The 70,403-nt window shown below is 50.1% G+C and overlaps 2 protein-coding genes across 3 annotated transcripts; both read right to left on the bottom strand.

Moving 5' to 3' along the window:
* Nucleotides 1-15,548: 15,548 nt before the first annotated feature.
* Nucleotides 15,549-46,690, bottom strand: TGFBI (transforming growth factor beta induced). 2 transcript variants are annotated; one of them, XM_007114263.4, is made up of 17 exons: nt 46,499-46,690; nt 41,730-41,828; nt 32,699-32,763; nt 31,302-31,462; nt 30,826-30,990; nt 30,429-30,575; nt 28,332-28,473; nt 25,559-25,771; nt 24,579-24,716; nt 23,864-24,009; nt 22,882-23,018; nt 21,906-22,036; nt 19,370-19,494; nt 17,972-18,074; nt 17,307-17,386; nt 16,686-16,710; nt 15,549-16,211 (listed from the first exon to the last, which is right to left on the bottom strand). In XM_007114263.4, the coding sequence occupies exons 1-17, from the start codon at nt 46,630-46,632 to the stop codon at nt 16,171-16,173; spliced, it is 2,052 nt and encodes a 683-aa protein (XP_007114325.1). In that variant the 5' UTR covers nt 46,633-46,690; the 3' UTR covers nt 15,549-16,170. The 2 variants fall into 2 exon arrangements, with proteins under 2 accessions (XP_007114325.1, XP_007114326.1); XM_007114264.4 differs by lacking the exon at nt 30,826-30,990.
* LOC129392347 (uncharacterized) lies at nt 42,767-46,314 on the bottom strand. Its single transcript, XM_055086779.1, has 2 exons — nt 45,870-46,314; nt 42,767-43,834 (listed from the first exon to the last, which is right to left on the bottom strand). Exons 1-2 carry the CDS (start codon nt 46,299-46,301, stop codon nt 43,577-43,579), a joined length of 690 nt encoding a protein of 229 aa, XP_054942754.1. The 5' UTR covers nt 46,302-46,314; the 3' UTR covers nt 42,767-43,576.
* Nucleotides 46,691-70,403: the final 23,713 nt, after the last annotated feature.

Raw genomic sequence — 70,403 nt, 5'->3', positions numbered from 1 at the left:
TGCCCAGGTCTAAGGCACACCACCTCCAAGAAGTCTTCTGGAATCCTGACTAACCATCATCTGGAACCTTTGCCCACTTTGAATCTCACCCCCCTCCCACTGTCCTCTGTGAATCATGCAGGTAAAGACACTCTGAGGAATGTTCAAATTCTCCTTGCTACCGCCTCCTCCCCAGCAGCATTGAGACACGCACAAGGCTTTCATCTGAAAGCCCAACAGTAAAACAAAGCTCTCCTCACTCCTGAAGGCCCTCACCACCCTTGCTTCCTCTCTCCTTTCACAGCCCAACTTCCAGAAAGAACTTAACACCCTCACTCTGTCCGCATAGCCTATTCACCTCTCAATAAACATGACTCTCTCATCCTTGTCACTCCTGCCAAGGTCACCAACGAACTCCTTGTTGCCAGTCACTTGGGAGCCCTTCTCTGCTTGACTCTTCAGGGCCCTTGGCGCTGGTAGCTACCTCTCCATCTTGATTCCTCTTCTGTTGATTTCTCTAACAGCCTGGTCTTCCTCCTGCCTCTCTGGCTTTTGCTTCTTCCACAGACTCCTACATACTGGTGCTCCCCTGAGATCTAGTCTCTCTTCTCAGACTGATCACCTAGTTCCAGATGACTTACCCCATCCCAATCAGGAGTTATACATTTGCTCAGGTTGTACACTGCTCAGCTCCAGAGAGCGCCATTCACATTGTGGTTATTCTGAAAGGCAATGCCCAGATTTGAAGTATGCACAAGGCCATGTGGCTTCCCTGCTTGTCCACAGTCCAAACATACCACTTGACATCCTACAGAACAATGGTCTATTACATCTCTTGGCTGTGAGGCTTTTGAAAGCTGAATTCACCTCTTAATCATGTCTGAGGGGCCTGGCACAGTAGATGATTTTGAGGGTGTGTCCACCACCCAATCCCAGCCAGTGTAGATCTCTCCTCTGACAAGGGCCACCATGCCATAAGTGTGGGGCTGTATTTCCTTTAGACAATGTGTCCTTTTGGACTAGAGGAAAAGATTGTTTGCTAACCCTCTTCTCACCAGACACTCCCATTCTTTGAGCTGATAACAGCTGTGAATCCTACTCTACCCCTCTGAGCATCAGTTTGCCCATCCAGAAAATATGGTCTACCTTGTAGTCTAAGGCAAGGATTATTGAGGCAAAGGTGTCAAAACCACCCCTGCCTTTTGGCCCCTTCACTCTACCACACAGCACCCAGGATGATGATAGCTCTGGCTAAAACCTACCCCAGGAAAATTGTTTCTTATTGATCATAAAGGGCATCTAAAAGAGAAACGGAGCCAAAACCCTGGGACGTGTGTTCTGCCTTAGCCCCTGTTAGCTCTCAATGTCAATTCTATTCCTGCTTGTTAGTATTATTTAGTTATTCATTCATCCATTCATTCAACAAATGTTGAGTGCTTGCTACTGCCAGGTGCTGTTGGCAGGCGTTGGGAGACGGGATCACATGTTAGACAGATATGGTCCCTGTCCTCATGACACTGCACTCTGCCACACTTAGAAATGTCTGGGTTTATTTAGGCGTGAACTTGCTAGTACAGGAAAAACACAGGCTGATTAGACAAAGAGTAAGGGGTGGGGAACGGGGATGTGGAGAGTAGAGAGATGGCTCTTTAGACAGCGTGTATACAGAAGTGCCCTCTGAAGAGGTGGCATATGAGCTGAGTATTAGAGACGAGCTTGTAGGGTGGGGAGATCTCTGAGAAAGAATGAAGGAGTTAGAAAGGGCATGCTTGAGGAACTCGAGGAGGCAATGTGGTTTTGCAACAAAACAAGGGAAGAGGAGAGTGGCACGAGGTACTATGAGACAGGCACGAAGGCACCAGAGCAGCCAGCAACATGAAGTCTGGGCGGGATTCTAAGAATGAGAGGAGGTCTATCAGGGTTCTGAGCGGGAATGAGTACCATCTGCTTTAGGGTTTACAAAGATGGGGGATTTCTTACTGTCCAGGGACATTTGCCCACCAGGGGGAGCGCCTGGAACGCAGCCGCTGAGTCCTCCCCTTTCTGCTGGCCAGTTCTCATTCCTCAACCTGGCTCAAGGCACCACAGCCAGGGCTGGCTCAGATTAGGGGCTGGGAATGGATAGAAGTGAACGTTGGCAATTGCTTTGGTAAATGCTTACCGAGCCTACCGCGTGCCTGGCCTGAATGAAGCACATTATTCCAGTCTATCTTCCCAGGCCTCCATCCAGTATATACTATTAGTAGGCCATTTTTGGATGGCAACATGGCAATTACAATTTTAAATGTGTATGTTAGCCCAGCAATTCCACTTCTGGAAATTTATCCTCAAGAAGTATTTTTCTCTGTTCGTGAAGAGGCTTGGGCAAACATGTTCACTGGAACAGTATTTGTAAACTGGTGAAGAAAACAGAAACAACTTCAATGTCCAGTCCTACAAGGAGAATGGCAAAATAAATCATAGTTCATGTACTCTTGGAGAACTATTATAAATAATGACAGATCTCCAGATGCTGTTGTGGGAACATCTCCTAGACACACAGTCAAGTTTCCCACAAAGCTGGTGCAGTACAGTCCTATCATATAAAGCAAAACAGAGCCATAACCCAAACAAAGCTATGTGTTTTTATTTACTACTATATGTAAATTTACAGAAAGAGGACTAGAAGGAGGCACAACAAACTTTTTAAAAATAGCTGTCACCTCTGGGCAGGGGTTTGGATTGGTAGCCGGGAATATGTCAAGTATGGCTTTTATTGCCTGTAATGATTTTAATTTTTCATGTGGTTTTTGTTTCATACAGCATGAATATAAAAAACAGTGCAGGGACTTCCCTGGTGGCACAGTGGTTAAGAACCCGCCTGCCGATGCAGGGGACACGGGTTCGAGCCCTGGTCTGGGAAGATCCCACATGCCACGGAGCAGCTAAGCCCGTGTGCCACAACTACTGAGCCTGTGTGCCACAACTACTGAAGCCCACATGCCTAGACCCCATGCTCTGCCACAAGAGAAGCCACTGCAATGAGAAGCCCGCACACCACAACAAAGACCCAATGCAGCCAAAAATAAATAAATTTTTAAAAAAACTAAAACAAAAGCAAAAAAAACAACAAAACAGTGCAAAGTGTGAGTCTGAAGTCACATAGTTAGGAAGTAGGGCGAGCTGGGGTTCAACTCAGATTGGTGGCAACACAGTTTCTTACATAATCGGTTTCTACTGTCCTCACTCACTCATTCACTCACCACATGTTTACTGAGTGTCTACTGTGGACCTGGCACTCTGCTAGGTACAGGGAAACAGTAAAGAGCAAAATGATAGATCTGTCTAATGGAGCTTACTATTTATTTGAAATATTTTAAAAGACAGATTCTACAGATAACTCTTCCCCTTTCCTGAGAGTCCAAACTTTGGTTCTGTTCCTGAATAAGTCTGTCACTTTTTGTAATTTCTAATGTTTCAGTTATTTAACTCTGAGTCTCAGTTTATTCACGTGCAAAATGCGCCATCATTAACAACCTCACCGAGTTTTTCTGGCCATTAAATGAGGAAAATGCTTAAGCCAGAGCTTGGTACCTGGTGTGTGCTCAATAAACTGAGACATTGTTATCCTTGAGGTCTCAGCCCCTGTGTTAGCAATTTATGGTAAGGTCTCCATCTGGCTTCCTAATCCTCCAAAAGAAAAGAAGTTGGAGACAAAGGGGTGGGGTGTGGGAAAGGAGGAACAAGTCATGCTACTTTATCCTAGACACGGATTTTCTCCTGAGCTACGGGTCTTTAAACTCTTGGGCCTGTGGTCCCCATCTCGGCTTTCTCCTGGACTTCGAAACCCTGATTAATTCACTCACCTTCCATGCAAAAAGCACTTGCTGACCACAAATTCTGTGTCCCCAGGGCCCAGCTCAAGGCCTGACACGGAGCTAAAACAACCTGGCCTCAGCCCTTGGCAAGCTCAGAGACTGCTCATGGGTTATTTTATGGAAGGCCTTCAGCTCCCCCCATCTGCTCAGGGACACCCTGAGGGGCTTCTAGGAGGAAAGAACTTCTCGGCAGCCTGCCCCCTCCGTCCTCCCGCCACGGATTCCCGGCCCTTTGCGTGGTGCCAATAGCAGGGCGGGCGTGGGGGGCTGAGAGGCCTCCCGACGCCTGGGACAAGTTCTCAGGCACGGAGCTGGGGGCAGGGAAGGACAGGGTGACGCAAACCACTCGGGGGCATGGCGCAGATGCAGCCCGGCCCCTCCTCGTCACTCCTTAAGCCTTTAGAGGTTAGGGTCACTACTAGCTATCCAGGTCGGCTTTAGCTGAAGCGGTTACTCCGTTCCATCGGACTTTCTGATTCCTATATTGGGGTTTGAGACCCGTGGGTGCTTTCTCACCCTTTTGTCTACTGAATTAAAATACTGAATTAAAAATCCTTTGATGGCTGGATGGAGTGCATGGAACGGGTCACTCTTGGGTTCCGAGTCAGTCTGGTCCTAGATGACTGACTGACCAACATCTACTGCAAGGTCGGATAGGTGCCGGCAAAAAAAAAAAGCACGCGGCTAGAGATTTACAGTCAAGGTCAGAGCCCCCGGACCTTGAGGCCGTGGTGTGGATTATGGATATCCTACATATACAAGTACAAACAGAACGCCTCTGCAACTTTAATACAATCACTGCCATTTATTTTATCCTTACCGACTTTTTTTCTGTGTGTGCTGCTGTCAGTGGACCACATAGTGAGACCTCCTGTTCCTTACACCTCAGCTGGCCCACCCTTGCAACTAACGCGGTTGTACTCCCATGGAACGATGCCCGTGGAACGATCGGCTGTGCATCTCCCTCCCAATTAAAAGATCTCTGCCCTTATCTCTCCTCCACCTGGTTTCCATCATGATCTCCAGACTTGGTTTAATGTGGGGTTAAGCCGCACTCAGGTAGGACCTTCGACCTTCGTGGTATCTGCCCCATCTGGCACTTTGTAGGCCAGATTGAGCGCACAAACGCGCACAAGTATTTTTGAGATGAAATGCCTGGAAGTGGAGTTGCTTTCTTCAGGGCTTTAGATACGTCCTACCTTCCGGAAAGGCCGGTTGGTATGAGGAGGGGCCTTGGTTCTTGGGGAAGGAAATCCCAGCGACCCCGGGGAGGAGGAGACGGCGCGCTGGGGGAAGGGGGCCAGGGGCACGGAGAGGGTCTCCTGGAGGCACTCTCAGGCTACATTTCCGACTCTCCTCTCGGCTCTGAAGGATGGGGACCGCGCACCAGCCGATCTTGCCTTCCACCTGCCTTGGCGCGCCTTGGATCACGCCACCATGTACCCCGCTTTCAAGTCTTCGCAGGGGCCGCTGCCCCCACCTCCTCGCCTCACACTGCTCAGCCCGCAGGCTCGGTTCAGGCCTGGGGCTCCGAGCATCTCCCTTCAGCCTGTGGGCGACCCAGGCAGAGAGAATCCCTGGAACCGCGCGCCCTCGGGCGACGGGTGACCAAGCCTCGTGTGGTCCCCTGATGCGCCTCAAGCTGGCGGGTACAAAGAAAGCCGAGGCTCGTGCACCCCTTCTTCTCCCCACCCAATCGGCAGCAGGATCCTGAAAGAGGACCGGGAGCAGCGGACAGCCTGAAAGCAAACAGCCCTAATGTGGGGGAAAATAGTCCTGGCGCAGAAAGAGGAGTTTCCCTCCCTCCTCCCATTCACCCACCCACCAACCACAGGACCTTGAACCTTGCAAGGGAGAGAAACTGAGTGAGAGGGGAACTGTTGCGGTAGGTCCAGCTTGGAAGCTGAGCTATTAGCAGTGACGGGGGAGGGATTAAACTGGACCTTATTCAATCCTTATTTTCTAATTTTACCTGAAGAACACAAATTACTTAACTAAAACAAAACAAACCAGCAAACCCTTACTGCTATGCGTCAGAGGACTCACCCCCAACAGTCATCACAAGAGGATCTTGTTAAAACTTCACATTCCTGGGCTGCACCTCAGACAGCTGAATCAGGATCATTCAGTGGTGCTCTGGAATCTGCATTTTTAAAGAACTCTAGGAGAATTATTTCATACCTCCTCCCCAACTGATGGCCCTGACTTATATTTCATAAAATAAGTTCACGGACACCCAGGAGAATTTCCCTGCTTTCCTGCCACCAGAGCCATGTCTCCCTGTTTCCTAGCATAGTTCTTGGCATGCAACAGGCATCCAATATATATCTATTGAAAGAATGAATGTTCAGAGGGATAATCCCTCCCCCTCCTCTCAGGGAGGTGTTAACTTTCCCTATTTCCCCAGGCCAGGGAAATCCCTTTGCTTTCCAGAAGTGGATGTTTAGGCTCCAAAAAACTGATGCATTAAATTGAGAAAACAAACAAACTCTGTATTGCCTCTCCCTGGCAGGTGTTGGTGAACCACTACATAGACATCTTGAGAGAGGGCTGAGCCAGATCTCATTAAAATCATAAAGTCGATGGCTTTCCTTTAAGAATGTTGTTTTTTGCATATTTTCATGATGATACCAACACGGCTGGAAACTGAGGGATTCATGCTGGGTTCCAGATGAGGCTGGCAGGACCTTAGGATTCTTCCTGCTCATCCTGACCTGACCCCTGGGGAAAAAAAGCTTTGCCTTTGGAGCCCAAAGCAGAGAAGGCTGAGAGAACCAGACACCACTTCTCTGCCGGCCCTGAGCTGCTGTCCCAGCAGATGTGGCCATTTCTCTAACAGTGGTTCTCAAACTCTGCCCTGCATCAAAATCACCTGGGAGGCTTGTTCAAATTGCTGGTTCCATCTCCTGAGTTTCTAATCCAATAGGTCTGAGGTGGGGCCCCCCAGATTTTCATTTCTGACCAGTTCACAGGTGTTGCTGCTGTGACTACACTTCCCAGGACTACGATTTCAGAAACTTTCGTCTATGGCAGTTCTTCCAAATCTGATGGGACATTTGCCACTCAAAGTGTAACCCCGGTCAAGTAGCATTAGTGTCACCTGGAAACTTATTTGAAATGCAGAATCTGAGCTTCCATCTTAGAACAATTAAATCAGAGTCTTCATTTTAACAAGTCCGAGAAGAACTGACCTGGGGTGTGTGTTAAAGATGCTAATTCCTGGTCTTTTCCAGGACCAGCTGAAACAGAATCTCACAGGGTAGGGCGTGGAAATCTGCATCTGTAACAAAGTCCCTAGGGGGTTCTTAGGCAGGGCAGTGGTAGAGAACCATTGCTCTGCACATTAAAATCACCAGGGGAGGTCTTGAAACTACTGAGGCCCCGATTCCCTTAAAACCAACTAAAATAAGAATCTCTGACAATGAGGTCTAGCCTTTGGGATTTTAAAAAGTCCCTCAGGATTCTAACAGGCAGCAGGATTGAGAACCACTGGTCTTGGGTCCCTGCTGGATGTATGGGTTCCCCTTGGCTACCCAAAGTAGTGGTTAGAAGAGCTTTGAGTCAGAGTTGGGTCGGAATCCAAGAGAATACGTCCTAGCATTCAAATTATTATGGCTGGCCTGGCGGGGGGAGCAGGTTGCAGGAGCTCCAGGGCCCTTTGTGATCCAATTTCCCTCTTACCAGCCGGCTCTGCAGCCACCCTTGGCTGCTAGAGGATAGAAACTTGCAGACTGTTAAGAGTGTTAAAATGCAAAGGTGGGCACTTGTTCCGAGAAGCCCCCGTGAACACGCACAGGCCCAGCTGATGGGCCTGTCATCATTTGACAGTCAAGTGTAGTTCCACTGTGTGTGTGGGCCCTTGGGGTGACAGGTAGCCCACCAGGGGGGATGCCCTAGAACATGTGAGGAGGGAGTGTGGCCAACCCAAGGTAGTTCTATACCCCCAGCTCTCAGCAGGTCTCTTGTGGGTCTGGGACAGTTTTAGAGGCAGGGGATCACCCCACTTCCAGAGGAAGGGCCGTGACCTGCCCGGTGGGGCTTCGCAGAGCCTGCTCCTGAAGCCCAGCCCGAGACCCGCATCTTGGTCCAGGACACAGGCTTTTCACGGAGCGAGGGCAATTCAGAGGCCCCCGCAGGTGCTGAGTAAAGAAAATGAAACTAAACTCAGGCTTATCACCAAACATGCTTTTTCTAATGTTGACAGTTAGAAAGTTGATCAAAGGGTTTTTCTTTTTAATCGTTCACCCGTTTATTTTATTTTTTATTTTATTTTTTTTTGTGGTACGCGGGCCTCTCACTGCTGTGGCCTCTCCCGCTGCGGAGCACAGGCTCCGGACGCGCAGGCTCAGCGGCCATGGCTCACGGGCCCAGCCGCTCCGCGGCACGTGGGACCCTCCCGGCCCGGGGCACGAACCCGCACTCCCTGCATCGGCAGGCGGACTCTCAACCACTGCGCCACCAGGGAAGCCCAATCGTTCACCCGTTTAAATGCCTATGTTAGTTTCCATTGCCCTGTAACAAGTTACTGCAAACGTAATGGCTTAAAACAACACCAACTATTTCGCGGTTCTATGAGAATTCCGGGTGGACGTGCCTGGATTCTCTGCTCAGGGCCCCAAGGGCTGAAATGACAGTGTCAGTGGGCTCTTACCTGGAGGCTCTGGAGAAGAAGTGGGTTCTATGCTCATTTAGGGGGTGGCTGCTCAAGGTCTGAGGGCCCCCATTTCCCTGCTGGCTGTCAGTGGCGCTGCTCCCTGCTCCTAGGAGCCGCCTGTGTGCCTTCTCACTTGGTCCCCTCCATCCTCAAAGCAGTAACTCCGCAAGGAGTAGTCCTCACACTGCAAACCTCAGACTGCCTCTTCTACCACCAGCTGGAGAAAGTCTGCTTTTAAATAAGGGGCATGTGATTACATTGGATCCACCTGGATAATCTCCCTTCGGCCATCAAGGGAGTGAGGAGGTCACGTAGGCTGTCTTATAATTTGGCCTGCCACAATGTCTGTTTTATCTTGAAACTTACTAGTAATTTATTTGGGCACAATAAAGGAGGATTACAATATGTGATGTATGCTCACATTTTCCTCAAAGACAAAACCTGGAAGAATCTGTGCCAATAACTTGACAAAGACCATCACTGGTTATTAGAGTTATAAGTCATCTTTACTTTTTCTTTCTGCTTCTCTATATTTTCTGAACCTTTTGCAAGGAGAAAGTGTTAATTTTACAAAAGGGAAAAAGTTATCTTCAAAAGCAAAGAAATCTGACTCTATTAGATGTTAAAAGATACTAAATTAACACAAATTTAAGTGGTGTGATACAGGTACAAGCACAGATATGTGGATGAAAGAAACAGAAAAATGTGGTCGAGACATAAGCCGATACCAATAATCAAGTGTATCTCCAAGAAGGCAAAACAAAATGTTGGGGAAGGAAGGAACTGTTGGCTTCCTGGGGATGAGATAAAAATCTGGAGGTGAAATTCCCATCTTAGAGTAAATCAAATTCAAATTGGATTGAAAAGTTAACACGAAAATGATAGACACATTAGGAAATAAAACTAAATGTACAACTAAGATCTAAAGCTAAACATAAGGTTAGAAAGATGAAAAAGGGCTTTTGTTTTTAATCATCCACTGGTGTAAATTCCATAATCTCCAAAAATGGTTGATAAATACTTTCAAAGATCTATTTTCTGTAGGGGGTATTCCTCCTAGTTGAATGTCTCAAGTATGTAAACTATAAACCACAAATAAAGGTGTTTCCACATTACTCAGGTACCCAGGGGTTCCCACCAGTGTGGATTCTCCCATGTTGCAAACTGTTTACGTTCTGAGTAAAGGTCTTCCCACACTCCTGACACCCGCAGGGTTTCTCACCAGTGTGCGTTTGCAGGTTTGCCCAGGTGGGCTGCTCTGTGAATGCTCTCTGAAGGCCTTTCCACATCACACTGGGTTACGACTTCTCTCCTCTCTTGCTGTCAAGCTGTCACTGTCCCACTGAGGCACAGCCACGATGCCCTGTTGTAGGCTCATAAACGGGTTGTGCTTTGATGGCCTACTCATTCTATATCTATTGACGACCTACTGTGTATCTAAGCTAGATGCTTTGGGGCAGAAGACTTGCTTGCAGCACCAAGAAGCGTGCAGTGCTGTGGAATTCAGGCCCGTATGAAAGTGTTTAGAATAGGACTCAAGGGGGAGTGGTCATCAAAACTGTGTTGTAGGTCCCTGTGCATTCCTCTGAGGAAAGGGTCCCCAGTTTTTGTCAGGAGTCCCTGCTTTATGGAAGATTAGGAATCCCTGGTCTAGGCTGGAAGTTACTAGGATCTGAATGAAGGTGTTTCTTCTCCGAGTTGGGCTGGGATGGGAAGCTGCATCTTGGCACTTCAGAGACTGTTCTTCCTTCGTTCTCAGGCATGTTTGGAGGAGCTGCCCCTGCATGACTGAAGAACTGAGGTCACAGGGTGCTTACACATTGGCCCTGTGTTCACTCCCCTCCCCCACCACGGTGGGACTGAACTTCTCCTCCACTAGGGTACTTCCCTCATCCTCACGTCTGGGAGCCCGACTGAGAGCTGTCATCAGGGAAAGGGCACTGTGTGCAGATGGCTTCCTTGAACTTGAATTATGTATGAGCTGTTGCCAAGAAGCCACAGGGACTCACTGGCTCCCCTGACAGTGGAGAGAGTAGTTTTCCATCTGTTCATTCAAAAACTCATTTCCACCCAAATAAGGATATTTAAAGGATATTTAGTTCTCCTCTCTCTCTCTCTCTGCTGCTCCCAAATCTCAAACCTTCTTCCTTGTAACAGAACTGGAGGAAGATGATCCTGGAAAGGGGGAGTAACTCTCTAAGCATGAAACTTCCTCCCCAAAGTTGTTAGAAGGTCAGGTCACCTGCTTGAGATGAAGTTACTGGTTCTGTGGTGTGATTTTTTTTTTTTTTTTTTTTGGCTGCACCGTGCGGCGTGGGATCTCAGTTCCGTGACTAGGGATCGAACCCGTGCCCCCTGCATTGGGAGCGGGGAATCTCCTGCGGTGTGATTAAGTAGCCATATGTCTGTTCCCTGGACCCAGATGTTCTCCCTGACCTGGGGCCTGGTGACCCATGGGTGTGCTCTCTCAAGGAGTCTTCTTAGCCAAAGTGGACTGAAGCTGCCTCGGGGACAGGGATGCCCACAAGGTCACCGTCTGCTTTTCTAGAAGAGACCTGAGGAGGGTGCTGGATGCAGGATTCCTCCAACCTACATCCATGAGAGCCCCCCAGAAGGACACCCCCACTGTCTAGGAAGCCTCCTCTTCCTTTTCAGAGAGCAACAGGGGCCTGAGCCCGCCATGTTGAATGAAGGGACCATTTGTGCTCTGGAAACCAGGCTCTGGGGTGACACCGTTTGAATACTTACTGTGTGCCAGGCCCTGTGCTAGGCGCTGGGACCTGGGGGTGGGACAGAGTCCCTCCCTCACAGCAGATCACTCGCTAGCAGGGGAAGCTGAAAAGGAAGTTAGGGAATTACTCCAAATAAGTTATTAGGGCTGTGATAATGGATTCACAGGGAATGGAGGGAGGGGTTTCTGATCCAGGCATAAAGGATGAGGTTGAACAAATAGATTTTCCAGTTTTTCACTTACCTACAGGCTTATCAGCCCTTGAAAATAGCATTCATTCAAGCACTCAAACCAGAAAATGCATCCTTCTCACCCCTCTCTCCCTCTCACCCCGGATTCAAGTCGTCTTGCCGAGGTTACTGATGACATTCATGTGGCCACATCCAACGGGCACACTAGTGATTTAACATGGTTGATGCTCCCTCCTTCTTGAAAGGCTCTCCTCTGGTGACTTCCAGGCCTCCTCACATACCTTCTCAATCCCTTTTGCTGCTTTCTCTCCCTCCGCCAAACCTCTAAATGCTGGAGCAGCCCCCGGCTCTGTCCGAGGCACTGTCCTGTCTCTGCATTCTCTCGCTAGGTGATCTCACCCATTCAGTGTTTTTGAATAGCACCTACAGTATTTGATGACACCCAAACACCCCATCTCAGGCCTGACCTCTTCCCTGAGCTCTAAAGGCCTTCCTGACATCCCGCTTGGATGTTTAACGACTTCTCCAATGTAAAATATCCAAAGCAGAATCCTTACTTTTCTTCTACTGGCAGCTTCTCCCCCATTCATTTCTGGGTATATACCCAAAAGAATTGAAAGCAGGACTCAGATATTTGTACACCCACATTCATAGCAGCATTATTCACAATAGCCAGAAGGTAGAAGCAATCCAACTGTCCACTGATGAATGAATGAAAAAACAAAATGTTGTATATATACAATGGAATATTATTCAGCCTTAAAAATGAAGGAAACTCTGACACATGCTACTATGAGGATTAAGCTTGAAGACATTAAGCTAAGTGAAATAAGCTGGTCACAAAAGGAAAAATGCTGTACGATTCTATTTATATGAAGTACCTAGGGTAGTCAAATTCATAAAGACAAAAAGTCGAACAGTGGTTACCAGGGGCTGGGGGAAAGGGAGAATGAGGAATTCGTGTCAATGGATATAGTTTCAGTTTTGAAAGATGAGAAGAATCCTGGAGATGGGTTGCACAACAGTGTGAATGTATTTAATGCCATTGGACTGTCCACTTAAAGATGGTTAAAATGGTAAACTCCATGCTATGTATATTTTACCACAATAAAAAAAATCTGATCATGGCACAGCTCTCCCAGCTAAAGCCCACTGTGGCTCCTGTGAGAAAGATAGTGTCTAAAATCCTTAGCACAGCCCACAAGGCCAGGCATCGTCTGATCCCAGATATCTATCTCAGCAGAAGAATTTTCTTTCCTCTCCCCACTCTGGCCGCACAAACCTCTCCAGCACGTGCCTTGGAGACTTTATGCACTTCATGTTCTTTCAGCCCAAATTCTCTTCCCCAGCCCCTCACTTTTCAGGTCTCAGTGTCAACTCTACCACCCCTGTCACACAAGGAGCTCTGTGATGGCAGGGACCATGCAGCTGCCTGGGGTACAGATGGTTCTGTGGAACCCGCCCCCAGCAGGCCAGAGCTGGAAGTTTCCTGTGGGGCAACCAGACCTCAGCTGCTGTCTTCCTCCCCACCCAGAGTCCTCCCCCAACCCACGAGTAGGTGTGGAGTGCAAGGTGTCTGTGCCTGAGGCTCCGTCTTGGGCCATCGGAGGTGTGTGTGTGTGGCGTGTGTGTGTGTGTGTGTGTGTGTGTGTGTAGGGGGTTGGTGTGTGTGTGTGTGTGTGTGTAGGGGGTTGGTGTGTGTGTGTGTGTAGGGGGCTGGTGTGTGTGTGTGTGTGTGTGTGTGTGTGTGTGTGTGTGTGTGTGTGTGTGTGTGTGTGTGTGTAGGGGGTTTTCCCAGACTCCCACGGCCCCTCCGCTTATTCTCTGAACTGGTTCAATCTGGGATTTGAACAAAGGATCCCGTGGAGCGGGTGTGTTCCTTTCCTCGCCAGGCAGGGACGGCCAGGGAGGTGGCCCCATCTGACTTTTCAGGACAGGGCACCGCGCCCAACCCTCATTCCGTGGCCTTCTTTCCTGGCTTTAGAAAGATTTCTGAGCACAATATTCCGGGCAGCTCCTCTCAGAACATGACATTGAACTGTGGTTTAAAGCACAGAGTTATTTTCCTCTGCATGAGACATCCCTCTCCTCTGCCTTCTTTGCTGACATCCATGTGTCTGGGGTGTCCGTGGCTGGTGCTGACCCCACTCCTGGCTCCCCAGCAGCACGTAAACAAGCTACGGTCTAGGCCGCGCAAGCAGAGTTCAGGCCTGCCGGGGCTTCTCAGGAGGCCACCCTGGCACCCATGTCCTGCTGGCCTGGGTCTGCCGGGGCTCCTCCTCAATGGACATTGGGGCAGGTGGGACACAAGGGATGGTTAAGAGTGTAGGGTTTGTGTGCCAGCCTCTTCCTATTCTGTGACCTGGCAAACTACCTTACCTCTTTAACCTTCCACTTTGACAGCAGTAAAATAGAGATTCTACGAGTACTTACCCATTTCACAGGAGGACTGATGTTAGAAATAGAAAAGATAATGCATTTAGGAGCATAGCCCAACGCAGTGGCCCTGGCGCCATCACTGAGCTGGCCTCTGTGTGGGAAACGCACGCCCCAGCCTGGAAGGCCCTGGGGCCCCAGTGCTGAGGGTCTTTGTGGTCCTCTCTAGCCCAGAGGCCTGGGAGCCCAAGAGTGACAGCAGGGAGCGAAGGGAACCAAGCAGAGCCCCTTTCCCTTCTCCTTCGCCTTCCTTTATCTGGCTGACGCTCAGCAGGCAGTGCTCAGAGAGGCCTGGGCAACCTCCTGGCTTGGGCTGGTCTCTGGCCTTCTGATGCAACATAGGGCAGCACACACCTCCCTCCAGCGATCACCCCTCCCTGGAAACATCCAGTGGCCAACCCCTTGGCCCTGGGCGTTCATCCTCAGATGGCAGCACCTAATGCTTAGCCTGAGTCTCCAGGAAAAACAGAGGTGGGGATGTTCAGGACCCCAAAAGGGAACTCAATCCTTTTTGGCTGGGAGGGGGAGGCAGGGCCATGACTGTGCAAGGTTCTCAGTCACAAGGAGGACTCTCCAGCTCAAAGAATGGATGGAGACCCCCGTATTGGGAAGGCTGGGGTAGGGACAGGGCTGGGGTCACAGGGACAGATGGAGGTGCTTTGGCGTTTTTAAGGAAATGTGTGGTGATTTTTGTTTTCAATGAAAGGATCTTTAGAAGCTATACTCATCACCTGCTTGGGTTCTGACGGCACCCTGTAGAGTCCAGGCGTGTGCAATTTTGGGTGCTCAAAGAGCAGCACCTCCAGCAGGAACAGGGCATCACAGGCAGCCCGAGCCTGTATGAGCCCCTGGGGGCGGGTGAGCCCGACAGAGTGGTGGGAAAGTGGCGGGAGCGTTCAGAAGGCTAAACCTCACCTCTAGGGACGTCTCCCGAGCCCCCCACAGCCTGACCTCCACCCCTCCAGGTCAGCTCCCTCAACTCCTCTTACCTCCTCCCACGTCCAGGAGCTCCCGGGTGGCCCTTCCTCCGGCCCCCACTTGCTCAGATTCCTTCCTGCCTGTCACAGAACCACAGTGCTGTCCTTCAGAGTCCATGTGGCCAGGCAGGCAGCACTGCCATTAGCTGACGAATGAGTCTCTTCCCCATGAGAACAGGGCCATGTCTGCTCCCCAAGGCCTAACACTCACATCTGAGGAATGGATGGATGAACGATTGTATCGGATGCCGTGTTAACGGCTGTCTTTCCCCAGACCGGAAGCCACACCAGGGAGGGGCTGTCTGCTGCGCCACAGCTCCATCCCCGGCAGCACCATCTTTGGGTAGTTGGTCCCCTAAGTGAAATGAGTTCTCAGTCAGCCTTGGCAGTGATGTGAGGGAAGGCGGGGCGTCCCAGTCTCCAGGAAAGTGGGCTGCTTGTGGGAAGGACACTAAAAAAAGGCCCTCAGCTGCGCAGATCCTGAGCAGCTCCAGACAGTGCGATAAGAGCAAGGATACTTAGTGCTGTGCCAAGTGCTTTACAAGAATCATGTCCCTTCATCCTCGCGATGGACCTATGAAGCTGATGCTATGGTCATCCCTACAGACCAACCCTCAGGGCTTCTCGCCTAGCTGCTCCTGGTGGAATTTCCGTGGAAGGCACATCACAGCCCCAAGAAAGAGAGACCCAACCCTGTAAAATACCCAAGCCAGCACACAGTTTCCATCCACAGCGGCACACGTTTCTTTGGTTTTATTATTACAGACACACCATGTCTCTACCACAACCGGGGAATCCTGAGCTCTGCGTGCTCTACCTACTCTCTCTTTTCTACCTGGACAGGTCACACAGAAGGGTCCAAGCCACATGCAGGTGCAAGAAATGTTTGACAGAGCAGTTCAACTCATAGCGTATAAGGATGCCATTTCAATTTCTCCAACTGTGAAAGAGCTTTACAAAAACAGTGCCACGACACCCCCATGATGCTGGATTGCTTGATTCATGTTTTGTGAGCTTCAGAAACTTTGGCTCCCTTTTCCAGAGTAAGTAGCATAGGCAGGATGTTCCACATTTGGGACAGGCCCTTCCTGGAAGTGAATGTCAGGCAGTGACATCCAGGTCTCTACATGCAATGGACTAACAGTCACGTTTAGGGGGAAAAAATTAAAAGTCTCTCTCTCTCCCTCCCACCACCCTCCCAAGGCTCAGATTTCATTACGGTGTACATTACGGCCCAGGTACATTGAAGTGTGATATTTGGTTTCAAAAACATTCAGTCTCTTTGGCAAACTGAGAGAAATTGGTGGGGAGCTGCTGAAATGCATTCCTCTTGCAGTCCTTCGCACTAATGCTTCATCCTCTCTAATAATCGCTGATAGACAGGGGCTGAAAGAGAGATATGTGAAAGGTGAAAAAGGTACAGGCTTCCCACGTCTGTCTAGGATACTGTCAGAGTCACGAGCACGAGGGCCAAGCAGCCTGCTTCTGCCGTCCTCTCCTGCACAGAGCAGATGCTTTTTGGTTTGTGAAACTTCGTATCTTACTCAGTGATGTTCTGAACTGGGATTTTCTATGTCTACCAGCTTGGGACCACGACCTCATCATGGGCTCCTGCCAAGCCCCTGTGCAATATTCCCAGACTCTCAAACCTAAAAACTCATATCAACCCTAAAAAGGTTGGCACTCTTACTATCTCCATCTTAGGGAGAAGGAAACTAGGTGTTCTGTGTCTGACCCCAAAGGCCATGTTTTATTGCACCATGATGTTCTTAGCTATAGAGGGCAGATGGCAGGTTTGGGCCTGCTTGAGGGTAAGACCCAAACAAGTCTACAAGGACTTCAAACCCAGACCAGACTTACCTAGTTTCACAGAGCTCTGGGTAGCCTGAAAGAAAACACAAGGTGTCAAGTTTTCTAGTGGATGTAACACCTACACCTGCTCATGGCAGTGGCTTTGCCCATTGCCATCCTTACTCAGAAAGAAAATGGTTGGGCTGAGGCAAGGAAGGGAGGTTCCCCACACACAGAGGGCCCTGGATCCAGCACCCACACCTCTGCCCAGCAGGGCCCCAGCACTGGCCGTGGCGGGCTGCGTCACTGAAAACAGAAGAGTGACTCGGAGCCCAGGCTCAGGGCAGGCCAGTCCGCTGTAAGGAAAATTCAAGATGGAGTGCCCTTCTCGGTCAGCTGGATTCCAGAGCTGTGTCCGTTCTCACCAGGTACAGCTTCCCCATGCACTGAGGCTCAGAGGCCTTGCTTGGAAGGCCTCGGCTGTCGCCCACAAAGGAAGCCGGGGCTGCCTGGGTTCTTTTCTCCAAACTCCACACAGGCCAGGGCTAAGGATGCCCCCATGGGAGTGGAGAGAAATTACGGGAGAGCCCTGGGAGGACAGCCAAGGAAGACAGGAGAGTCCCCTCCATGAGCCCAAGCACAGGACCCAAGGCTGTTCAGGGCAGGGGCCAGTGTAGGCAGGCGTCTTACCCTGGAGAACGCGGACGCCTGTTTGAAGATTTCAAGCGCAGAGTCTGCGAGTTCGTCCCCCCGTTCCTGAGGCCTGTTGGCTGCAGATAAAAGGAAAGCCAGCTTCAATGAGAGAGAAATGATTAGCATGTCATTCATAACCACCAGGACTGAGGGGGCACTGTTGGGTTTTCTGGCTCACATTCTCAGATAAAGTTTTCCTTTATAACTTTCCATAACTCGTGGTGGAATTTGGCCCGTGGGGAGAGAGCTCAAAGAAAGGTGAATGCACAGGTTGAGGAGAGAGGCTAGGCTCCAGTGCAGCTTTGCTGGAGGTAAAGAGAGCTCACCCAGGGGGGCGATGCTGCAGGAGGGGTGCTTTGACCCATGTTCACAGTGTTCACATGTAACAAACAGCTGGGCTCTGTTCGAACAGGGCTAGGACAGCCAGGCAATTCAGCAAAGAGAAATCTGTCCTTGAGTTGCTGGGTGTAGTGCATTTGAGCCAAGAGTTCCTAAGTTACTTTTCAACCAGACCCAGCAATGCCATCCACAGATGCTCAGTCCACACATCCCACATCATTCTCATCTTTGCTTACAGCAGGGTTTCTATCGAGCGCCAACGGCTGTGTGTCGAGAAGGGCCAGCAGCAGGATGAGCGGGGACGTGGTTCTTTAGGGCCTTACCCGGAGGCTGCAGGACACTGGAGATGGCGTGGACCACGCCGTTGGTGGCCATGATGTCAACTTCAGTAACAGGTTCCTTATTGACATTCACCACGTTGTTTTTCTGGGAGAAAAAGAGACAACAATTGTTGAACAGCAAGCCCGTTTACCTTATCCATTCTTAAACCTAGCAAATGTTTACTGAGCACTTCTGGATGCCAGGTCCTGTGCTAAGTGCTGGGGATGCTCTGGTGACTGGAACAGACCCTGTCAGCTACAGACCTTCGGTCTGGTAGACTCAATTTAATCCTTGTGTGGACCCAGCATGTTGCAATTTACAAAGTGCTCTTTTGTGGGATTCCCTGATCCTCACAGCAGTGCAGTGCTGAGGAGGTCGATATTATGGCCTCCTTTAAGCTGAGCAGGTGGGACAGCTGGGAACAGAAGCCAGGCGTCCAGCTCTGGGTGAAGGGCTCTTTCCGCTTCTCCTCCATGCCTGGCTTCAGAGTTTCTCACAGGGTAAATCTGTCTCAGGCTTTCCTGAACGACCCAAGGGGGAAGGGGGAACTGGAGCCTGAGACCGACAGGACCCTGACACCCCAGACTAGGAGCTGGGAGATTCTCAGGTGACCTGCAGAAGTCAAAGAAGCCATGCCATCCCTGCGTGCCTTCCTGTGCTCCCGGGAGAAGCTGATGAACACAAGGATGGCTGGAGGCCAGGAGAGAGGCTCAGGGCGAAGCAGCCGAGCCAGCCGCACGCTGCAAGGGCAGCTCCCGCACAGCTGAAAATGACAGGCAAGCCAAGCAGGCTTGGGACACCTCCATGGGGTGTCAGTGGCCTTGGCTGGTACAGCCAGGGAGGCCACAGGCAGCTTCGCAGAGCTGGGCTGCCTATCTGTTCCCTCTCTTCAAGGTAGGGACCCTCACAGGCAGCTCCAAAGTGGAATGTGCAGAGTAAGGGAAGGTTCACAGAACAAGCGTCAGAAGAAAAAGCCTCCTGGGCTGGTCTGGTTCATGGTACAACTCAGTGAACCCCTGGACTTGGGGGGGAGGATAGAGTGGGAAGGGGATTGGGAATTGATCTGTCAAGACTTGTAAGTAACTATCATTTCCTTAAGGAAAGGGAGATTTAATAGCTTCTCCCAGATGCCAATCAGATGCTTTATTCCCCTGCAGATTTGGAAGCTCTTATTCCGGTCTAACCACAATCTCCCTTGATTTCCCTGAAGACTCTCTTTTCTTTTCCTTTCCTTTTTTCTTTTCTTTCCTTTTTTCTTCTCTTTTCTTTCAAAATGCACTCAGAGATTCAAGATGCTTCTTAAACACGGAGCGTGTGTCTAATGCCATCCTAGGGACGAGATGTGCCCTAAATCCCAGTGGTGGGGCACGGCCAGCCTTTTAATTGTTAAACGTACTCACCGAGCTGACTTCCAACTTGTCGCCTTGGAGAGACTTCAGCCGCACCAGGGCCCCGATGCCTCCGCTAACCAGGATTTCATCGCCTACGTGGTATTTCAGGATGTTGGCAAGCTCCTTGGCGTTGCCTGCAGGTTTGTGGGAAAAGAAAGCGGAGTTAATCCTAAGGCTGGTAACTGGTGTGGTCAGGGAGGGCCCAAAGGAGAATATGTAAGCAGTCACCCCAGAGATGGAGGACCCCCCTGCCCAGGTAATAAGCACTTATTGAGCACCTACTGTGTGCTCAGCCCTCCGACCCACCATGCGCATAATGGTCAGGGGAACAAGGCATACGACCGTGGCCATGACTCTACCTGTGCACTGGATGGGCTGCTAGGTTAAGTACACGCTTCTGTGATGCTGAGAAGGAGTTAATCTACACTCTTCTGTGAGTATGACTCATGTTTCCATGACTAAATATTTGCCTGGAAAGCCAGGGGCCTTTCCAGCACTGGCATCTGAGACATTTCATCATCAGCATGGCTCCCAATAGTTATAACACAGTAGCGAAATATTTACACATTCTGCCCTCAAATGCATATTTTGAGACGGCTGTTTCCTGAAGGGAGAACTTAAAAGAGTCGACAGCTGCGGTCTGGAGGAGCTATGGAGCCAATGAGGTCAGGGCCGAAGGGGGGATCCCTCCACAGCATCCCTCCTCGTCACGTCTCAGCATTCCTTCCGGCCCACATCAGCTCCTCCAGCCACTGGGGAAAGCAGCCAATTGCTCATAAAGGTGCACAGGCAGTCCCCAAATTAAGCGTGGGAGGCAATCTTAAGGCTGCCAGCTGCCCTCTCCTCTGCATCGAGGTTGCCCCTGATACTCACGTTACCAGCCAAATGGCTGGGTATCCCCAGGGCTTATGGACGGCTATTTCCAGCAACTTGAAACTGAGAACAGAGGAAGCTTTAAAGTATTTTGGGGAGTTCACTTGGTTATGGACGAATCCACGTGAGTGCCACGGGATGGAGCCACCAGGTACAAAGGGATTTCCAAACATCCACAGCTTGGAGCTGGCAAGAGTTTCCCTTCCACCAAAATACGGCCTGGAGGTGCTGAGCCAAGCCAGCCCCCAGGATGGGAGGGGTCTCCTTCTTCTGAGATCTCTAACATCTGGATCGACCTCTAACACGTGGATGGGCTCCATGCCCCAGGCGTGCTGGGGTCTAATCCTGCCCGCGGGCCTGAGGGAGGGCGTGTTGGGGGAGCTTTGCCCAAGCCCTCGCTCAGCTCCCGCACAGCTGAAAATGACAGGCAAGCCAAGCAGGCTTGGGACACCTGGGGAATATTCCGTTCCTCCTGAACAGAGAGAGAATGGGAAGTTTATGTCCAGAATGAATGTCTCCCCTCTCCTCAGGAACATACGTCAGCACCACAGACACAGGCATTCATTTAGCAATAAGGAAAATTAAACAGGACACAAATTCAGTTCACAGCTACCCGAGCTTTTTGTTCTGTACTCCAGAGCGGGAAGGGGGGTGTAGACGATTTGGGTCCCAAGGCTTAGCCAAGATCCTTCCTCTTCCTCCTCCTCCTCCTCCTCCTCCTCCTCCTCCTCAGACTCACCTTTCTGCACTGGGTGGATGTGTCGTTCACAGGCATGCATCAGAGTAAAAACCACAGGCCCATCCTACCTCCGCACCATCATAGCCATTATCCCATTATCGATGGGGGACGTGTGCCCAGCATTGTGGGCAATGCTCATTTAATCCTTATTAACACTCTGAGCAAGGTACTCTTACCACCCCCATTTTACTAATGGGAAAACCGAGGCCCAGAGAGGTTAAGCAACCTGCAAGAGGTCACTCAGCTGGTAAATGCCAGAGCCAGGGTTTGGTCTGCTTTCAGGTAATCTGGGAGCCCAAGCTCTTCACCACTAGATTGTCTCTCAAACATACTCAACTTAACTGCTCAGGGCCTTGATGAGCTTCTCGGTAAAGCTTTCATCCCGAGGTACATGTGATGCAGGTAAATGGCTTCATGAGCAGGTTCTCACAGGTCCGCAGGGGAAGCCATGCCTTGTTGACGGGGCTGGTTGTCATCTACCCTCAATTCCCTTCTACTCTTCTCTGCCTTGTTCACTGCCCGGGGAAGCTGACCACCGTGAAGTGCATCATCCAGGCTCCCTCACCCTCCTGCGATCAGCTGCCGGGAGGCCGCTGAAGGAGGCCAAGGCACCTAGTGGCCTCCTTGCCATGGTTCTGACAGCAGCTGCATGTGGCTCTAGCCACTGTGCTATGCCCCTCCTCCTAGGGTCTCCTTGGACAGGCCCTCCCCCCACCATCCCCTGCCCCCAGCACCCCCAGGCCTGGAGCGGTAAACACTGGGTACCATCACCCTTTGCTGGTTCCTTAACCCTGTCCACACCTCTGCAAATAGTCCTGTCATTAAATTCCTTTCAGTCAAACCCTTCATAATGTGCCAACTGTTTCCTGCTGAAACCCTGACTGATACAGTTACTTTAGAGAAGTTGAAAAATGTACTTAGGTTGGTCTTTACCCAAGAGTTTGTTCAGCTCTCCCGGTGGCAAGGCTTGGAAGGCTTCATTGGTAGGGGCGAAGACCGTGTAGACCCCTTCCCGGTTGAGGGTCTCGGTCAGCCCTGCAGACTGGATGGCGGCTACCAGCATGCTGTGGATACATACACGGAAAAGGTCACCTCCCTCTGTGTGTGTGTGGGGGGGGTTGTCATTTGCCCAAATACCGCACCACTGTGGGTAGGTGGAGCCCAGAGCACTGGCATTCATACCCCTTGCTGGTTTTCGTACAGACAGGGAACGATTCCGGTCTGCATCTTCTCTCCATAAATGCTAAGCTCAGTTAAAAGCCAGAAGTCAGCGGCCAGAGGCGGAAGGAGGAAGGGAGAGGTCAGTGCCATGGCTGACCCAGAGACTGACTGAGCCCCAGGGCCCGAGGGATGTGATTCCGGGGGGTGGGGTTAGGGTGCAGAGGGTGAGTGGTCTCCTAGGCTCTTGTGCAGATGGCTGAATTCAGTGACAGGAAATGCTCGATGTCACAGCACCCAGGGGTGAGTGAGCAAACCAGAAATGGAGAGAGCAAGGCAAGAAAACAAAGTGACATCAGGAGCCTCAGAAGGAAGGAAACTTCAGGGGCAATAAGCAGACACTACACAGAGTGGGACTCATCACGCGCGCAAAGCCAGGTGTTCTCAGCTTCCCTGGGACTTTAAAAGGAGAGCAGGATGTTTCCCTTGCCCTTCAGGAATACAAGTGCAGCCCCCTCCCTGTTCCCACGGGTGTGAGGATTACACTCCCAGAAGTGACCCTTCTTCTCAACCTAAGTCTTCAAGGTGACCCTCGTCCTTTCCGAATCCCCGGCTTGGAAGATCACACGGGCGCACGGCCAGTGTTCACTGGAGCCCCGAGGAAGTGGGGAGCTCGACAGACAGCTGAGGCCACCGTCCTGCCCCAGCACGGCCACTTGCAGAAGCACCGCCCCGGGATGGGGCCGGTTACCTGAAGCGACTGTCCCCCTTCAGCACGTCCATGACGGTGCCCGCTGGGGGCGTCAGCACCCGGTCCATGGTGAACAGGGTCCCGTACCTGCCCCTCTTGTCGTGGGCGGCGATGCAGCTGTTCTCAATGCACAGGCTCTGTACAAAAGAGGGGCAGAGGGAGGCCAGGTTATCCCCCAACCCAAAGCAGGGGCCTCCTGATTTGTTCAGGGCATGTGCTGATGGCTTCATCCGCAGAGATCAGTGAATATATATGGGGCTGCAGCGTTAAGACTAGGATAAAAGCATGTGTTTCCTCCAGGAAAGAAAAAAATAAAAATGGCGTTCCTTAAGGAAAGAAGAGCTATCGAGGCCCCAATAAATGTACAGAGAGGGCCCACAATGAGATTATCACGTGACATGAGAGGGCCATTGACAACGATCAAATAAAGACATCGAATCTCTTCATTTATTTATTTAACAAATGACAACCGTCTTTAGCCAAATGGTGCTGGCTGGTCCCAAGCAAGGGCTATGTTGTGTTGTACTTTCTATTTGATATTCCAGGGTAACTGCTGGGTTTGAAGAGAGCGAAGAAACAGGAGAAGAGGGAAGAGAAGCTTTTGGACCACAGAGGGCTGAGTGTCAGTTCAGGCAAGGCTTCTCTTCACGGGAGCTAAGAAGGATCCAAAACCTGCAGCCCTTCTCCCTTCATTCATCACTCTGGGTTCACGGTGGATGGCTGCTTACCCAGCCGGGCCAGACAGGTGTTCAGTTTATTCCCGAAGGCCTCCGGAAAAGGAGGTTTGACTCTTTTAGCAAGACCACCATTTCGATCCTTTGATATCAGATATTCTTTCTAAAATTCCTTCCTTCCTTATTAGAAACCAGTTCTCAGGCAAGCTCCTGCTTATTGAACACTTTTTTTTTTTTTAACACTAATATAGCTTGCATTTCTTGGAGCTGAGACAAAGAAAGAGCATGATTTAGGACCCAGAACTTACATTACGGTAAACAAAAACTCTCAGTTTTTTGCCGCCCAGAGTTTCTAGGATCTGTCCGTGGTACAGATACTTGGAGGCCAGCTGATCTTTAATCATGTGGTTCAGAAGCAAATTCTTCATCCGGGCATCAATTGGAGGGGTTCCATCTGCAAGAGAAGGCATGGTCAGGTCCAGACAATGCAGCAGAAAGCCCATCCCTCCTTCCATTTGGAAATAGAAATTGAGAAATCAAGCAAGACTGCCAATACTCCTTAACATCTGGCATCTTCTGAGAATTAAAAAAAAAAAATGTCTAGATAATCAAGGGTGTTTGGAATTTTGCCCTAAGAGGGAGGGGTAGGCACGGACACAACTTGGCCCTTCTCTGCCTTCCCCACGGCCACGGCTCAGCTGTATCCTCACTCTGGCCTCTTGACTATCACATTGGCAATTGACCCCGCAAATAAAAAGACAAGGGAGTGCTTTGCTCTCCCAGCAGATGCACACTCTTGAATTCTGAGGACAAGACTGCCACATGCATCCTCTGCTCTACCAAATGAAATAGCAGAGCCTCTTCACTTTCTGGTGAAGTCACATCTGCTTTTGGCTGAGCTGGGTGGAAGCATGAATGGTCCACGGGGAGCTGTAAATTGGGGAGGGTGCTGTGGAGGTGACAGCCAGCGGTGGGGCAGCTGCCCCCAGAGACAAACGCACAGGGATGCCTTCCCCACGATACCTTTGAAGACAGAATTCATGGGGGCCAGGAGAGTCAATCGCTCAGTTCCAGAGAGATGAGTGCCGAGGCCAGCTTGTCTGAAAAGGTCAACAGCTGTGGAAACATCGGACTCCTCAGCCAACTCAAATAGCATCTTGGCTATAAGGAAGGAGAAAATGGGTTCAAAAGTTAAAAGTACTGTTTTCATTTATCATTCGTCCATCCCAGAGCATGACATACATCAGCAGGAATGTCATCTCTTGAGGCAACAACCCCTCTAAACACTGCTGGGGCACAGTGGGTTTGTGTCATCAGGGGACTGGTCACCCAGAAAACCTCACCGGTTGGGGAAGTGAGGTGAGGCTCAGTTGGGCAGAGGGCCTCTGTCCCAGCCCTTGGTCAGGGTCCTGTCCAATGCTGGGGAGGAAGAAAGCATTTGTCTGTGTCATGGCTTCTGAAGAGTTGACAATGCCAGTGACCACACCCACAGAAAGTTTTCTTCTGGGTTTGTTTTTTCCTGTGAAATTCCCTCACTCATTAGCAGTAGAACTCCCTAGAAATCCAGGATGGGGCAAGGACGCTGAATGGGACCCAAGCCGAAGTCCATTCAGTCATTTTTCCCTGGGTCAGTGACCCTGGGATCCTTGGGCATGACTGAGAAAGCAAATGCTCTGAAGTCAGCAAATGGCCCTCTGTGCCCAACCAGCGCAGGCAGATCTTCTGAAAGGCTTCCGTGATTGAGTCGCTCCCTCCCCAGACACCTCCAATGGCTCTCCCCTGCCCACAAGGTAACACCACGACTCCCAAGTCTGCAGCTCAAGACTCTTCATAATCTGGCTGCAACCTGCCAGGTACCCAAGCTGTCTCTCCTGGAAGGCTGTGAGCTGGGTGCAGACAGGGAAGTGGCTCCCAAGATCTCCAAATTCCCCCAGCCGCACCACCATGGACGGCACAGGGGACAGCAGACCCGGCAGGCCCAAGGCCCCCGAGGCCTGGATCACCTGAGTCTGGAATGAGCAGCTCGTCGATAAAGTGGATCACACCGTTGGTGGCCACGACGTCTTTGTTGGAGATGATGGGCTTCCCGTTGATGGTGAGCATGTCCCCGCTGCAGCCCACCTCCAGCGTGGTGCCCTCCAGGGTCTCCAAGGACAGCCCCGCCACGATGGCTTCGGCACACATGGCCGACTTCAGGATGTGGTTGTTTAGCAGGTCTGGGGGCCAAACGGGACACAGGTCGAGTCAGTGCCAGCTGGGCTGACCTGAGGCGCCAGTTCGCCACCTGCCCCGGCCAGGAGGATTCCATTCTCTCCGAGACTAACAATCAGACGAGCCTGGGGTACCATGTGGCCTGGATCCTCCTCTTCCTCTCCTCCTCCTAGCCTCTAAAACTAGTTGGGCTCTGCGCAGTCTACCTGAGTTTGAATCCCAGCTCGGCCACTTAGCAGCTGTGGGACCCCGGGCGAGTCACTGAACCTCTCTGAGTCTCAACTTCCTCATCGGTCAAGTGGAGATAAGCACAGCATTCATCTCCTAGGGCTGATGTAAGGATGACATGAAACTCTGAAGGTAAGCACCCAGCACAGCGGCTGACGACAGATTAAACGCCCAACAAATGCTAGTGATTAGCTTCTCAGTACCTGAACTTCAGGGTGAATTCTCTTATTTGTATCTGAACTTCCCAGATAGGGGAAAAACTCAAATGAGTTTACCTTGGGATTTTTTTTTACCTACTGACCTTTATGAAAACGTAAAGTGTGGTAGGAAAAGATGAAAACTGTAGCAAATGAAAGTTCTGAATTATTTATACATTTTATTTGTTTTTGTTCATTTTACCCCAAGGGTCTACTTAGTTGCCAGGGCCTGTTAGAGGTTGGAAATGGTGATCGGTAAGACATGGTCTCTGCAGCCCCACTCACCCCACCCGTAAATCATAAATAAAATCATTTAATTACTTGCCCAAGTGCTGCTTTAGGGACAGGGCAGGGGCTGGGGGTGCTGAGGCTGCAGGAGCAGTGGAGGGGACGTGCCCCAGCCCCAGCCAGGCAGAGCCGTTCCGGGACTGTCGCTCACCAGGGTCCCCGGGGCCCTCTGTCGTGCATGCTCACCACAGAGGCGAGTTCCAATGTGTCCTGAGTGTGGGAACCAAAACCGCACTGTCACAGATAGGAGGAAGCTCTGAGGCCCCGCAGAAGTGCTGAGGGCCTTGAAGGCCAGTGCTGACCCGCTTCAGCCCGTGGGGAAGACAAAGGACGGCAAGACCGCTGTGGGAATGAGGCCTTGGGGATTTAGTTTCTCAGGGAAGGAAGCTGAAGGCCGGGGGTGGGGAGGTGGGTGACCTGCCAGGGCCCCTCGGAGGGTGAGCCAGGCCAGGGCTGGAAGCCAGTCTGCGAACGGGCACTTCTCGTCCATCTGCCGACCCGCTAGCAACCAGGAGGCGGTCAGGCGGACCGTGGCCGCCCGCCCTCCAGCCTGCGGTGGCAGCCCCACACGGACGGCCCTCGCTTTGAGCAAACAGCTTAAAGTGGGAAAAGGCAGATGTGCAAAAGGGATAAACTTGGGGTGTTTTTTGCACTTTATGATAAGGTGTTCTAATAGCCACAAAGATAAAAATGTGCTCCGTACAAAACATGTTTTACGGGGAAAACAGCTCTAAATAAAAAGCTAAAATGCTGCGATGCACCCAAGTCTCATCTCCTCGGAAGCCCTCAGGACCCTCAGGCTGCGGATGCCCATCCCTGCCCTCACCCCCGTGACCTTGGGAGTATCTCTGAGTACTACGCTCAGCACATCAGATCCCCAATGACCTGTCTTTAAGCCTGTTACACCAACTAGGTTTAAACTTCCTTGACTGTACCATGTTCACTTTTGCGGCCTGGGTTCCTGGCACCACAATATCTGGACATAATAGATCCCCATCTGTGCTTTCCGAAATGTGCCCTTTCCCATCCCTGCAGAGCTGCAAGGAGAACGTTTTACATTTATGGGGTGTCTGAAATGCATTAGGCATTTCGAAGGTGGGTTTGAATAGATTCAAAAGAAATGAAGTCATCCCTGGATTATATGTGGGAGGAGTAAGTGTGATTGGAGGGTTGAAGTGCACAGGGGACCTGGGGCCTACTCCCCTTTGAAGGGGACCCAGGGACCCGCGGGCAGCATCTCAGTGGTCCTGGAGTTGGGGAGCTGGGGTGGCAGAGCCTGGCCTCCCCTCCTAATCTCCCTCACATGGTCCTTCCCTCTCCTCCAGCAATAATCGATACTCCTCCTAACTTATCAGCTCACTGAGAAGGTGAGGAAGCACTCAGCAATGAAGAGTCAAGAGTTGACTGTTTCGGGTTTTTCATTGTAATTTTGGATGATCCCTGAGGCCCCCTGCCCGACACAGGAAAAGTTCAAGGGTCAGCATGATGATTCCATTTCGAGGATGCCAGCACCTGCCACCCCCTCCCCACACCTCCAAGCTACTGCCCACTCCGGCAGCCTCACTCTAGCTTTGATCATTCGGGCCTTTAACTCTTCCAAACTCTGGCCACAGCTTGCTTTGGACCTCCAGCTCCACCTCCCTCCTCAGCCCAGCTGTGTCCCTAGAAAAAGGCTGCTGGATTCCTCACCCGCCCCTCTGACCAGGCTTCTGCTGTGGCCTCTGCAGAGGCACAGCCAGTGGGGAGCAAGGGGACAGGATGGCAGGCAGTGTGTCTATCTTGGACGAGAGCAGGCCTCGGGCTTAGTCTGGCCACTCCAATGAGGCGGCAGCAGAAGCCCAGCGGTGCTCACCTCTCAGGGCCTCTGGGTCCCCCAGGATCCGGTTCAAGGTCTCAGCGGGGATTTTCTCGAAGGCCTCATTGGTCGGGGCCAAGAGTGTGTACTGGCCGTCACCTTCGAGCAGGGTGTTGAGCCCCGATGCAGCCACGGCAGCCTGTGGGGAAGGGAGAAGATGGCACGTTCCCTGAAGGCCCTGGGCACACATGGTCTCCCCAGTGCTCCTCTGGAGGGCTCCAGACTTCTGCAGAAGCCCTGGATGAAAAAGATAGGCTGAACCAAGGCTTACTTCTTCCCACGGCCTCCAGGAGCCTTGGCAGCCTGAGCTCCCCCCACTCTGGCCACCTCTTAGCTGCTGCCCTGCCTTCCTCCTTTCCACCCCCGGGCTGTTGTCCTGCTGTTGTCCTGTTGTCCTCTGCCCTTCCCCGCTGCTTTGCTTCTCTGACTCCTATTCGTTCCTTGGTCCTTGACGAAAACGTCGTTTCTCTAGGTAGTCAACTTGGCGTTGCCCACCCCCTGCCCCCGCCCCCAGATGAAAATGAGTCTATCAGACGCACTTGCACAGTTTGCTGTCCTTCTCACGCCGTGCAATTCAATCGTTATTGGTGATAATTATTTGTGTGGGCTCCGTGAGCATAACCCCTTCTCTACAGAGCAGGAAAACGATCTTCTAACAGCGTCTAGTGCTCTTCACTCAGCCCTGCAGGCCTCCTTCTTGCTCATCCTGCTTCTGAGCCTTACTCTCGATCTCCCTTCTGCTAGCTTAGCTCTTGCCCCTGTGTCTTGTGTAACTGGCCATTTCCAATATTCAGGCCTCAGCTGAAAGGTCACCTCTTCCAGACAGACCCTTCCCGGACCAGCCAGTCCCCACGGACCTCCTCTGCTCACCACTCACTGCCTGACTTCACAGCACTTCGCATGATCTGTGACTGCCCTGTCTGTTTCTTGTCTGTGTCCCCCAGAAGAATACCAGTGCCAGTGGGGACAGGACTTTGTCTTGTTCTCCTCTATTCCTCAGGCACATAGAGCACACCCGGGAAGCAGCAGGTGCTTAACGAGTATGCGTTAGCAGAAGGACAGATGGGCACTCGAAAGAGCCAAAGGGAAGAAGAAAGGAAGGAATATGTGCCAAACCTGAACAGTAAGAGGAGGTTACTCAGTGGGGATCAGCTGCTATTAATCCAAAGATGTGCCACCAACTTTGTGGGAACATCGTCCCCCTGCAGACCCCTGACCTTTGAGTGACCCAGAAGGAAAGCATGGGAAGAGCTTAGAGGGCAGGTTCCCTAGGGCCCTCCAGAGCCACTTCCTGAGGACACCTGAGTGCCAGCCCAGCCCGGGGATGTTTGTCTCTCTGTGTTGGCGATCTCCAGGGGAAGAACCGTCCCACGCCCACTTGGTATCCTTTGTGGTCAGGAAGTTCTCCTTGAATCAGGGCAAAAACCCTGACAGGGCAGCCTGTGCTAACTTCCTCTGAGCAGCCGGTGCCAAGAGGAAGGCCCATTTGCCACCCCAGTAGTAAGATAAATGCCTGCTGGGCAGGGGGGCAGGAACAGCATTCTGGGGCCCCAGAGCAGGCAGAAGCCAGACCATAAGTCAAATCCCAGACTCCATGTCTGTGTCTATACTTGTGTCCTCTCTGATGGTCAGGGCTCCCAGGAAACAGGGGTATGGCTACATCAGGGGTCCCAGGGTGGGGACGTGTGTTCCAGAAGATCATGCAGGCTGAAAGGCCATTTATCTAGTCCCACATGAGAGGACCAGCAACTGGGAGGAAGGGCCCTCCCACCTTTGGAACCCACAGCGCATGCCCAGGCAGCCGTCCTGCTGCAGCCACCACCTCTGAGCTTCCCAGGGGAGTCAAGGAAAGGAAAGTATGGAGGAGAAGACCAGCAGGGGGAAGTTCCCAGCAGAGATTTATGATGTCTCCTTGGGGTCAAGCTGACCGCCTGATCAGTGGACTCGCCATGTTCACGGGCATTTCAAGGAACTTGGCTCCATGTCACCTAAGCGCCCACGAACATGGAGACATCCTCCACCCCTCCCGCAGAAGAAGGCCCTCTTGGGAGGTGGTGTGTCCCCAGCTGGGCCTCCCCCGGGGCAGTCCCTCACCCGAAGGGTCTCGAAGGTGTCCTCGATCTCGATGATCTGCTGGATGTTGTGGGAGATGGTGGAGATGACCTTATCAATGAGGTGCACCACACCATTGGTCGCATGGTGGTCGGCTTTCAGCAGCCGAGCACAGTTGACAGTCACGATCTGCCCAGAGAAGGAGCGAGCATATGAGCAGTTAACACCTCGGAGGCACAGCCTCGAAGGCCCAGGCGGGGAAAACACAGGACGGAATGTGGCTTCCACGAGCGGTGGAGAAGCAGGTGCAGGAGGCAGAGGACTATGCACATGTGACCTCACCTGCGGGACACACCACCCGGGAAGCCAGCCCCACATGTGGACCGGGCGTGGGCTCAGGGTGGGCACGGGGCAGAGCTGTGGAAGCGGGATTCCCTACCCCATTGGGATAGTGGTGGATTTGGATGTTAGAATTCTGGTACATGGAGGTGAGGGCCATGCCGTGTTTCAGCTCGTCCGTCAGGACCCGTCTGTCCACCATGTGGTAGCGGAGGGCATTGAGCAGCTCGATGTTAACGTTGCTCACCAGTGAGTCCAGTACTTCCTAGGAGGAGGGTCAGTGCGGCAGTGAGGGGGCTGCAGGTCCCACGTTCAACAGAGGGGTCCCTGCCACCCTGGGAAAGGTGCCCCGGGGACCCCCATTCTGCCAAGGACCCCTACCCGTGAGCACCAAGGTCTGTCTGGACACTTAAATGGATGGGGCATTGGGAGCACCTGGGGAGGCGTATTTTAGCTCAAGTGCCATGGCTTTATCTGAGGGCTTAAGGAAGACATTTCCTGAGACGGTGGGAAATCACTACGGAGTCTCAGTAAGAGCGTCCCCAGTACGGGTCCCTGGGCAGGAGGTCAACTCACAGCTGGCAAGGAAGCCCAGGCCTCGTTGCTGGGGGCGAAGATGGTGAAGCTGCCGGGCCCTTCCATCTCGGGCCTCAGCTTCTCCGTGCGGTCCGTGTACAGCTGAGAGGTGGTAGCACCAACGACTCCCAGGGTCTCGTACAAGTTGGAGAGCGGCAGGGCTGCAGGGGCAGAGGACAGAGCGGGGATGGCCTGTCGGATGCCCCTCCAACCAGACCACACCCTTGTCTGAGATGGGGTGGCACACCCGCTGGAGAAGGCCAGAGACAGCCTGCTGTCGGGGAGCCCAAAAGGCTGGTCACGTGCTTCTTAGAAGAACTCCACAGCCCAAGTGCCTCCCTACTTGAACTCCACTGATTGGTCATTCTTAATCATTTTTAACTAAAGCAGAGCAAAGCTTTTGTTCATAGACATTTAGATAACACAAGGTGGGAACATACACCGGAAACAGATATCCGAGTTACAAGCTAGCCTTACGGATTTATCTAGCTGTTTTTGAAACTGGTTCCCTAATGGCCTCCACCAGAATGAAACAGATCTTGGAAGTACTTTAGGTATTTATAAGTAATAAAATGTTATTTCCTGAAAGTAGCTGGAAGCTCAGGAGGCCCTTCCCCTCACGCAGGGAGCTTCGTGTTCCTTTTAAAGGGCCTGAAACTAAGGTCCAGGGGCTGGGTCCCACCTTCCAGGTCATCTCCTTCCCCACCCTACGTTTCCCACCTGTCCTGCCACTTAAGTCAGGAAGGCCACGGCTCCAGCCCGTGCCGACCACACCCCCTTCGTGACCACGGCACCAACCAAATCACCCCCTTCCTTTTAAGTCTCAGTCTCACGTTCTCAACTGATGAAATAGCGAAGATTTCAAAGTTAAAACAACAAAAAAAATCCTCCTCTGTACAGTCCCCAGGGGTGTGTGGGACTAAAGGAAAGGATCTAGTAAATTCACAGGTACCATGTTGTCTGTGGACCTGCATATGGCCATCGTGGGACCCTACGAGCTCCACTGGGACAGCTTCCGACAGAGTGAGGTGGGGTGGCCTGGTGTTCCCAGCCCAGACGGAGACCAGGCCCACGCCATCCACTCTCCAGCAGGGCTGATGAGAAATGCTGGATGTGTTTAGAATCACTCCCAGCCAGAGACAGCAAGGCCAGGAGCCTGTGCCTGGTGCAGAGGGCACAGGCAGGTCAGGATCGGAGTCTGTTCCCCCAGCGTGTTAAGCAGTCGGCTTGTATAGGAAGGAGCAGCGCAGGAAACCTGCTGTTTCCAGCTTCCATCCTCTGGCCCTGTCATGGAGCCTCATCCCTTGGACCCCCATTCAGACTCTGCTGCCCTTCACGTGGGTGCTCCTCTCTCCCTCCTTCCTCTCCATCCGAGCCAACAGGCAAGGCTTATTCACCTGCTGGACAGCCCTTCTCTCCCGGGACCTTCTCATATCCGGGACAGCACTCGTAGCTGATGACTCTGTAACGAGACACACACGTGTATTAGACAGGACTTCCCTCCTCCTCCCGTGTCATCAGCCCTCGCTCAGGGAAGGGACACGATGGGGCATACAGCCTGCTCTCAGAGGAGACCACACACTCAGTCATCTTTGTGCCTTTCATTGGCAAGAAGCTTGTCACGCCTCTTCAGCTCTGTACAAGGTGCCCAGCAGCTGCCATCACCTACAGCAACGCAACCGGGATACAGTCAGAGGATGGCGGCAGCATATCCGCGGTGGCATTAGAAAACATCCTCACCAAAAATTTATCTCCAACACAATTCATGGGGAAGCCAGTGGGCGGCATTCCCAAGAGGCAGCAGGGAAGAGTAGAAGGAACCCTGGACCTTTCTGGCTCTGAGTCTGCCACTAACTAAACCAGACCACGCCAGCCAGTCCCGTCTCCTCTCTGGGCCTCAGTTTCCTCATCTGTAAGATGTATGCATGTATTGTGCAATGGTCATTGGATTAAACAGCCCGTGGTCTTCTGGTTCTCTGACGTAAGAACCAAGAAGCGTAGTGTATTGTATATATGATCAAGTTTTTCTCAATCTTCACGATCACACTTTAAGATAAAAACAGAGCCCTTTTTTATCAAGACGCTTGTTCTTCTGTTTCTTTAAATTAAAAACAAATTTTTTATCAATGAAGACACTATATAGTTTCAAAATCTACAAAGGATTCTATAGTAAAATGCTCCCCTTCCACCCTCATCCCTCAACCATCTCCTTGTCCTTCTAGGAGGCAACTGATATTGCCAATTTGTGAGATTCTTTGCATTTGGATGAACAAGACTGGCAGTTGATGGTTTTAAACCTTGAAGTCATTTGGCAGAAAAACGTAAAGCCTTCTCTTCTAACTCAGACTGGTCCACTGTGGAACACTCACCACCTTCTGGAGGTCTGAAACGCAAAGCTTCAGCTAACCCAACATCCTGGTGAAACCCAGAAGACGGAGAATTTCCAAGAACATCACAAGGAAGGAAATGTTCTAAGAAAGGCTTGCTTCATATCAAATCCCCCTGTCCCGTCGAATGCCACCCCTGCACCAGCGGCGTGAGCACAGCCCCTCCTCGGAAGCCTCGGAACCAGAAGCCAACAGCCCTGTCCTCCCCCTTCCTTTCTTTCACATGGATGTGCCCTTCAGGACAGGACAGAACTCAGCCTTGAACTGCAGCGGGTTTACCACAGAACCGCTCACGGCGGCCACTCACAGGATGTTTAATGACATCACCAGAAGAGAAGCAGGCAGATCAGACAGAAGTCTGGGCTTTGGAAGGCGGGAGGGTGCTCTCAGTGAGCCCAGGACATTCTGCTCTTACTAATTCCACTGGAGTTGTCTCAGGGAAGCCCGGGTGAGTCATCTGAAGATGAAGCCTGGTTCATCTGTTATCCAGGCTTCATTTTCTGTTAACTAATCTTTCAGAGACAGATTAGTTAGGATGCTCAGGTTGCTAGGGAGCTATGGGTGTCACTGTGCCAGAAATGAGCCCCCAGGACATTTCTGAGGAGGGACACCATGCACATTCTTCCCTGCCCTGCTCTCTCCATCCTCCTGACTTCCTCTTCCCCCTTTTCTCCCAGCCTTCCTCCCATCCCTTTCCTTTCTAACCTTTCGGCCCTATTTGAAAGGGTTAAACGGGCTGGTGGTCTCAGGACTGATCTTGACTAACCCACTGTTTTCTCTTTGGAAACTAGTCATCTTCTGCAGCAAACGTGAGATCTGACTGACACACAACCTTTCAAAGGCAACATGATGTAACTAAACAATATTAGAATCAGGAGACTAGGCTTGTCATCCATCAGTAACCAGCAGGGTGGCCTTGAAAGTCCATTTCTCTCTCTTGGGTCTCAGCTTCCTGATCTTTTATAAAATAAGGTAAAGTTAAACTAGATGATCTCTAAGGTTACTTCCAATTTCACACTCACATTTCCAGCCAATGGGATTATATTTCTAGGGGGTAGAGAAGCATTTTTTCAAAGTAGGATAGTGTCTGCCAGTTTCTCGTAGCTAAACCTAGGGAGAGCCGCAAGCCTTGAGCCCATAGGACCGGGAACACGCATGCGTGGAATCTCAGGCTTTCTCTGATAAATGCCAGGGCTCTGTGGCTGTGGTTGAGGAAGTGGGAATCGGGCAAGTCCCCCAAAGCTTAGCTTCTTTCTGAAAGTGCCTGGGTGACCTTCCCTGGAGTTGGAGAAGCACACTTGGAGGAGGGACCTTCTCCTCAAAGCCTTCATCATCTCTGGGGTCCGCCATGCACATGGTGCTGACACTCCATGCCTTGGAGCCCCCAGCCAAAGACTTTTCTGGCCAAAGACCCTTCTTCCAGGGTGTCAGCGTCTGAGTTCCATCCTACAAAGCCACAAGAGAGCTCAATAGCTCAGGGGGCCTCACCAGGATTTCCTTGAGGACAACAGAAAGTCAGCCCCCCAAGTGTGAACTTACTGGTTCCTGTGGCCACATGTGTGTGGAGGCGGGGAGAGATGGGGAGAATGACAGGAGAAATGGAGGCTGCCGGGCAGGGGAGCAGGGACAGACGTAGGAGGGATGTCTCCGCATGGAGAAGGAAATGCAGAATGGAATCAGAAAGCTGAAAGGGCTCTGGGGGCAAAGGGGTTTCTTAGGATCACAGCTGGGGAGGGACAGATCTAGGACTCTCCCCACATTTCATCAAGTCCAGACCCTTTTCCATTGCTCTTGACAGTGCACATATTTGGGGGAAAGTGGACTGATTTGGAAAGTCTGACATCCAAAGGACGCAGGTGGTCTCTCCAATGTGATCAGAGCTAACCCCTGTCAGCACTCACTGCCCCTTCTCTCCAGGTGGGCTTTCTGTACCCGTGTCCCACAGAAGCTGGACATGGGGGACACAACACCCCCCGCAAGGGCTCAGCCCCCTAGCCAAAGGCTTCTTCCTGGTTAGCTGAGTGTGGCTCCCTGCCAAGAAGCCTTCTCCTAATCCTCTCGCCCTTCTGGCCTCTCCCTCCTCTTCCCTCATGCTACCCATATTCTGGCATCCCCGGCACTCTCTAGGTGCATGGGGTGACCCACGCCTCTCACCTTCAGCCTGGTAGCCTTATGGGTTGAAACGCTTCCACAGCTGGCTGTTACCCTGCTCAACTGTCCCAACAATACCAGGTCTTTTCAGAACCAGCCTGCCTGGCCCTGGAGAAGCAGAGGGCAGCTGTAAATTGCAGACCAAGAAGACAGCCCATTGAGGTGATCCTGACCAAACCCTTTAGGACTCACACGCCCTTTTCTCAGCCCCGTGTGCCACCTTCCTTGGGCTCTGGCCCTGGGGAGAACACACATGCTGTGGGGAGACAGGCCCCTGGGGCAATCACAGAGTCGTGGTTCTGATGGAGAGGTTCATCTCTCCAGGATGAATGCAGGAAAGGATGGAAACCACAGGGAGCCCCCATCCGTGCCTCCCTGGTTCCCTGGCTTCCCTGCACAGAGAGAACCAATCTGCTGGTCTCTGAATCGAATCTTATCAGCAAAAGCTGCTCTGATTAAAGGCTCCTGGCTTCTCCTTGGCCTGACACAGTCCAATAAGCAAAAACCTCAGAAAAAGTATATCCTCTAGGGTAATGAGACACTAATTTTCTTATTCCAACTTCCCAGGTCAGAAGAGCAATTTGAGGAAGAAAGTCAGAGAAGGTGCCTGACTTAGAAGGGTGTTTGAAAGAGGCAGGGGTGGGGTGCAAAAGGTAGTGTCAATCCAAGGCCTAAAGAATTGAAATAGAGCCTCAAAGCTCTCCTCCATTCCCCTCCAAAGTTTTACTCACGACTGGATAGAGAGAAGCATTGGTTTTTCTCTCCCCAAAATAATTTTTCACAGAGGTAATATAATAAGGTAAAACAATCATTCTCTCCCAAGCACGCTTCACGATTTTGGCCGCTGTGACGGCTGTAAACACCTAGGGATTAACCTGACTCTGAAGCAGTGTGGTAAGGAATGGAGACTGAGAGCCAGCTTCCTGTGACCGAAGGTAAACCATCCAGCGTGTCATGATTTCCAAGGGAATCACTGAACAAACACAGACTGACGTCGTCTAGACATGCGCCTGCCTGGATGGCTTCATTTTCTGCACTCAGCTGAGCTCTCTTAAGCCTCCCAAGAGAAAATGAAAATCTTGAGCCCCCCTGGTAAAAAAAAGGGCTTGTTTTAACCTACTGTCTACCACTAAAGACTCCACCACTATCCCATTCACCAGGGTCCAGCTTGGCAAGTGATGAGACGGAACCTTGGGAAAATACACTTACATTTTTTGGTGACGTCTGTTTGCACATGGTTTGTGAGGGTATTTGGGTGGGTGGGGGGGGTACTCCTGGATGCTGGCTGTGTCTCCTCAGTTCCCATGCTCTCCATCTGACTAGGGAGGGAGCCCCCTTGCAACAGGGGTTCTCAATGACCACCAGGCTGCAGGTGAGCAACCAGGAAAAGGTTGGTGGCTCTGGGCCAAAGGGCCTCTGTTGACCCCAAGGAGGCCTTCTCCCTGGGATCTAGAGTCACAGGTTTTAGGGCTGAAGAGGGAGATCTGGGGCAGTTGACCCAGCCGCTCCAGGGCTGCTCACTTGGGCTCCCCCCATGTCACCAAAACTAGCTGCTGGGCTTGGCTCTCCCCTGGGGGCAGCATGTACAATAACTGGACCTCTCCCACTTACCAGCGGATGACTTTGAGCAGGTTGCTTAGGCTTTCTGAGCCTCAGTCTTCCCCTCTGTAAATAGGCTAATGATCACACTGATCTTAAGGGATGATTGTGAGAACTGAACAAGCTAACCTATGAAAAGCACTTACCAGCTGCTTGATATTTACTAAGCACTCAGTGGTGGAGCTTCTTCCTAAAAAATTCCAAGTATAAACTTTAAATTGAAGTTAGGTTAATAACTTCATTGAAAGCCATGCCCTGCAGGAGACCACTGATCAAATCACATGTAATAAATTCCCCATAACACAGCTATAAAAGTTAACAGATAGGATCCATTGTGGTTAGAACAAATCATCACAAATTTAGTGACTTAAAACCACAAAATTTATTATCTTACAGTTCTGGATGTTACAGTCAGAAGTTGGCCTTACGAGGCTAAAACCACAGGCTGTATTCCCTCCAGAGGTTCTAGGGGAGAACCTACTCCTTGTCTTCTCCAGCTTCTAGAGGCTGCCTGCATTTCTTGGCATGTGGTCACATCACTCCAACTTCAGTTTTCATTCTCATATCTCCTTCTCTGACTCTGACCCTCCTGCTTTCCTCTTACAAGGACCCTTATGATTATACTAGACTCATCAGATAATTCAGGATTCCCCCACCCCCACCCCCTCCAAGATCCTTAACTTAATCATATCCACAAAGTCTCTCTTCCTTTGTAAGGTAACATATTCACAGGTTCAGGGCTGAGGATGTAGACAGCTTTAGGGGGTCATTATTCTGCCTACCATAGGGTCTTACCCCAAATGGTACATGGGTTCATGTAAAGACTCAACAGAACAAGATTCCCTGTCAGCTAAGCTGCCTCCTAGGAGCCTACAGAATGGGATAAAACCTTCAGGAAGCACCCCACAACAGAGGTGTTTGGCATATGTCAAACCTGAGTTATTTAGAGCAGGTTAGCCACGCGGTCCCAGGGGGCTGCACAGGGAATATGAAACAGGGAAGGAGGTGCTGGTGTGGGTCTGAGGAGAGCTTGTCATCCCTAGATGGCTTCTCACCATCCTCTTCTTTTTCCTCTTGGGACCGAGGCTGTGGGATACAGGAGAGGGAGGAAAGGAAGGCTCTTCCTCAGCTTCACTGCAGATGTCCCTGGGTGCCCTGCCCGAATGAGATCTACAGGAAAGAGCTTTGCCAAATGATGGAAAATCTCGACCATACACCAGCTGGCTTTGGTAGAAGTGAAATGTCTAAACTTGAAGGCAGTGCTGAAGAAGTATTAATATTTCAGCCCTTGGGCAAAGCAATGCTTGCTACTAGAGAAGGGGGGATGTCCTGCCAGCTCATCTTGGCTACTGTGCTTGTGAATTGCGTTGCTAGTGAAACAACGTCAAGGAATGGGCAGCTGCCACCCCTACCTGCTAGCTCCTGCGCTGGCCCTCCCTGTGCCACACTGAGGATGCCTGAGCTCCCGCTGTGATTCATTACATCCCCACGAAGTCAGCTCTGACCTGGCTGTTAAATGGGCCTCCCTCTTGCCGGGGCTTCTACAAAGAAGGCCTGTCAGAGGCAGCCAGACTTCCTGAGCACAATTTCCTGCACCATTGCTTCAGCTGCTGTATGTAAAAATGTTATGGTTACTGATCAGACCGAGGACTGAAATGACCCTCTTTGCTTGATTAGCTGTTGTATCACACTGGTGCTCTTTAGGATCTGAAATTAAATGAATTTCTAAGTAAGAAAATTCACTCAAGTCACTAAATAGGGGCCCACTGGTAACTACTTCCTATAATAAAATCCATGCATCGGGCTTGACAAACAGCACCAAGACTCTTTTTGGTAATACTGAAAAGCTATCGTCTAAAGACGATGGATGCAGTGGCCTGATGGGAGTGCTGAGTGCTGAACGTGGCCATTCCCCTCCCTCCCTCTGTGGAGGCGGAGTCGGGGCCTCACTGCAGCACACATCTGGCTCCAGGCTCCCGGGTCTCTGTGTGACCTGACCCGGCAAAGCCTTTATCCCTTGGTCCTGTACTTAATGCCAATTATCTGCTTTCAAGTTCAAATTCTCCTGTGGGTCCTGGGCCCCCTGGTGACCTGTGCTACCCCCTTCCCCGTGACACTTTGCTCCCGCACATCTCAGTGCACACCTCTGCTCCGGCCTCTTCCCTGGAGTCATGCTGGGAAGATCCCCACTGCCCGGGCTGACCCCATGCTGAGAAGGCCCTCCTTTTGCTCCAACCACAACCATGCTGCGGTCTCCCAGTCGGGTCATCTCCCAAATAAATGCACCAAGGGACCCACTGTCACCAGGATGACATCAACTCCAGCCAGCACAACCCTCTCCTCTGCTGACCAGCTATGGCACTGAATTCCTGGTGCCCCTTAATGACCCCTTATGAAGAACATCTGGCCAACATACAGCTGTGCCGCCTGCACCCGTCCTGGCACATCAGTGGAGAAGGGTGCAGGTACCAAGAGCCAATAGGCCAAGGCGACTCATCACCCACAGCAGTGTCAACCTGGGAACTGCTGGGGAATACTCCCAAGCTACTGTTAACTTAGTCAGACAAATGCTTCAACATGGGCCACCCTGAAATACCATGGCCAATGCCACCCTGTTGCCAGCTCGACATCCTAAGTGGGTCCCGTTTTTAGGGAAACCAGAAAGAACAAAAAGGTGGCATCTTGAAACCCAGGGCTCTGAGATGCTTGATACCAGGGCTTTGGTCATCTTCCAAGAAGCAATTATGTGAGGCCTGGCTCTGTGTTTAATTAAGTAATTAATTGCTTATTTTAGTAGATAATATACACACATGGGAAAAGTCAAAGAGTACTGAGGTATTCTTTTCTTTTTTTAACTTGGGTTCCAGGTAAGAACATGTGGTATATTATTTGCATAATCTCTTTTTGTCCACAGCAAGAATTCTGGCCGGGGGTTTGTGTACTCCCTAAACCTGGGAGGTGGGTCCTCTTAGCTCACTCAACTCTTGCCTTTGTGGCTGGGCTTGGTCAAGTGGGGAATCAATTGTCATGGCCCTGCCCTTGACAGGCTCCCAGGGAGCTACTGGTCTCTCCCCACCTCTGCCCTGATCTACAATTTCCCTGATCCATACTAGAGTTGATGTGTTAGGACACAGTCAGGGTCACAAGTTGGGATATTTATTTCCATGTACATCTCAAGGAAAGAGCGTTTTCCCTTCCTTCAGTTAGAGGAGACATCTGCTCAAAAGCAAGTCACAAGCAATACATTTAAAAATCCCTAACATGGGAAAGGCTTCAAGATCATGGCTTAGCATCTCTTAATCCTCTCATTACACAGATGAGAAGAACGTCCGGACCTCACAAGTGGCTCAGGGAGTTCTGCATGGCACATCTTCCTGTCTGTAGGAGAGAGCCAGCTTTGAGATCTTTTGATGGTTGGTACCAAAATAGATTAGGTTTCCCCGGAATTCTGTTAGAACACGCAGGCCGCAGGGCAACTGGGGTGAATGCTGCCTCCCTCCATGCTGATTGTGTTGACAGAGGCAACAGCAAGGCCTCCTGTAACCACAGGGGTCCACACCCCCGGTGTCTCACTTCTGTTTGTGGGGCTGAGATTTACAAATAACAGCAGGTGGCATTTACTGAGCACTTCCTATGTGCCAGGTACCTAATTTAGCCTCTTCTGTGCATTATTTCATTCAATCCTCATAACAATCACATAAGGTAATCCTATTGTTATTCCCACTTTACAGATGAGGCAATTGAGGATTCCAAAGGTGAAGCCCCCCCTGTAAGTGGCAGAGCCAGCCCTTGAATCAGGGAGTCTGAGCCTGTGTTCTTAATATGCTATGCTGTCTTATTATGTGCATATTTCTAGGCACTCTATGTCTTTGGGGGGCATTTACCTTGGATTGCAGAGCAGGAACCGGGTATAAGTTTACCAATGGGCTTTCTTTCCCAGAGTCAGAGGCTGATGGCTTCTCCACTGAATATTTGTGTTTGTATCACTTAGTGAGGATTAGAAAGCGCACACACACACACACACACACACACACCATGTTTCATGTTTCTTGCAATCCCAAGTCAGCCCTGAAAAATGTATCCAAGTATTGTCAGGAGCCTTAAAAATGAAAAACAAAATTGGCCAGCCTACAAAAAACACCAGTCCCAAGCACACAGTCCCCTGACATGTTTGCACACGCATCTTCATGGCTCCAGAAGGCTGGCCCACGCCCAGGGGCAACTGCAGCCCATGCACATCGAGGGCAGCCTCCCCAGTGGCTGGTGGTCTCGGGTATTTCCAGATACTCACGTGGATTTGCCGCAGATCTTTCTCTGGTACCACTGCTTGCAGTTGGTGAAGTACTTCTTGTTGGTGCCAATGAGCTTCTGCACAGCGCACACGTTGGGGCTGAAAACAAAAGGTGCCGTGTTAGCAAGATGGTCAGCATGTCCACCCACCTCCACATCCTTCCCACCACGTGGGCCCTCCTGGGTCACCAGAATGTTCTAGATATGGAGAAGATACAGTCATTTCGGTCTTGGTTCCAGGGGCTGGTTTGGGGGTATATTCTGGCCCTCATGACCTAGTTTTCCAGCATCCCCCTGAAAATATCACCCCCCCCGATTTAAAAATTGTCAAAGTATATCTCATACAGTGATGTAATTTCATTTAAGCATTCTTCTTTGACACAGACATTTGGTAAGTGTAACTCCAAACATCTTAAAAATTTTAGACTCCATGTTATAGATGGAGAATATCAGCTAAGTAAAAGTGGTGTGCTTGCTAAGAACAGCAGCTTTGAGAGAGGCCCCCCAGCCTTTCCCTGTACCTCCACTCCACACTGAGCCCAAACGTCCACAGGCTCTAACCTGGTCTCCCTGTGGGCACTGCTGGTCCTGTGGTCATGAGGTCCGGGCCCCAGCACCTCCCCGGCAGCTCCACACACAGACATCCTCTGCATCCCTAGGCAGTTGCCTGGCTCCCAAACACGGCCTATCTGAAGTGTCCACCCTGGAAACTATGGGGCATGGCCAGCTGCCGTCAGGACCTCGGAAGGAGATGCTCACTCACTGAACTCAGTCGTTTATTACTTAGGCCCCGGCTTGCATCGCACTCCCCGCAGAAAGCCCTCTTCCAGTGCCCCAGGTGACACTATTCTGTCCACCTCTGACCAGTGATACGGCCCTTGTTTGATGCTGGCTACCACACAGAACCCAAAACTGATCAGGGCGTGTATGTCTTCTCTTCAACTACCCTCCAAAGAACCCTGAGGGCAGGTGTTCTGCCTTGTTCTTTCTTTCACGTTCTAGATGCGGCTGAGCACCAGATCAGGTGCAGAGGGGCTTGGAATGACCTGCTCTCAGGACCACCCAGCTCAGAAGCATCCTGAGCAACCCTGTGCAAACACCCAGGTTCTGCTGAGAAGTCTGCTTTCCCAGAGACGTGTGGTTTTGTTTTTGTGTATTCTACCCAGCGTACCAAGTTCTGACCCAAACCATGCTCAGGCCATGTGGTGGCAGGACAGTTACTGGGAGCCCCTGGGGAAAGAGGCAGCTGTGGCTGTGTGGTGACAAGTGGGAGGCAGTCTTCCTGAGCCAGAGGCAGGCAGTTCACCTGGCTGAATCACAGGCCAGAGAAAAGCAAAGCGAAGACACTAAGGGCTTTCACAAAAGCTCTATGCCCAGAGAACCTCAGGTATCAATTCTAAATATCATTTCCTCTGATACTTTACAAATATAATCGATTGCCATCATTTGAGATGCATGGTATTTTTTGAGAAGACACTGATACTGCAGTGAGGGTAGCACCTGCCATCCCCATCATATGGCTACAGGAACTTGGTCAATTCTCAAATACTCAGAGTCAGGTTATTGGGCGGGAGGGCACACTGACCCTTTACCTCTCTGCCCTGTCTCTTCTACCACCTGGATGTCACCTCTTGTCCAGTTTGTGGTTCAGCAGGCAAAGGTGAGTGGGCCAAGGAAGCCCAGTAAATATTAGTGAGTTACTGTTAAGAACCTGAGGGTAAGAGAAGCTGAGGCTAGAGAGGAAACCACAGGCCAGCAGGGAGAACAGCCCTTATCCCCTTGCTCCTGGCTGGGTCTGACCACATGCCCACAGCCTCCAGAGGATTTTTACAGAAGCCAACTTGTTTCTCAGTTTGCTGCTTGGCATTCATAGGTTACAGCAGTGCCCAGATAACCCTGAGAGAGTCCCCGCTGGCCACACTCCAGCCATAGGTGCTGTTTATTGCTGTACAATTTCAGAAGTTCTTCTATCTGACCAAGCAGGAAACAATTACTGTTGATGAATTCCCTGCAACTTTCCGTAGGCGCGTTTGGCAAAATCTTCAGGGTCTCTTGTGGATGTGGCTCCAACATTCCTCTGCAGAGTGAGTTTCCACTGCTGCTGCCCTTTGAGACAGGAGCAGAGGCTGTGGGTCTCTGTGACACACTCCCTCTCACGTCGGGGTAGGAGGGGTGGGCTGTGTACACAGGAAATTTACGCTGAAGTTTCATCAAAATGAGCACCCCATTTCTGGGCCTTCTACCTCAAGCACAACAGCTCTGCTGTTCAAGTTGGATTTGAAAATCAAGTGCTTCAGAAAATTCAGTCCAGTTTCGGTTGTTGATATTTGGAAGTGTGACTGCATTTTTACTTCTCTTTCAGTACTGTTTTTTTCCTTCCCTATAGCAACACAGATAACAGCCGGGAGTCAAGAGACCACGTCATAGTCACTACTTTTCCAACATCTTTCTGTGCTTGGACTAAGTCACTCCACCTCACTAAGCCACAGTTTCTCCATCTGTAAAATGGGAACGCACACTACAGAGCTCACTGTGTTGTGGTGAAGATGAAAGCAAAAGAGGTGACGGTGATAAAGGGTGAGCAGGGCCTGCTTATTATTTCTTCCTTCATGTCGTGTGAAGCACACATACAACATTTCCTTTAAAAAAGAGCTTACCTTTCCCTTCCCACCAGATCTCCCTTTAAAAGATGGCCGGAGTTTGAACAAGGTTATCCATTTTGCAAAGGGTGCCACCCCCAAGGGCAAAGTCAGGCAGCCTTGTGAGGTTTTCAGGGACAGTTAGATCAGAGTAAACGCAACTATGTCTGCAACTGTTTGTCACAGTTCACCTGCCTGTGTGTCCAGACTTTATTGAGGGAGGGTGCACACCAGGGACTGCTTAGACCATCCTGTCCATCACAGGTCACTATAGGCCTTTCCAACTGCACTGCAAGCAGCTAATCAAGAGGATTAGCCTGCAGGGGTAGGGGGAGGGAGGGGAGGGAGGAAATTGATCTAATGTCTGAACTTCATAATAAAGAGCATTTGCATTTCAAAAAGAAAAAGAAAACCTATTTTCCAGCTGGTCTGTGGCTTTTCTGGGCTTTGACAGGAAGGAGGCTTGCCGCAGAGGTGGCTCCTGCTGGAGCCCTGTCAACACCATTGGAGTAGCTTCACTGTGGAGCGCACAGAGCCACCGTTCTGAGTAACAGTGCTGCAGGGCATGCTATTGGGGCTTTTTCTTGACTTAGTGCCTAAGAAGATACAGCGGGAACAGAAACCTCCCAAGAGGACTGCAGCACCCAAACAGGACATGCTCCATTGCTAAGAAAGACAGAGGGACAATGGTGAGCTGGGCAGAGACAATGAAAATGCCAGGTGCTCACATTCTGACTTTATGCCTCGTCTTCCCCTCATCTTTCTGCCCTGTCCCCTCACCCTTCTGTACCCGGCCTAAGTCAAAGGTGCATCCTTCACTTCCCAAAAGACCCCGGGACATCCCCTGTGCTCTCCTCTCTCTTGCAGGGTGCTGAGGCTGCAGCATGGCCTGGATGGCTTTCACTCTGCAGAGGGGTCAGACTCACTCCCATCAGTCCCCTCCCCACAGCCCTGGGCACCTGAAAGGCCAAGTAAGGCCACAAGGCCACACACAGGCAGAGGGTACAAGGAGGACTGCTCCCAAGGAGGGGGCGCTTCGAAGGGCGGGGAGCCAAGGCTTTGTAAAGCCCTATGAAGACAACTCTGATCACTTCCAACGGTGAGTTCTGATCTGAGTACAGATCTGCCCAGTCACATGGTGGTCAGGGAACCACCTGGGAGTAAATGCCAGACCCAATGGCATTTGGGCTGTGACACGACTATCCACATACAGTTCTACCTAGTTGTGAAAAAGGAGTCAGTGCACCCAGGTAGTCTGGAAGCTGCAGCAAACCCTGGCTATGTGTGAAGCGGGAGGGCCTAGTTTGGGATGTAGAAACACTGCCCACCTCTGCCTGGGTCTGGGCCAGGGTCTTTACCAGGTCAGACCTTTTGCCGGGGTTTGCCGCCTAAAACCAACACATCTTCAGTGTCTCAAAGGAATATCTGCAATGATAATGTCCCAAATTTACAAACCCAGCCAGTGTTTTAAGAGCGATTCCAATCCCAGCACCAGTACATACTGAAGGTCCGTGGGGAAGTGGTGTGTCCTCTCCAGACTGTTTCCCCATCTGTACAATGTGTGCGAGGCTCGGCACACTCTCCTGCTCTTCGTCTGCCCGGGGAGCAGATGCCGCACTGACCTTGCTGTACCTGGAGAGCACTGTCTGGTGCCAGGTCGCGGGTGTAGGCCTGGACAGGGGAACAGGAGCCTGGGGGCCTTGGTTGCTGCCAGCTTGTGTGGCCCCAGCGACACGTCTGAAGGTGCTGGACAAGGACCTGGCTGGACTGGAATCTGTGCCCTGCTGGGTGGGCTCCCTCTCTGCCCTGGCCACCTTCCCATGGTGATTCGGGGCAGAGAGCTGCCAAGCGCTCTCCGCTGGGAGAAGCTCAAAGCCCCGGATCCCTCTCTCACGCTCTTGGCCTGAGTTGGGGTGACGGGTCAGCTCTCCCATCCGCTTCCTCTACATAGTGCCTCCTGCTGACTTTCCTCCATCGTCCCCGCCTCCCTCCCTCCACCTCCTGCAGGGCTGGTCCCTCGGAGCGTCCCACACAGCCTGCTTTAGGCTCGGGCTTTGTCTCCGGCGCCCCCAGCCCGCTCCGACGGCCCCGACGCCCAGTCCCTCCGGCCCCCATGTGGGCGCCCGCTTACCCGTGCTGCCGACCCCGGAGGCGGCTGTGCTGCAGCACCAGCTGGTAGGGAGACTTGCCGGGGCTCGCCTGCGTGGCGGCGGGGCCCAGGGCCAGTGCCAGGGCGAGGGGCAGCAGCCGCCCGAGGAGCGCCATGGAGCGAGAGGCTGCGCGGAGCGTGCGGGCGAGCGCTGGGGGAGTGCGAGCGCCGTCGCCGCCGGCAGGTTAAGTAAGCGGAGCGCAGGGAGCCGCCCGAGGGGCGGGGAGCGGGCGGAGGGCGGGCTGCGGACGCCCCGCGCCCCGCCCACTCCCCCTCCGCGGCCCAAGCTCGTTCACAACCAGCCCCTCTCTTCCGTGCTCCCCAGCGTCCACCAACGGGCCTACGGGGCCTCCCTCCTTCACTCCCTCCTCGAGGTCTGCAGGGTCCTGAGCCCAAACGTGCCTCACCGGTCTCAGGCCATGCTGACTCCCACAATATTCTACACATCACACTTGCCTCTGCATTCCACGCGCACCCCTCTCCTCCCCCAGCTTGCTAACTTTAAGATGGATAGGGAGTAAATCTTATGATTGACAGAAGACAATATATATATTTGTATATGTATAAATGTATATGTGTGTATATATGTATATGTATGGCAGGTTTTGTTAGACTCCAAGCTACTCTTGGAAACCATGGAGAAGGGTGGGGTCCGCCACCTTGGTACACACTCACTGTCTCTTTTAATAAACATCAGTATAGCACTACGTGTGAGAAAGATGCTGCAAAAAGATAGCAAAGACAAGATTTTTTGCCCTGGAGGAGCTCAGAGCAAGTAAACAAATAGTCACCTGGGAGGGAGATAAGTATTCACTCAAGCACCTATTAATTGCTCACCAATTACCTGGCACTGCTAGCCTGGGGAGACAAAGATGGATGAGTGAGTGAGATCCAGGCTCTTTCTGAAAAAGTTCAGTCCGGAGACCGAGGGCCAGAAAACAAGCTGCTGTGGGGAGGGGCAGCTGGGGCCTTGGGAGCCTCGAGGAAGCACGGCCTGACAGGAGGTGACACCTGCTCTAGGCTGGAAGGGTGAGAAGGAGTTAGCCAGGCAAAGTGAGGGCGTTCTGGGCCCTCAAAGTGTCCGGCTGGCTGAAGCACGGGGAGGTAGAGTCAAGAAGAGAGAGAAGGGAAGGCATGTCACAGGACCCAGACCCAAGCTAAGAGTCCTGCAGGTGATGGAGAAGCAGGCCAGGGGCAGCAGCAGGCTAGGAGAGGACAACATAAAATAAGCAAGACTGGAGGCAGGAAGGTCAGGGGACCAGGGGGGGACCAAGAGCTTGCTCTGTGGAAGTGGAGGTGGGCGTGAAGAAGGGTGGCACACCAGGGGGTGTCTAGGAGGTAACAGACTCGGCAGAACTTGGAGGCTGTACCCAGAGAGTTGGGTGGGGGGGAGCCAGGGATATCTAAGGTGCTATTGGCAGGGGCATCTTGTTGCAAGGTAGCACCATTCTTAGAATGAGGGATATGGAGGGAGGTGCAGATTTGCCGGGAGAGGGTCAGTGGTTTTGGACATACTGACTTTAAGTGCTTGTGACTCATCCAGCTGTCTTGTGGGCAGTTGTATGTAAAGATCTGGGGCTCCATCGAGGATTCTGGGATGGAGATCCAAACATGGGAGTCCTCCTTAGATGTAGGCAGCTGAAGGTGTGGGAGCGGATGGATTCTCTGGTTGGGTGTATGGAGCAAGAGGTGGGTGATGACAGATGATGGAGAGGAGGCATGACAGAGAGCAGCCAGCAAGGAGGTGAAGGAGTGCTGACAGAGAGCAGGAGGAAATGGGGAGCCCCAGAAGGAGGGGGCTGTGAGCAGCAAGTACCGCTGGCTGCACACAGATCTGAAGCTTATCTGCTGTGTGGGAAACAGACAGGCGCTGGGGACTTGGCTATGGGAGCAGGAGGGCGAAGCCAGATGATGGTGGTTTGATGAAGTGATGGTGCAGTAGAGAGTGTGGACGATTCTTCCAAGAAGATTATCTGAGAAAGGAAGGGGAGAGTCAGTGTGGAAGACAGAGGACACAGTCTACAGAGGCTTGGACATGCTAGGACATTGCTGGAAAGGAGGGAGGGAGGAGGAGCCCAGTGTAACGGGAGAGGGGGAGGGGATCATCAGAGTGAGGGGAAGGGAAGCAAGGAGAGGCTGGAGCAGAGCAGTCTGGGGCTGGAGGAGGGGCCGAGCACAGAGGGAGTAAAAGCTATTGAGGGCCTGAGCTGGGAGCGTGGTGGAGGGAGAGGAAAAGGCAGGTCAGGTTTCAGGGAGATTTCAGCGGTAGCATTGACTAGACTGGGAAACCCTGAGGACATGGAGGGGAGGGGGGCAGGGAGTCAGGAACAACCTCAAGGTCTCTAGCTGGGATACAGGACGGGCAGGCAGGCTGCGCTGGTGAAGGTGCACATTGGGTTGCCCGTGGGGAGGGAGGCGTGACTCCAGGTGCGTTCATATCATGCCTGACAAGACACCCACATTTCCGGGTGGAGATGTGCAGGAGGGAGCTGCCTTTGAAGGTCTGAAGTTCAGGGGAGGTGTGAGCACTGAAGATGCAGACTGGAGTCATCACACTAACAGGTGGTGGCTAAAGCCCTGGACTTGGGCAGTCTCCCTCGGGCGCGCGCGTGTTGGAGGAGAGGCGGAGGAGATGGCAGGCCCTGGGGAGCACCCAGCTGGAGAGATTGAGGGGAAACAGAGCAGGAACCCTGACAGAACCGAGGCCCAGGGAGACCCTGAGAGGCCACAGGAGAGGAGGAGTTCAGAGAGCCACCATCACTGCCAGGTGGGGCAGAGGATCCAAGCTGGACCCTATCACGGAGAGGTTCCTAGACTACGGCTGGCGCTCAGGAAACCAAAGACCACAAGACTATGGAATGTTTTCTGGAACATTCTAACCCCAGCTTGTCTCTTCCTCATGGAAGACTAGGGGATGTTCTGGGGTGGTTGTGACCTTGGGGAAAGCCAGGTCCTTCCCTGAGTCCCTTGCTCGTTCCTCTCCTCCCATCTCCCCTGGCTAGCTGTGGGCGGGCTGCTCCCCGAGCTGGGACTTCTGCCACTTTGGGGGAGATGATTCCTTTGCCTGTCTCTGTTCAGATGGGGCTCATTCTGCCGGCTGGTGAGGACTGTCAAACACATACTTCAGTCTGGAATGAGTGGACATTCCTGAAAACAACTTTCTGAGGGAGGAGGATGCCTCTCCAGGGGCTTTAAGTTCAGCATTCAGGCGCCTGGGATTTAGCTCCACTTTATCTAGGAGTCCTTTTCCTCACTGTAGGGTTTATCATTTTCTTTTTTTTTTTTCTGGAGCCTCAAGAAGAAAAGCCAGGGCATAGGAAGAACTGTTTTGATGATTTCCACATCAAAAATCCTATCTGCTGACTTTGTTCTCAGACAGTGCTCATGCAATAAAAGAGGTGTCTTTGGCAATGACTACTCAGTGAGTCAAGGTGGACGGCTGCTAAGATCATGAGCTGGAAAGCTGGGCTGAGGTCTAAGAACACAGCAGCCTCCATGGATTGTCTAGTCTAGGCTGCTGTAAAATAACTCCTTTATAAAATCGAGGTGGTCCTGACCAGAAGGGTAGAGTAAGGAATGAAAGGAAGTTTCTGGGAAGGAGACATGCTGAGAAGTGAGGAAGAAGCCTTTGACAACTTTGCTTGATGGTTTAGGTTTAAAGCTTGGGTGCCCAAGCCAGGATCCATCAGGTAGATTGCCAGCCTTGCCTGAGTGATGGCATTGGTAAAGCTGCTGAGTGCAGGCTCTGGAGGCAGGGGACCTGGGTTCAAATCCCAGTCCTACTACTTACAAGCTGTGTGGTCTTGGGCAAGTTGTTCAACCCCTCTGAGCCTCAGTTGCTACTTTTCCCACAGAGTTGATAACAAAACCTACCACACAGGACTCTAGGGTTGATTACATGATATAATGCATGTAAAGTGGCCAACAGATAGGAGTCGCTTACCTCTCCCAGTAATTGCACTATATAATAGAGATCACTGAAAAGATATGATAGGTTAGCACGTACAGAAGTGTACTCATTTGAAAATAATCATTTAATTGATTGAAAACAAAATATTTCTCTGTTTCAACAGGACTGCTTGGCATAGGACACTGGGAAGTGCTCAAAGAGATTCAAGCTTGGGCTTGATGTCTCCCCTGGGGATGGAGCATTGGCTGCATCACAGTTTTAGGGAAGATGCCCCGTGTGTGTAAGAGCCTGGGAGCTGTGCTTTCCCCAGCTCAGCTCTCCCTCTAGCAAGATTTATAGGCTCCGGGACGAGTCAGGTAATCTCGTTGTAAAACTTCCCTGATCTGTAAAACTAACATTCGATGACTTGAGTTTTTCCATGAGCTCAGGAAAGAGATTACAGTAATACTTCATTTACTGTTTAGATGTAAAAATAATTCCACCTCTGTGTCCCACCACTTGCCTCCCTCCAAAACCAGAAAATGCAGAACCCTGTGAATGTAAACACGTTCTTCCACCACAGATTGCTGCTTTGTGGGAGGGGTGTTTTTCCACAGGAAAAGATGTTGCTGGGGAAAGGAACAGGGGTCCTCCATCCCAGATGTCCTGCCACCAACTGGGGCTAGCCCCGCTCACTTTCATTTGGAAAAGATTTCCCTTTTCTTTCCATGTTAGACCAACTAAAGAGAAAGAGAGGCTTGTTTGGAACAATAAGTACTAGACTTTTGCAGACACTTTATAAAAATGACTACTTTCTCATTCTGTTGCTCTTACGAGTTCACCAAAAACAGTTTAGTTTTTGAAAATAACCCCTGTTGTGCTTGACAACAGGGCTTCAACATCAAGATGAGTGAGTAGTTCCAACAAGCTGTCCGCAAAGGAAACACAGAAAGAAACTGGTTCTGGGTCTGTTGGCAGGAGAGCTGGCATTTGCCGCTTGACCAACTTCATGCCTCCCTTTTGCCGTCCTCCCTGGGTGATGTTCTGGGTGATGTCAGGCGTCAGTGAAGATAGATGACACGGTCAAAATAATCCCCAGAGGACACTCGGCCTTTCTAACCTGCCATCATGTAGTGAATGAGAGAGCTCTTACGATTCAGTTCCCTACTACTTGCCAGGGAGAAAGAAGGGTGGGTTTTGGCATGCGATATCCAATTTTTAAGAGTACTTGAATCAAATTTGGGAGAAATTTTCCATTCCTTGTACAATACACAGCACTTAGAATGGTACTTTACACACTGCAATTATTCCATCCACCCAACAAACAAATGCAAGCAACATCCCCACTTACTAAAATTAAGGGGTGATTATAGTGCCATTTAGGGGATTCAAATTTGGCTTTTCAAGGATTTTCCATAACCTTTTGCCACTCAGAATGTGATCCGCAAACAGCAGCAGCTGCCTGGAACTTATTAGTAATGCAGAATCTTAGATACTGCCCTCTGTCCCCACCCCGCATTGAATCAGACTCTGCATTTTAAATAAGATTACCAGGTCATCTGTGTGTACCTCAAAGTTTGAGAAGCACAGGTCTACGGGTTTCTGTTAAATAGCTAAAGCTCAGATGAGTTTAAAATAGGATTCAATTTACGTAAAACTTTTCAAGAAACATAGCCATTGACCAAAAAAAAACAAAAAAACAAAAAACACCTGGAAATTTGTACCAAGGACCACGTTGGAAATCTGCTCTCATGGAAGCCCAGTTCACACTGTGAATGACAGTCAAGATGCCTGGGTGACTGGCAAGTGGCTTTTTCTCTAGGTCCAGCTGTTGGGTATTTGGTGGCTTCTACTCACTGAACGGGGAAAGAAAATTGTGTTCAGTCCAGGTCATCTTCAATTGGTCTCCCCTTTCAAAGCCTGCAAAGGGGGCGTGGGTGGTCTACAGGTTTGTAACAGCAAGAACTTAAAATAAACCTGCAGTTTCAGGCTCTACAATTGATGGAGACAGAACAGCTGTCACAGCCCTAAAATGGCATTAGGTACCCAGTGTTTACCTTCCTGAATGACTTGTTATTTTCACAACTTCTCTGAACACTGGCTTTCTTAATCAGGGCTTGCCAAATGCTACTTGTCTGCTAGAACCCAACTTTATTTTCCTGGGAAACTGATTTTTCACAAGAGAGTTGCACTGATTTGGCTCAGATAAAATATCTTACAAGAGAAGAATCCAGAGGCACTTCTGAGGTTGCTTCAATGGCCTGACCTCAAATACTTTTATGGAGTGATACCCACTGTAGGGAACTCACCAGACGATTGCTGGCCTGAGAAGCAAAGCTTACTCATGCCTCTCCTCTGCTCCCCTCAAGTTTTCCTGCATGGAGGGCAAAGGCCTCAGAGAAACAACGCCTTCCCAAGTCCACTAATCCTCATACCGCCTCTGTCCAGCTCCTCTCCATTTCTGTATTCTTGCATGGCACTGCCCAAGGCTGGAAAGCCTGCTTCCAGTTTTGCCTCTCCCCCCGCCCCTCACCCCCCCACATGCGATCGGTCACCAAGACCCTACAAGTGTTCTTTCTAAATCGCTCCTAGATGTTTCTGTTTCCCCATCGACCACTCAAATACCCCAGATCCCCAAGGCCTCACCTCTCACCACCAGCAGCCCACACCCCTCCTCTGACCCGCAGCCATCCATCTACCCCACCACTGTCGGTCTTATCTTCCCCAAACACCACTTTCACCAAAGCACTGCTTTCCTAGGACACTACCAATGGCTTTTATTGTTTATGAGAGAAAATCCAGACTTCTCTATTTTCTTCTTTTTTTAAAAAAATGAACATCTTTTTTCGCCACTGATTTAAAAAGAAATACATGCGCCTTGAACAAAGCTTGGAGCACACTGAAAACGCTACATTAGAGCATAAAAGTTATCCACCTTACACCAAATTTGGTTCCTACACCAAAACACTTCCAAGGTGTTGCCCTCCCTCTGTTGCGCCTGGCTTCTAAGTCCTTCATAGAATTTCTCTTTGTCATCCATCTCGCCTGCTCTCCCATGTGTCCCAGGGTCAGCTCTGGCTCCTGCAGGGCACGTGCTTCCTCTACCCTCCCCACACACAGTTCGCACAGCCCACGTCCGCTTCCTCTGTGCAGAGCCCTGGGCTACCTCTTTGCTTCCACTTACCTGTGTAATACTCTCCCTTTAAACCCAGCTTTGTTACTGAGAAGCTGTGTGTCCTCAGGCAAATTCCTCAACCTTTCTGGGCTACTGTTCTTTCAGCTGGTCCCCCCCTTCCATGACCTTCCCACTTCATGGAGATTCTCCTTTGCCATGTCCACCAGCTCTAGCCTTTAGCCCTTGGGTCTGCCATCACAGTTGGCCCACGTATTTATATCTGTGCTTCTTTTATAACCTCATCATAACTCAGCAAGGAACCCAGTTAACATTTACAGATTCATTAATTGACTGTGTTTTGAGAGGTCTAGCCTAAATCCCTGCTGGTGCAATTCACACCTCTTCCAGTGGATTCTAGACAGAGACTGGCACTGCTTTAGGTGGGTGCTCCACCCCACAGCCTGGGCTAGACTGACTTGTGTGGCCTTCCGGGTCAGGCAGAGACTCTGATGGGCCTTAAGGAACATTGGTCCTGGCTCGTCTCCCCACCTTCCCTAGCCGGGTGTTCAGTTCCCCAGCAGGAAGGCGTCAGCATCTCTGGGGCCAGTGCTCCCCAATTCACGGAAGGTTCCCCCATGTTAGCTGAAAAGAAAGGCTCCACTTCCTCAGCTGCAGAGCTGTGCCAGCATCAGAGAGCAGAAAGGGGAAGCTGCTGGCTCTGTAGCAGCCATTCTGAGACCCACATTAAAAGTGCTCAAGAGGGCTTCCCTGGTGGCGCAGTGGTTAAGAATCTGCCTGCCAATGCAGGGGACACGGGTTTCGAGCCCTGGTCCAGGAAGATCCCACATGCCGCGGAGCAACTAAGCCCGTGCGCCACAACTACTGAGCCTGCGCTCTAGAGCCCGTGTGCCACAACTACTGAGCCTGCGCTCTAGAGCCCGTGTGCCACAACTACTGGGCCCACATGCCACAACTACTGAAACCCGCACACCTACAGCCTGTGCTCCGCAACAAGAGAAGACACCTCAATGAGAAGCCCGTGCACCACAACGAAGAGTAGCCCCTACTCTCTGCAACTAGAGAAAGCCCGCGCGCAGCAATGAAGACCCAATGCAGCCAAACATAAATAAATACATTTATTTAAAAAAAAAAGTGCCCAAGAAATTGCTTCTAACCTGACACCACCCTGCCTCCACCAAAAAGCTCTGGACATTCTAATTCAGGGTATAGAAGGCAATCTGTGTCGGCTGGGGAGCTTGTGAGATGAGAGCCACAAAATTTAGCCTGTTGGTTTTAACACTGTGGAACAAACTCATTCTCCTTTACCCTGAAATGAAAGGGCAAAATTAAACCCATGCGCGTGCCCCATGGTATCCACCCCAACTTCTCTGCACCCTCCACTCCCCCTCACCCAGCAGGCAGGCTCTGGGCCCCTCCAACAGGACAGGCCCAAGGGCACACCTGTCAGCATCAGCTAGTGCAACACCCCTTCCCCAGCCTCTTCCAGCATTTTCCTCCTCATTCTTTCCTTCAGAGGCCTCCTGATGTTTTACTGGACATGAATGGGGTAAATGCTGCAATAAGAGGAGGCACTTTAAGGGACTTGGATGGCTGCTTCTAAGGACAGCCAAAGCAGGGAGGTCTCTGCCTCTGAGGTTCCCCCAGGTGAGGCTGTGTCTAGGAAAGGCTGTGAGCCTGAGAGTGATGCAGGGAGGCAATCAGGGAGGAGAGCAGACGTGTGCCTGCACGCGCACACACAGTCAGAGCCTAGTAAAGGAGAGCTATAGCTTACCAACGGCAGGTGCTATTCTAAGTACTTTCCATGCATCAAGTCATTCCATCCTTAAAGTCATCCTGTGGGTTGCGTACTGTTATTTTTCCTGTTTTACGGATGAGGAAGGCAAGGCCAGGAGAGGTGAAGCAACTTGCCAGAGTAGTGAGGAAGCCAGAAAGCAGAGGAGTCAGGGTTTGAATGGGAACAGCCCAGCTCCCAGCACCTGCCCTACCTGTATCACTGCTCTACGCCCCTCTCCAGGTAGTGTAGCTGCACATTTTTGGAGAGCCCTGGAACTTTCTATCCCTCGCACAGCAAGGGAGAGCAAACCCCTGCAAGTCCCCAGGAGCCACTCTGGAGAATGAGGCAGCCTTGGTGAGGAAAGCAGCCAGCACAGTCACTGCCCCCCTACCCTAGACAGGCAGGGGAACTGAGCTGTTGGAACCGCAATTTATTTTCACCAGGAAATCAGTATTCCTTGAGTGGATCAGCTAGACTTATTTAGCAATCCTTAACAACCTTGCCATGGCCACTCCCAGCCTGTAAATACCGTGCTCTGTATCTACTGCTCAGTGAATCCGTGGGGGCCAGTACCTCCCAGGCACAAGGGGCGGGGGTTGGACGATGAGCCCAGGGCTACTGATGCTCCGGCAGCCCTGACTTTCGGCTCCTCCAAATCATCCAGTTGCAGGATTCCCCTCTGAGGAAGTCTCTAGAATTTGAGTTAAACAAATAAAAAATGCTCCTCAGCTAGCCTGGGCAAGAGGGGAATTGTTTCCTTGAATGTGTGGGAAGCACAGCCCTGTCTTTTCCCCGGGGTTTGGGTAGATACCCAAGGGAGTCTGCATCACTGACCCTGGGCTCCCTGTGGCCTGGGACCTCCTGAAGGGAACGTCCCCCGAGCCACACCCCATTCAAGTCTCCTCTGGGCTCCAGGGGCCAATTTACAGTCTCAGTCTGAATCTTTGGTTGGCAAGATGGGTCACTTTCTTTCCTAATGTATTTCACATTGGTGATGGACTTATCTATACCTGGCGGTCATTGTTTCTCTGAAAGCACCATGAAAGGACGTAAAATAAGTGAAAGGTAATTTTCTCCTGGTAACTGGCACGACCCCACCTGTGACAACACCTTGGCAAGGCACATTTAAAAAATCTTTCCTTTTATTCCTTTTTAAATTACTGATCAAATATTAAGTATCTGTGCCCACGATTTCTTCAAATGAATGGCATGGGCACTTTAATTAACATTTAATACAACAAAATCCCAGGACGATGAAAGAATTAAAATGACCCCCGGTGTCTGTAGAAAAGATTTGCCTACATTAACTGGCACATTTCTAAGTTACAGTTGAACGAGAGTTTGAGTTAGTCCTGCTGGTCTACATCATTTAGAAAAATACTGCCGACAATGTATGGACAACCAAATTGCTCCAGAGAGCGGTTCTGGACGGATTCTAATACAAACACTCCCTAAGCTCACGCTATAAGCCCAGCATGGATGAGTTAGTCATTCTCTAAACATGAGGCACTGAGTCTGCTTGGGGAGCCAGGCGCACATACGATGAAATAAGTGCCGAATACATGGCTTGATATGAAAGGAACTCCAAAGGGAAGTACCCAACAACTCGGTTGCTGCAGGGGGGGGTGTCGGGGGGGGGAGGGGAAGAAGAGGGAGGATGGGGGGGTAGCGGAGGGTGGGAGGGGTGACGGGGGACTGGGATTCTTCCCAGAAAAGGTGATTCATCATCTGGTTGAAACAGAGGCCAAGTCAGCAAGGTAGACTGCAACTCATCAAACCAGAAACCGGAGACAGGGTTAGTACCAGAGACATACTTGCTCGTCTACGTTTCTGGTTCTCGTTAGGGCTTTACAGTTCCCGAGACAGAAGAGCCTGAAAGAATTGCTTTTCTGTGCGTCCACTCTTAATGGCCAAAGAAAACGCCATCTTCCCAAGATCATGCAGGGTTTTTTTCCTCCATTGTTTAGAAATCTACTAAATATCCTAAGGCTTAATTTTTGGTCCCTCTCAAAAATAGACCCAGGTCTTTTATGTGAGCACTTTCCACTCCAAAAGCAATAAGCACTGGAGCAGGCCCCTAAGCCTTTTGGGCTCTATTACATCTGCAGGGCACCATCAGCAACTAATGGCATGTTGTGCTGCTGGCGTGCAAACATGTTCAGGCTCCTTCCAAGCCTTCTACTTGCTTACATTTTAAAGGGCGCGGGGTAGGCCAAGAAGTGTACGTCTCTGTGTGTCTGTAGGATGTGCAAACAGCGGACTGTGTGGGTCCAAATCCACGAAGTGCAAATCCTATGGAGCCCTTGAGACAGATGAGGCCGAGTTGTGCTGAGTCGGGGAGGGGTATGAGGCTCAAGGCAGAGCTTATAAAGGCTTGGCTTGGTGGTTAAAGTCCAACACAATACGCAACTTCAAAAACATATTTATTTAGATACAAAGTTCATCCAAGACCCCATAAAAAGACCTTGGTCTCTTTTCAAAGAGTATTATGACAGTCATGGCCTCTTTTTTAACTTTGGTTCCTATAATTTATACCGGGGACCTGAGTTGATCATTCCAAACCAGTAAATTAACAAATGGAGGAGCAGAAAGGAAGACTGCAGGGTCATAACTGTTTCCAGATGTGGGGTCTGGCACAGTGTCAGCCTGGTGACAGTAACCGACGAAAGTCCCTCCTCTCCAGCTAACAGCAGGCGGCTAATGGTCCCGGCAAAATGGCCTCTCTGTGTTTTCATTTCAGAGAACTTGCTCGGCTGGAAGCATGGCCCTTGCTGAGTGTTTAGTGGGCAGAGGCCATGGAATGGATTCCAGTCAAACGCAAGAACCTCAGTGCAAGGCGGCTCCTGAAAGAATCGTATGACGGTAGCCCTAAATGATGGAGAAAGATGGGGGTTGAACGGGGGGCAAACATCACATCACTAGGGAAATGGTACATGTGTAGTCGTTAGCCCAGAACCCCGTCCTTACCATCAATGAAATGTCTCCTCTACAGTTCCCGAGAGGAGAGGTGAGAAGGCAGGCTTGCTTCTGACTTCGGGGCCCTTACAACACGAGGCAGGGCACACACCCATGAAACAAAGCCAGGAGTGACTGGGGCCAGATGAGATTTGTCAGGAAAGACTTCCTATAGAACATGCCCATGAAAGGACTCATAAAGGACAGCTGGGCCTGCTTTCAGTAGCAAAAAGAGGTGCTCTTAGGAAATGGCAGGTTCAGGCATAGACCAAGTGGCCAGTGTCCACACATGGGGAACTTCACCCTGGACCTCAGACCGTGGTCAAGGTACCAGTCAGGTTCCAAGAGGCTCAAGGCCGTGAGGCCAGGCCAACGGAGCCCAGGCTTCTCACGATCTGCTTCCGTCCTCCTCCGCCTTTTGGGAAAGCCTCCTTCTCCTGTTGATTTTTATTTGCCAACCTGCTCATCCAACCACAGGGAAAATCAACCCTGAATATTTAAAACTGGAAGCATATAAACTGGTTTGACATACATGTGGCCTTGTCCCACAGACAGATAGGGAGTAAGTTGGCCTGTGCAGTCATTGACCAGCTTGGAGCCAACCATAAGAATGAATTTCATTGCTTTCTAGACCACAAGCAGCACTTAGCTGTGGATTTCCAGGAAAATACTGTGCCAAAAGATCACAGTCAATTCCCGCTTTCGTGCCTCTAAAGATATATCTGATCTCAGTTGGTTTTGTCAGGGACCGGAGCTTGTTCCCGAGTCATCTGCAGGAGTAAACTGTGTACACTTGAACAGAAAGCCCCGAAGGGTGTGAGGGAGAAGGCGGAGGATGTGGCTCGCCAGGGCCACTGTGGGGTAGCAAGCAAGGCTGAATCTGTCTGCTGGTGATGGGACCTGATGGGCCAGTGACAGAGCCAGAGTGTAAATGAATGATCCTACTCTCCTGTCCCTGCTGCTGTCTCTCTGCCCTTCCCTGGTCTCGGACATGAAAGGCAGGCTGACACAAGCCACACATTTCATCCATCCCCCAGGCCCCTGCCCTCAGCCCCAGGGCCACTGGGGTGCACATCCCTTGAAGATGAAATGCTCCTCCATAATCCCGATTTTGGAATAACGCATTAAAATATATTTCAGAGCATGGCTTCCCGGGGATTCATGTCTTAGGGGCCAGCAGATGGGGTTCTGTTAGCCCTTTCCCTGGCTAGACTGGGTTCCATGCACTGCTGCCCAGAGCCAGGGAGGTATGAGAAGAGCTCCAGAGAAGCTCTAGGAGGCCTCCTACTCTAGTAAGTTCAACGGCCAGTGAGCATTTATTAAAGTGTCAGTAGTGGGTTTTGCATAGTCGAGCAAATATGGGGATAAACATAAAAGATGTAGAAGATCCTTTGTGTTTTCCAGAGCATACCATCATCTGGGAGGGCCAACAAAAGGGAAGAAAAACACTGGGAAACCTTCATCTCCATGGCCAAATTTACTAAGTCTTTTCTGTTCTCAGAGCCAAGCATGCTCTTTCTTACCTCCAGGCCCTTGAATCCACTGGTCAGAGGCAAGCCTGCTGCTTGACTTCCAATTGCCCATTTGATTTTAGTTTAGACAACGCTTCCTCCTGGAAGCCTTCCCTTCCTTCATGCCCTTTCTCTGGGCTTGCACTGGTCTCTCTCAGGGCCAACAAAAGGGAAGAAAAACACTGGGAAACCTTCATCTCCATGGCCAAATTTACTAAGTCTTTTCTGTTCTCAGAGCCAAGCATGCTCTTTCTTACCTCCAGGCCCTTGAATCCACTGGTCAGAGGCAAGCCTGCTGCTTGACTTCCAATTGCCCATTTGATTTTAGTTTAGACAACGCTTCCTCCTGGAAGCCTTCCCTTCCTTCATGCCCTTTCTCTGGGCTTGCACTGGTCTCTCTCTTTTTTTTTTTTTTTTTTTTAACTACTGTGGCATCTGTCAGTGTTGTAACTGTCTGATGACATCTAGACCGCGAGTTTGCAAAGGGTGGGGGAAATGCCTGCATCATTCACTACCCTATTCCTGGCATTCATTCATTGATGCATTAACTCATTTATGGCATACATAGAGTGAGCCAGTCAAATGATCAAAGAAGAGAAAAGTCGTCCGTTATGAGGCTTCATTACTCAGGGAAGGCCAGTTGGAGGAGGTGCATTGGGAGGTCTCCTTCAAGAGAGCTGGAGAAGGGAAGACAGGAGAGGCACGGAACCTCACTGCATCACACTCCACCCTCCATGAGAGGTCTGGGCTTCCACGGGAATAAAATCTGGGACCCATTAATAAGGGGGAAGGGCATTCACGTTCAAGGAGCTCGTCCACATGCCAAGACGGTTTTCCGTTATTAACATCTGCCATTCACCCAGAACTGGCTGCAGGCCAGGCTACTTCTGGGGCTCCCTCATTTGATCTTTCAACAACCCTGCTGAGTGGAGCTGGTTGGCCCCGTTTTTACAGAGGAGGCGCTGAACCTCAGAAGGGGTAGGATCGGGCCAAGACCACATAGTCACGGAGCCAAATTTTAAACCTGATACATAAATTTTTTCTATCATACGTTTAAGTAACTGCCAAAGATGCAGAATACTGTATTTTGAGTACGTGCGGGACAGTGGGAGAGAGGAGGCGGCATGGGTGAATCAGTATTGAGGAGGGGTCGCTCAGGCAGATCTGCTGTAGAAGAGCGAACGCGTGGAAGCTGAGAAAACTGATTCTGCTAAAAACTCTGTTTGCCCACACACCCCCTGCAGGGCTTCCTAGAGCCCCAGGGGTATGTGTGTTTCAGTTTAAAGTCTCCATTTGCCCTTGAAGGTCAGCGGCCACTAGTGAACAAGGCTGCCCTCCCTCAGCAGGGGCCCAGCATCCCAGAGCAAACCAGATGAAAGAGGCCAAAGGTTTTCTCACTTTTTCCTCGCAGAAGGGTTAAGTTGCAGGCAGGTGCTCTGCTGGCGTGGCACGGCCAAGTCCTACAGACCTTTGCCACTCCAAAACTGTGATTCAGCCCGACCCTACCGAACCAGACTCTGCCACAAACCAGAGGTTCTTAACGTTGGCAGCATCTTAGAATCACTGCTCACGGGGAGCTTTTCACAAATCCTGTTGCCCGGGGCCACACCTCAGACCATTGAAACCAGAGCTCCGGTCCTGTGGTCCCAGCAGCAGTTTCTCAGCTCCCAGGGTGATCCCGTGTGCAGCCAATGCTGAGAGCCACTGTCGCGGACGCATCGGCACGCCTTCAGTACACCCTTCACAGCTGCACGCTCACCTCCTCTCCCCGGGGCTACTCTGGCAGCCCCCAGCCCTTTCCCTAAGCCGGATCCTCCCAATCTAGCCCTACATACTCTTCCCAACCTTGGCTCCAAAGGCTCCCCCACTTTCCAATCAAACTGGAGGACTTGCTCTTCCCCAAGCACCCCTCCAAGTTTCCCACACGCTCACCCCCTTCGATCTACCTTCTGTACTATTTCTCGCCCCAATCCTGCCCATCTTTTGAGGCACATCTGAAATATGCCTCCTCCACATCTGAAATATGATCCCCTCCGCCTGGTGGTGACCTCCCCATCATGTTTTATCTGACTTTCTCATGGTCCTTCCTGTTTTCTACTTTGGACTCACACTGGGCATCTTCTTTCCCCTTTCCAAGCCGCCCCCTGAGGCTGAAGGCTTCAAGGGTAGACTGGGGTCCCACGTATCCTTGTTTATCCTGGCTCTAGGCTTGGCACACAAGAGCTACTCATACACAACTGCGCCCCCTGCCCTGTTCCTTCCCCAGGCAGAGGGCAGGCCCAGGACAACTCCAGAGCCTGGAAAATTCAGGCAGGGCCTGAGAACCCCTGTAGCACTGCAGACCATCTCCACCACCGCTGGGGATTATCTGGCTTGCCAATTTGTTCCATTAATTAAAGCTCTTTTAAAATTACTACTCTAAGGGGAGTGGGCAAAACCCACATTAGGCAAGTTGCGTTGGTCTCTGCAACATAAAAGTTGCCTAGAAATAAAAAGTTTTCTGTCATTTGTAGCAATGTTAATGTGGAACTTCAAATGTGGGCCCTCGCCCTTCTAAATAATAGCCTTACTCTTTGGTGGGACAAGATAGGTTCACTACCACAGCCAGCAGAAACCTGACCACCAAACTTCAAAGGAAACATTCTCCATCTCTCCCTCCAGCTTACTCTGGCAGCCTGGGCCTGGCCTCGGTTCAAGCCCCTAATAAATGCTCTTTTGATGCAGAAACTTGCATTAGCATTTGGGCTTGGACTGCTCTCCTGTTTTCCCTTCATGCTATGGGAATCATTTAGTAATTTGCTCTTATAAAATTCAGGCAGGGAACCAGATATTCAATGTCTAGAAACAGGATACAGGGAAGACTCCACCTCACATCACTGTCTTTCCTGCGCTTCTGAGCAGGGCTGACCATGCACTTTCCTCTCCAGGGAATCTGGGATCCAAGCTGCTGCTCCTTTAGTGTTGGTGGCCTTCTTCCCTTCATCTCCTGCCCATTGCTAGGCACCCACTTTTTTTTTTTTTTTGAGCTATACTTGACATATGACAATGTATAAGCTTTAGGTGTACAACATGATTTGATATATATTGTGAAACGATCACCACAATAAGTCTACTTAACACCCATCACCACTCATAGTTACAACTTTTTTTCTTGAGATAAGAACTTTTCAGATCTACTCTCAGCAACTTTCAAACATACAATATAGTATTGTTAACTATAGTCACCATGCTGTACATTAGATCTCCAGGACTTATTTATTTTACAACTGGAAGTTTGTACCTTTTGACCCCTTTTACCTCTACCTCTAACTCCCCTGTTTTGCAACCACCAATCTATTCTGTTTCTAGGAATTGGTTTGTTTGTTTTTAAAGATTCTACATATAAGCAAGATCATACAGTATTTGTCGTTCTCTGTCTTATTTCACTAAGCATAATGCCCTTGAGGTCCATGCACATTTTCACAAATGGCAGGATTTCGTTCTTTTTTATGGTTGAATAATAATCCATTTTATTATATAAATGTACACACCACATCTTCTTTATCCATTCATCCATAACTGGACACTTAGGTTGTTTCCATATCTTGGCTATTGTAAATAATGCTGCAGTGAACATGGGAGTGCATATATATTTTTGTGTTAGTGCTTTGGTCTCCACTCTTCCGATGTCTCTGCCAGCCCATTTTTTAGACAGGGTCCTGAAACGTTATCAGTGTGGGTCACGTTCAAAGTTCACTTTGTCTCTGAGATGCAAATTTGTACTGACAAGGTTGCAACTGTACGGTAGGATTTACTAAAGAGCCAGCAATTTTTCACACTCTTATCTTCTTAGCACCAAACCAGAGGTCTCAAGAGATATTTTAGAAAGTTTTGGTTCTTTAGTGCATGTTACTTAAGAGGAAGACTTTTGACAGAGACTGAAATGAGTCAGTCTCTCCCTGCGCCTCACCTAGACATGTGGTATTAAGGCAGCACTCCCCAGGGCCCCAGGCTAGAGCCGGGCAAATTGGGATTACATGTTTAAAAGATTCTCTTCAGTGTTAGGCTTGGAATGGGTTGCAGAAGCTGCTGGGAGGTGTCCTGAGGAGATCTTTAGGAACATACAGCTGTCTATTACCCTTGGCTGAGGACAAGCACAGAGAGCAGAGGGGTGGGGAAAGGGACCTTTGAAAGCTGCTTCTAGCCAGGGACATGTGCTGCTGGCCTCATCCAGAGCCAGGTGAGGCTGCTGTTCTTCTCCAACTTTTGCTTAAGTGCCTGTATCTCAACAAGGGTTTTCAGCACACTGTATAACTTCCACTCTACACAGAAACTTCAGCCCAGAGGGGGAAAAAATTGAGTTTTTTTCTCTGGGCCAAACACTGAGAAACTTTTGTTTGCATGTGCCTGTTACATTCAGTTCTTCATGGATAACAGAATCACCAAAGATCTAAATTCTGAACTCCCCCTTGTTTCCAAAAAATTTTTAAGAAAATGCCACCTTAAAGTTCACTAGGCACTTAGAGATTTATATTTTGAGTTCAAGGTTTCTGATGAGAACTGCAATTCTGCTATTTATCCGGAAAAGCATGAATTAGACCCTTATAGTAAGAAGAGGAAATGGCTTACCAAATATCAGCGTTAATTCTCGAGATTCCATTTAATTACACAATACTCCACTTCCTCTCTTCTTCAACTAATATGAACAAGCAGTTGTCTGAAATACTAAGTACACAAAACCACAGCAAACGCTAAATGATAAATCCTAAAATTATATACGTGTGCTCTTTATGGGCAAAGAAAAGCACACGGCATTATAGGAAGAAAAGACAAAATAAGAGAGAGACTCCTCACCTTCCCCAAGTTCCTTGGAGATTCTAGAAAACCATTTTCCAAGTTTCTGATTTTCAAAACCAAAGGATGATAACAGTAGTTAGCTTTTAAATCTTTGGCTACAACCACCCAGAGTAAACTTCTCCTTTATTAACCTAGAGAGAATAATTATCAAATAAAAGATCCTCTGTTTTTCTCAGCCATGATTTGTTTCAAATGCATCTATTCAGTTCCACATTCAATTTTTTACACATGTGAATACTTAGACATTGGATAAGTTTCCTGTTAGCTGTCACTGTGCACTGTTTTTCAATTTAAAAAAAGAGATTTAAAAGATTATCAAATAAAAAAAAACTTCAGGGGCTTCCCTGGTGGTGCAGTGGTTGAGAGTCCGCCTGCCGATGCAGGGGACACGGGTTCGTGCCCCGGTCCGGGAGGATCCCACATGCCGCGGAGCGGATGGGCCCGTGAGCCATGGCCGCTGAGCCTGCGCGTCCGGAGCCTGTGCTCCGCAATGGGAGAGGCCACAACAGTGAGAGGCCCGCGTACCGCAAAAATAAATAAATAAATAAATAAATAAATCTTCAAAGCTTAAAACAAATCCTCTTATTGTATTCCCAACTACTTTATATCTCTTATCACAAGGTAAGATTAAACAATCCTTTTGGCCGGTTTCCCAAACACCCAGACATATTTTATGTGAAGTGTGAGTCATAGCGGCACTGCTTTCAACGTTCGGGACAGTCTCCTTGGAGTGAAGAATAAATGGCAGTCTTAAGTTATTGGTGATGATGGATTGGGAACTAGACATTTATCCAAGTGAAGAAAAACGAAATAGGAAAATGTTGCCTGCTAATTTTAAATCAAAAGAACTAACTGTCTTATATTAGTTGTGTCAACTAAGAAGTATGGGATGGTGGCAGAGCCTGGAGAGAACAAAAGTTGGAGAGGAGCACTCTTATGAATGAAAGAATTTAAACTCTAGAGCAAAATGTGGACTGGTAAGAGTTTTAGGGGAAAAAAAAATATAGTGTCTTTCCTCCATCCAATGTTGTTTTCTGTGTGGTAAAGTTTTATGATGGCAAGTTCAATAAACAGTGAAGTCAGTTATTTCCTAAAATGTCTATTTTGATCTTAACGTTATTTAACCTATGTGTGATGAGGCAAAGATGATTAATGTATTTGTACTCTTAGAACCTTTGCCCTTTGACAGCTCCATCTGAGGAGAGTTTCATTTCTGCCCCACCACTTATTGGAACTTTTGTGTTTTTGAATCAAAATATCAGAGCAAGGAAAAAAAGAACCACAGAAGCAGGAGGAAAAGGAGGAAACTAGGAAGTCTTCATTGATTTGACTCACTGTGTCCAAAAGAAATATAATATGAGCTATATTTATAAATATGTAATAAACATATATAAACATGAAATTAAAATTTTTCTAGTAGCCATATCAAAAAAGCAAAAAGAGACAAGCAAAATTAATTTCAAATATATAATTTATAAAGCAATATTTTAAAAATATCATTTCAACATGTACTCAATATAAAAAATTATTAATCAGATATTTTACATATCTTTTTTTTTATAACAAGTCTTCAAAATCCTGTGTGGATATTACACCTAAAGTACATCTCAATTCATAGTAGTTTCATTTCAAGTGCTTTACTAGCCACATGTAGTTAGCGGCTGCCATATTGGACAGTACAAATCAAGATAATAAATTACTGGGAGAGGAGAGTAGAAATGAAGAAAAAAAGCCCTTCAGGCTGTGGGTTTAGGACTTTATTGCCAGGGAAATGAGAGAACAGCTTTGGAGCATACACTGAGACCCCTTTTAAATTCTTAAAAGAGTAAAAATAAAATATTTGAGTTATTTTGAAATTAATTTGGGTAGATGGACTGTGTTTCTTCAAACTGGACCACCTGGTCCTGGCTTTACAAGGGTTAAATCTCCAATCATGGGTGGAGGAGAGGTAAATGAAAATGTAGGGTAGAAAGATGTTGGAGGTTGTGGGCAGAGGCGAGCTACATTATTACCTAGATCTGCACGAGCAATGCCTGTCCCGTGTCTGGCGTGGGTCACAACCAACTCAGGAGGGCACAAAGTCAGCACATCAAGCAGATGCAAGAGAGGATATCAACTGTCATGACCCACTAGTGCTAGAGAGCAATGGTCTTGAAACCCTTGGAGGAGACAGGCATGGCCACGTGGCATAGACCCTGACAGGTGGTGTAGTTTGGAGTGGTCACCCTAGCTGCAGAAGCAGGAAACAGGATGAAGGATGCCTGCCATCAACCTGCTGCCTGCAGGTGCTGTAGACTAAAAATGCACCACAATCAGAACCCAAACAAGAGAGACTGACACTCAGACCTTCAAACGCAGCTGGAGCCCAAGGATCAGGAGAGCCCAGAGCTCTGAACTCATTCTATGTCAGACAGGAGTAAAAGTCATCCTGAATCGGCATGTTAGCACCATTCTGGTGGCCCAATCCCGTGAGACTCTATGAAAGAAATACCGTGCTGCCCTGTGAAAGTGATCTATTTCCCAAACCGTTTCCTGGAACTGGGGCCCCGTCCATATGGCCGTCAGGATAATGCCATGAATGGGAGTCCTGAAGTTCCTTGGAACATTTGGTCTACCCCCCAGAGGTGAAAGGGTCAAAGAACACCCTAAACAAAAGAAATGAGGACCAGAGCTCATATAGATGGAACCGAGTGTTCCAGCTGGCCGCTGGAATGAGAGGGGACTTAGTAAATTTCAAGCAAGTTACTCCAAAGCATGGGGCTCGGGACAGAGACCCCACTCTGTGGGACTAAGGGCATTTGGGAGGAAGCTCTCCTGGAATATGAGAGAATAAAGCCAATACAAAGAGAGAAACAGAATGAGGAAACCAAGTGACAGAGACAGTCCTGCTGACCCAGAGCTGTGGAGGCCAGTTCAACCCCTGAAGTCAGTTTTGGCAGCCAACACATTCCCTTTCTGACTTCAGCAAGTTTGCAAGGTGTCTCTGTCACTTTCAACTCAAAGAGCTCTGGACAATGCAGAGTGTTCAATGCTTTCAAGACTAAAGTTGTGGTTTCCATCCTCACGAGGGCCATTCCCTTCCTCCCAGTCCCAGGGCCAGGGACATCCCTCTCCTCTACAGGTCCAAACATGCACCAGAGGGGCTGAGCAAACAAGGCTGTAGCAAAAGAGCAGTAAGAATCACCTCCCTCCCTGGAAAACAGCATGAAAGTATGAAGGATCATCCCCTTAGAAGGATGAGACCCTAGTTTTATGATGAGGTCTTCTCAAAATGCCTCCATAAAAAGATGTGTTCCACCCTTCTCCACCCAGCTCAAAGCACCCTTGTGCATTTAGAGTAATGCATTTAGAGTAAGCTCTGTGATCGGGCCCCAGCCTGCCTGCTGCTTCAGTCTCACGCCAACCACTCCCCACTCCCACTGTGCTCTTCAGCCATTCTGGACTTTTTCCTGTTTCTTTAACAAGCCACATTTAGTTCTGCCTCAGGGCCTTGGCACTAGCTGTCTCCTCCTCTGGAATGCTCTTTCTTCTCTCTGACTTCTTTTTGTCCTCAGATCTTACGTGAAAGGAGACAGGTCTTCCTTGACCCCAATTTTTCTTTATCATCCTATTTTCATTCCTTTAACAACTGCTGCTATTTGTTCCGTTGGTTGTTTATTATCTGTTTCCCCATTACATTTAAACTCTTTGTGGGTGGGAATCTCATTTGTCTTATTCACTAGTCCATCCATAGTATCTAAAAGAATATCTGGCACATAGCAGGTGCTCAACAAATATTTATCAGTTACATAAACTAAATGCACACAGGCTGTTCTGGTTGACAGATACAGCTTGTCTTCTAGGGAATGTCATCCTCCCAGCTCCTTAGTTAAGTCTAGAGCCGACTTATTTATCTGGCTTAACAAGTCACTGCTGAGCATGCCCTCTGCAGTGGCTCCTTCGGAGGTGATAACTGGATGTGGTTCTTAACCTCCGGGAATTAAGGAGTCCTTAACCTCCAGGACTGATGGGAGAGACAGACACACAGACAAATACAAGACAATGTGGTAAATGCTGTGCTCCAGCTGGGGAAACAACGAGGAGAGCACGATCTTTCTGCTGCACAAGACATTCAGGCAGTGAAGTCGGGGAAAGTCAGAGGAAGAGCCTTTGGGATGTGTACATTTTCCCCTCTTGCAACATCTCACAGATATGAACTGTAAAAGAAATTCTCCCCACTGTCCCTCTCCCTAAAGTATGGAAAGATATATGGCACTAAGTATCCACAGTTTGTCCTGAAAGAAGGGAGAGCTGGAACACCATGCACTTGAAAGAGCTTGTGATTATCTATTCTGTCTAATTGCATGTCAAGCACCAATTCGATTATTTATGCCTCTCAAGTGGATTTTGCATTAACCTGAATATCTGGTTTTGGCAGTGTTTTATAATCTCCTAGATTCACTAATTGCCCCTCCTATCCTGGCTTGGGGTCAGGAGATGTCACAGGAGGTAGAGGGGCCTTGTGCCCATGGAATGATCAGGAGGAGAGCCAGCCAGCAGTGTCCCCATGGGGAGGACAGAGCCCAGGAGTCCCTAAGGTTCCAGGTCTCCATCGCCTTGCCCCAAGGGGGTTCACACCCAAGACCAGCCTCATTGGAGAGAAGGGTGCCACCCTGCTCCTCACCATGGGCGCTGACTCACTTCCGCCCATTAGACACTCAGAGAATACCGAATTCCGAATACAAGACAAAAATCCACCTGGAGCACAGAAGGCTCCAGGCCAGGGCCTGAGGTCTTTGCACAACCTAATGTCTCAGAAGTTACTCACTTTTGCCTTAGACCCCTTGTCTAAACTTGGTCTAACAAAATGATCAAGGCTCATTGTCAAAATGAAGCATCATCCAACTCCTTATGGTTAAATTATGAATCAGTCATGAAAGGACTTTTCATTTCAAAAAAAAAAAAGAGCCTGAAACCCATTTTCTGCTACATTAAACACACACATACAAACAAGCTGGATGAGTCAAATAGACAAGACCTTTCCAAACTGCAAACTCATATAATTTATGCACCCTCTAAAAAAAAAAAAAAATCTAACAACAAAGAGATGAGCTGGAGTGATTGGAGCTGGGCACCCTTGGTGGGACACAGGGCACTTCCTGGCTCTGAGGCTGGACACTGGGAGGCATCTGTGGTTTCTGTTTCTTTGGCCCCTAGAGGAGGTGGATCAACCCAAGGTCAGCACATCCCTCCTTTCTACAGTATTCCCACTGAATCGCAGCAGTTGAAAAAGATGATGAATGTTGGAGCTGGAGGCATTTTGGAAACTCTCTAGAGCAATCCCTTCATTTGTAAACAAGGCAAGAGAGCTCCAGAAGGGAGCCCTGCCTCGTCCGAGGTCACACAGCAAGTCCACGCTGGAGTCAGGAACAAAAAGCCAGAGTTCCTGACTCCAAGCCATGGGGCTTCCAGTGCACCCGTCATAATACATTGCTGTTGTGAGTTACGGTCCGTGTGTATCTGTCCTAGAGCCCTAATGAGACTCTAATCTCCACTGGCTACTTACGGTGCTTTATTCTTTGGATCCCTGATAGTCCCTTAATTTGAAGCTTCCTTAGAACTTTCGTTTTAAAACAACACTTTGTTAATAGCCTCCCACTGAGCCGCTCCCAACTTCTCATGAAAATAACTAACACAACATTAAAAAGAGTAAGAATCTCATTCTGTGACTTGGGATCACTATTCAACCCAACACCAGGCAAGAAATTGGATAAAAAGATGCCATTTTAGGACTACCCATTCTGTGG

This window comes from Physeter macrocephalus, chromosome 8 (genome assembly GCF_002837175.3).
Source record: "Physeter macrocephalus isolate SW-GA chromosome 8, ASM283717v5, whole genome shotgun sequence".
In the NCBI taxonomy this organism is placed as follows: Eukaryota; Metazoa; Chordata; class Mammalia; order Artiodactyla; family Physeteridae; genus Physeter; species Physeter macrocephalus.
Note: the sequence above shows the minus strand (reverse complement) of the source record. Positions and strands in the feature narration are given on the sequence as shown.

Coding starts and splice junctions, on each gene's coding strand:
- TGFBI (XM_007114263.4), bottom strand. CDS start 46,632: ATGGCGCTCCTCGGGCGGCTGCTGCCCCTCGCCCTGGCACTGGCCCTG. Junction 25,772..28,331: donor GGACCCAGAGGCCCTGAGAG/GTGAGCACCGCT, acceptor TTTGGCCCCCAG/ACCTGCTAAACAACCACATC. Junction 18,075..19,369: donor ACAAGTTGGAAGTCAGCTCG/GTGAGTACGTTT, acceptor TTTTTCTCCCAG/AAAAACAACGTGGTGAATGT.
- LOC129392347 (XM_055086779.1), bottom strand. CDS start 46,301: ATGGGAGAGCTGACCCGTCACCCCAACTCAGGCCAAGAGCGTGAGAGA. Junction 43,835..45,869: donor CACTTCCCCACGGACCTTCA/GTATGTACTGGT, acceptor CCTGTCTCAAAG/GGCAGCAGCAGTGGAAACTC.